At 31.6% G+C, this 72,089-nt stretch overlaps 3 protein-coding genes and 1 pseudogene across 4 annotated transcripts; 3 read left to right on the plus strand and 1 right to left on the minus strand.

Annotated features, from left to right (window-relative positions):
* The first annotated feature begins 1,514 nt into the window (after positions 1 to 1,514).
* Positions 1,515 to 24,827, plus strand: LOC114738255 (aminodeoxychorismate synthase, chloroplastic). 2 transcript variants are annotated; one of them, XM_028926291.1, is made up of 15 exons: positions 1,515 to 1,521; positions 16,617 to 16,674; positions 17,438 to 17,832; positions 18,133 to 18,264; positions 19,127 to 19,194; positions 19,963 to 20,027; positions 20,199 to 20,265; positions 21,050 to 21,328; positions 21,429 to 21,555; positions 21,851 to 22,173; positions 22,248 to 22,327; positions 22,426 to 22,528; positions 22,690 to 22,772; positions 23,024 to 23,641; positions 24,110 to 24,827. In XM_028926291.1, exons 3-15 carry the CDS (start codon positions 17,502 to 17,504, stop codon positions 24,588 to 24,590), a joined length of 2,757 nt encoding a protein of 918 aa, XP_028782124.1. In that variant the 5' UTR covers positions 1,515 to 1,521; positions 16,617 to 16,674; positions 17,438 to 17,501; the 3' UTR covers positions 24,591 to 24,827. The 2 variants fall into 2 exon arrangements, with proteins under 2 accessions (XP_028782124.1, XP_028782125.1); XM_028926292.1 differs by lacking the exon at positions 1,515 to 1,521 and having other exon boundaries at positions 16,596 to 16,674.
* Positions 24,828 to 28,462: 3,635 nt separating this feature from the next.
* LOC114738251 (chorismate synthase, chloroplastic-like) lies at positions 28,463 to 35,804 on the plus strand (annotated as a pseudogene).
* Positions 35,805 to 37,688: 1,884 nt separating this feature from the next.
* Positions 37,689 to 44,980, plus strand: LOC114738256 (chorismate synthase, chloroplastic). Its single transcript, XM_028926293.1, has 13 exons — positions 37,689 to 37,844; positions 38,289 to 38,439; positions 38,570 to 38,646; positions 38,729 to 38,787; positions 39,148 to 39,231; positions 39,356 to 39,448; positions 40,618 to 40,698; positions 41,213 to 41,344; positions 42,018 to 42,120; positions 42,265 to 42,359; positions 42,463 to 42,528; positions 44,045 to 44,129; positions 44,497 to 44,980. Exons 1-13 carry the CDS (start codon positions 37,718 to 37,720, stop codon positions 44,646 to 44,648), a joined length of 1,305 nt encoding a protein of 434 aa, XP_028782126.1. The 5' UTR covers positions 37,689 to 37,717; the 3' UTR covers positions 44,649 to 44,980.
* Positions 44,981 to 57,666: 12,686 nt separating this feature from the next.
* On the minus strand, positions 57,667 to 65,371 carry LOC114738261 (patatin-like protein 6). Its single transcript, XM_028926304.1, has 4 exons — positions 64,788 to 65,371; positions 63,326 to 64,687; positions 61,497 to 61,774; positions 57,667 to 58,249 (listed from the first exon to the last, which is right to left on the minus strand). The coding sequence occupies exons 2-3, from the start codon at positions 64,448 to 64,450 to the stop codon at positions 61,505 to 61,507; spliced, it is 1,395 nt and encodes a 464-aa protein (XP_028782137.1). The 5' UTR covers positions 64,451 to 64,687; positions 64,788 to 65,371; the 3' UTR covers positions 57,667 to 58,249; positions 61,497 to 61,504.
* Positions 65,372 to 72,089: the final 6,718 nt, after the last annotated feature.

Below are 72,089 nucleotides of genomic sequence, written 5' to 3' on the forward strand. Positions count from 1 at the left end.
GATGTGATTAATTGTATAATCATTCATAATAAATACAAAAATTCTTAAAATTTTGCAGGTAAAATCCACTTTCATAAAATAATCCATCATAATTTTTTTTGCCAACTAATCCTTTATGATTTATAGGGAGAATTGCAATGAAGCTCCAAATAAGGAGTATAATTATTAAAAAGTCCTAATAACTGGTGAGCAATTGTCATTTACTGTTTTGGAACTTATCATTACAAACTACTCCTCTGATCCTTAATATAAGACTAATTTAACTAATTTAATTAGATTAAGGAAGTTAGATAAGTTAGTTAATTATAAAAAATGTGACACGTTTTTCCTAAAACATTATAATCATCTTTCTTAATACTCTCTCTTTCTCTTCTACTTGATTATGGTTGAGAGAGTATCTATAAGGGTAATTTAAAGAAAATTTATAAATATGAGAAATGGATCTTATATTTAGGATCAAAACTATTTCAACAATTGTGTTCTATATTAAGGATCGGAGGAGTACTTTGTTATCATTGAAACCTTTTAGAAATTATGCTCCTTATTTAGGACCTCATTGTAATTCTTTTTATTTATACTAGATTATATTGATCAGCATTCTAGAAGTTATATTATATTCCCTCGATTTTTTTCCCCTACAAGAGGGTATACCAAAAACACAATTAGTACTATGTCAAATAAAATTAGAGAGCTAAATTCATGATTCATAAGGAGGAACGTCAACCATTAATGGAGGACATATTTAAAAAAAAAACTATGTTTTGTTACAATTAACATAACTAAGTTTAATTAATTTTATTACACTATACAAGACCACTTCATTTCAAAATATATGTCTTTGAAAATAATTTTCACAAAATTTAAGAAATAAAATTAATGTTACAGATTTTTTTTACATTACCAAATTTACCTTTAATTCATTTTATAATTAATAAAAAATTAAATCACAAGTGTACTCATAAATACTGTATTGACATTATAAATCAGAATATAATAAAAAAGTATCAATAAATGTGGATTGAACTTTAAAAAAAGACCTATAAAATAAGATAAAAATTTCCTTCTAATACTAGTTGGAAATTGGAAAAAAGAAGAAGAAGAGAGTATATATAATTAATGCCTTGTATTTAAAACGGTGACCGCATCACTGACAAGATGTTATCGATATGTTGAGAATATCAACAAAAGCTCGACTCAACATATCTACCTCTTTCTTCCTCTTTTTTTTTTTTTACAAAAACAAAATGCATGATAAATAAAAGTAAAGTTTACAAAGATTAAAATGAACTAAAGAAGTTGGCCTCAAAAAAATGAACCCTTTCTGGTCTTAATTATTTCACAAAGTTGCATTATAAATAAAAGTCCTAAATCTACATGTGTACTCGTTCCGGTCTTAATTATTTCACAAGGTTTAAAAGTCTTCGTCCTCGATAAGACAAAAATGGCAGTTAATTTTTTTTCAATAAACCCTTCTTGACTTAGTCAACAAATTGATATGATTTTAATTTTTATAGGGTTGAGGTGTATCGGCACTCCGAACTATTTTCTTGGACACAGTCAATAACCTAAAGTATTCTATGGTATATCTAACACGTTAAAATATTTTTTAAAGTACATCTAACACTATGAAATATTTTTTTATGCATCTAACCTTAAATTTTTTTTAATGCGTTTAATACTTTAAAATATTTTTTAATGTATTCAGCATAAATACAAAAAAAGAAATTAGGACACTAAACACACTTAAAAAATATTTCAGAATGCTAAATGTACAACAAAATACTTTAAGTGCTGGATGTATCGAAAAAATATTTTGAGTTGCTAGATACACCCTGACCTACTTTTATAAAATATTTTATTGTAATCATAGTTCACATCGTTACATCTTTCACATAGTATATTAATGTACTCTTTATTTTTATTCATAGAAAAAAGTTGCTAAAGTTTAGAATATACTACTTCCGGTTCTTAATATAAAACTTCGTTTGATTTTTATTTTAGTCCTAAATATAAGACCCCAATATGCTCTATCTCTCATATTTATCCTTTTTTTTTTCCTCAAAGAAGTCCTTCTGATAGTGATAGTCCTTCTGATTAGCGAGGATATTTTAGAAAAGACAACACCTATTTATTATAAATAACTAACTTAACTTATTTTCTTAATCTCCTCAAATTAATCAACTAGCTCTTATAATTAGAATTGGAGGTAGTATAACATCTCCTATTCTAAATATAGAAGTTAAATAAGACATTTGCTTTGACTATAGATGGAATACTTCATTTCACTTGTCTTTCAAATCCATTTAAAAAAAATATTTCTATCGATTGCATATATTAAGGAGTTTATATACATGATTAGAAAAAATCTTGCAAGAAAACTAGCAAGTATTTATTATAAATATTCAAATAAGTTATATAACTTTTATATTAAGAATTAAATAGAGTGTTAAATAGGAGTAAAATTGAAAGATTATTAATTTTTAAAATAACGTTAATAAAATTTAAAGTTTTGAAAATTCTAATAAAATATACTGGTATTGAAAATATTTTATACATATAGAAAAAATAGTCAAAAAGTGAAGAGAATAGATCATGTTTTTTTTTTCCATAAAAAAGATTTAAGTGAGTTAAGTTTTGAGAGCTCACCAAAGTTAGGGCATATTGTAAAGCTTGGAGAGCACTTACAAAAGTATTTACAAATATCTACCAATAAGATTCTTATATTGGTAATGAAATTTGAATTTATAATTTTATGAGATTATAAACGGACTCTTTATTAACCCCAGTAAATAAGAATAGATCATGTTTATTAATGGATTTGGGAACAAGTGCTCGATCGCATTCACCAGAGAATTGATGCGCAAAGCGCAAATGCAGAAGAACATTTTAAGTGGGCCAGCAGCTTCTATAGACTTCATATAAATTTTAAACAGAGTAGCTTCATAGGTTGGCAAAAACGAAAAAAGGGAGTAGCTTCATAGACTTCATATTAACACCATGGATCGAAAAAGACATATCTTACGTTAGACTGAATTGAATGTCATTGAAAGCCTCACCGAGAGAGACATGAAGCTTCTTCAAAGAGGCCCGAGCTAAAATTTTACTTGCATTATCATAAATGCTACTCCTTGAACTGGCTTCATCGTTTTAAGCCAAAAAAAGAACTGTATCGTTACTAACAATGCTTGCCTTAATATCAATGAAACAATTCATTCATTGAATGCCATTAACAAACTGAACACGCGGATTACTTTTATTTTGGTAGTAGTATTCACTAACCAACAAAGAATTAATCTAGCAGTGTAAACCCTACTAGATCTTTTTGAATCTCAAGTTCAAATTTCAGAAGAAACACCTTTATAAGCAAGAGAAACTACGAACCCCTTACTTGATTAACTGGATAATAACATATAAAAAAAATAGTAGTATTGACTAAAGTAGATGTTGTTGCTCTAAATTTATATCAAATTTTAGTTTAGTTTAGTTTATAAGTTTTTAATCCTTCAAGTGATTTTGTGCGTACTGGGCAAAATATGTGAAGTAAATTTTGCCTTGTCAAAGGCAAAAGTTATTTTTGAGGTATTCTTAAACATTCTTTTAATTACTTTCTTTAATTGAAAATATAAGTTTTAAATAACTAAATTACGTAATTCAAAAAGTTGATTAAAATTTGTTAAAGATAATAAATATGTCAAAATGTAACTTATTTTTCTTATAGGGAGAATTGCAATTAGGTCCCACCTAAGGGAATTAAATACAAAAAGGTCCCTTAAAATCAAGAAATTATTTTAAAGTCCCAAGAGACCTTTTTGTAATAAATTTATTTATTTAATTATCAAATTATCTTTTTTTTCTTTTAAAGTTTGCATTGACAACTGAAAGAGCAGTGACTGACAACCTAGGGTGTATGGATTGACAACTATCGCAGTTGGTTTGGCAACATATTTTCTCAGCATATCACACCATAAGTTGTCAAACTGGCCGCGACAGTTGTCAATCTCTGTATCCTAAGTTGTCAACCACTACTCTTTTAATTGTCAATGCAAACTTAAAAAAAAACGGTAATTTAATAATTAAACAAATAAAACTTATTACAAAAGGTCTCTTGGGACTTTAAAATAATTTCTTGATTTTAAGGGACCTTTTTGTATTTAATTTCTTTAGGTGGGACTTAATTGTAATTTTTCCTTTCTCATAACGTCCTTGTTTATGGATAGGGTGAGTGAGGGAGAAAATGAATAAAAAAAGAAATGAGAGATCGAATGTGAAAAAGATAGAAAAAATAACAAACAAAGACTCCTGAATTATCAAAATTATACAGAGGTCACCTGAATATGCAAAATTACCATGAGGGACCCGGTCTTGTATTTCAAATATGAAATCTTGGTGAAATGTCTGAAATGCCCCTCAGTCAAGTTGTGATTTGGTCTAATAAAGTTATAATTTGCTAAAGTAAACTTATTATTTCCTATAGTTAACTTGTTATTTGGCATACTTTCAACCAAATTGTGATTTGATCTACTGAACTTGTTATTCGCTAAAGTGAACTTATCATTTTCTATAGTCAACTTGTCATTTGGCTGAGGGACATTTTAGACATTTTACCAAGATTTCATATTTACAATATGGGACTGGGTTTTTCATGATAATTTTGCATATTCAGGTGATTTCTGCGTAATTTTGATAATTCGGAGTCTTTATTTGTGATTTTCACAAAAAAAAAAGATGATGAGAAAATATATATTTAATTAGGGTAAGAATTAAAATATATATAAAAGGGAAAATTGCAAATAAAGACCCCTGAATATATAAAATAGCAATCAGGGACCTGAATTGAAAAATTGCTCATAAGGACCCAGTCCCAATTTGTAATTATGAAATCATGGCCAAATTACCAAAATACCCCTCTTTAATTTTTTTTTTTCAAAAAAGAACACTACTACTACTGCCTCGCCGGAATCCGGCTGCCGGAGCTCCGCCACCTTGGCCGCCGGAGCTCCGATGCCGGCGGCCGGATTCCGGTGGCATTCCTTTTTTTTTTTTTTGAAACTGTTTTTTTTTTAAATTGGGGGGAAGTGAGGTTGGGGAGATTTGATCCCCCAACCTCATGCTTCCCAAAATTAGGAATGACCATTGAGCCAACAAATTTTTGCTAACATTATAATACAAAAAAAAAAATAAGTTAACTCATTTACTTTTGTTCCAGGTGATAACAAGAATACATTTGAAAATAACAAGTTCTGATTATAAAATAACAAGTCTGGGATTAAAATTTAACAACATGTTTTTTTTTATAACAACATACTCTGTTGCAGGTGATAACAACAATACATTTGAAAATAACAAGTTCTGATTATAAAATTAACAAGTCTGGAATTAAAATTTAACAACACGTTTTTTTTATAACAACACACTCTGTTGCAGGTGATAACAACAATACATTTGAAAATAACAAGTCTGATTATAAAATAATAAGTCTGGGATTAAAATTTAACAACACGTTTTTTTTATAACAACACACTCGTTGCAGGTGATAACAACAATACATTTGAAAATAACAAGTTCTGATTATAAAATAACAAGTCTGGGATTAAAATTTAACAACACGTTTTTTTTATAACAATACACTCTTTTTCAGGTGATAACAACAATACATTTGAAAATAACAAGTTCTGATTATAAATAACAAGTCTGGGATTAAATTTAACAACACATTTTTTTATAACATTAATTATTTTATACTTTTGAAAAATAAATTATTTATAACTTATAAAAGTATTTAAATCTATTTAATTTGCTAAAAAATAATTTTTATCTCCAATTTATAATCAAAACTTGAAGTGTAATTTATTATAGATTAAAAATACTTTTTTTATTGTTCAAATTTATAAATAAAATTTAGGGAAAATGACAACACACTTTTTTAATTTTTTTTTAAAAATTTTTTAATCTATATATCTATACAACTCATTATAAATCAAACTACTTCTTATAAATTATAAATAGTATAATTTATTGTAGATTAAAATACTTTTTGATTGCTTAAATTTATAAATGAAATTTATCTCTAATTTATAATTAAAAATACTATTTTTTTTCTTTAAATATAAAAACTATTTTTAATATTTAAAGAATGAAATAATAAATTATACTATAATATTTAAATACTTAATAATAAATTTTAATATTTAAAGAATGAAATAATATAAAAATTATAATGAGTTGTTAAAAATATTATAAAAAAATGTGTTGTTAAATTTTAATCCCAGACTTGTTATTTTATAATCAGAACTTGTTATTTCAAATGTATTGTTGTTATCACCTGAAAAAGAGTGTATTGTTAAAAAAAAACGTGTTGTTAAATTTTAATCCCAGACTTGTTATTTTATAATCAGAACTTGTTATTTTCAAATGTATTGTTGTTATCACCTGCAACAGAGTGTGTTGTTATAAAAAAAAAAAACGTATTGTTAAATTTTAATCTCAGACTTGTTATTTTATAATCAGAACTTGTTATTTTCAAATGTATTCTTGTTATCACCTGGAATAAGAGTAAATGAGTTAACTTATATTTTTTTTTGTATTATAATGTTAGCAAAATTTGTTGGCTCAATGGTCATTCCTAATTTTGGGAAGCATGAGGTTGGGGGATCAAATCCCCCCAACCTCACTTCCCCCCAATTTAAAAAAAAAAACAGTTTCAAAAAAAAATAAAGGAAGGCCATCGGAATCCGGCGGCCGGCATCGGAGCTCTGGCGGCCGAGGTGGCGAAGCTCCGGCAGCCGGTGGCTGAGGTGGCGGAGCTCCGGCGGCCGGATTCCGGTGAGGCAGTGGTGTTCTTTTTTGAAAAAAAAAATTAAAGAGGGGTATTTTGGTAATTTGGCCATGATTTCATAATTGCAAATTGGGACCGGGTCCTTGTGAGCAATTTCTCAAATTCAGGGTCCCTGATTGCTATTTTATATATTCAGGGGTCTTTATTTGCAATTTTCCCTATATAAAATGATAAGATAAATTCAAATTGAAACATATAAAAAACCTGGACCATTCAAAGATTTAAAGCTTATATTTTAAACAAGAGAAAGTGCTTCTTAAAAAATGGAGAATGTTATATGTTGATATTGATAATCACTTAAAGCCGTAAAAGTTTAGAGTTTACATCTTCACAAGATATGAGAAAAATTGGTTTCATTTTAATTTTGACTTGATTGCAATTCAATTTTTAAATTACAGTTTAATTTTTATAATTTTGACTTAATTTTATTTTAATTTCAAACTTTGACTCTTTATCTTTCTAACCATTTAAAATATGAGACCCTATATTTAAAGATAAAATTATATTTCATTTTTTATGCTGTTAAATTGTATATTTCACGAAGCTTAAGGATTAAAGTTTTGAATGTTGATTTTATAGGGATTGAATTTTAGTGAGTCAAAGTTTAAGAACCAAGCTTCAGTCGAGTCAAACTATAAGAACTAAATATACCAAATCAAAGTTTAAAACTAAATTGTAAATGAGCCAAAACTATAGTCATTAAAAAAACTAATTTTGCTAAGATACACTATAATTAAAAAAAAAACAAATTTTACTGGTATTGTTATCATACCATAGTCCCTCCGTTCCTTTTTAATAAAAAATATTTGACTAAATCACATGGGTAAAAAATTTAGTTAAAATAAATTAAAGATAATAAATATGTAAAAATATTATAAATTTTTTTCAAAAATACTGTTACTTACTAAGAAAAGAGACAGAATGAAAATGAACAGATGATGCTTTGAAAAATAAGATCATAAATATATTAAGTAGTAAATAAAATTTCCTCACATGCTTACCTCATATTTCATTATAGTTATTTCTTATTTAAAAAAACATAAATAAGAACAATGACAAAGTAGAAATAGTAGTTGTTTCTTACAGAAAAGTATTCTCCTAAGTAGAAGTATTTGGCCCCATTTGAGGTAACATCTAAAATCACTTATAATATACTTTACGTGAGTCAAACAAAATTTCTTCACATACTTACCTTATACGTAGTATTTTATAAATTATAATTAAAAAATTATTTATAAATCATTTCAAATACGGGTCACATAGAACTAACTTCATCCATATTGATTATTGCATTAATATCAACGGATAAGATTCACACATTAAATGGCATTCAAGGTAAAAAAAAAAAATAAATTAAACGGCATTAAATAAGCTGGATCCTTCACAGGCTCAGAGGGATCGTGATGGTTTGAGAACAAAATATAAAATTAATTTTAATTAGGGATAAAACTTCTAAAATTTTAGTGACGAACTTAAGGTCTTTTAATAATTTGACATTGACTTTCCAAAATTTGACACTAAAATTTCAAAAATTGATAATAATATTTTGAAATTGTGTTACTGTCAGATTTTAGGATGCCGGTGCTAAATTTTAGAATATCAATATCAAATTTTAAAATATTCCTCCGGTCCTTAATATAAGACTCATTTAACTAATTTGATTAGATTAAGGAAGTTAGGTAAGTTAGTTAATTATAAGAAAAGTGATACATTTTTCCTAAAATACCATAATCATCTTTCTTAATACCCTCTCTCCCTCTTCTACTTGATTATGGTTGAGGGAGTATCCATAGGGGTAATTTAGAGAAAAATGATAAATATGAGAAAGGGATCTTATATTTAGGACTAAAACCAACTCAAGAATTGAGTCCTATATTAAGGACCGGAGGAGTATAAATATAAAATTACTTAATGACCAATTCGGTCCTTTACAAAAATTTTAGGATCTTTTTGGCTCTTGATCGTGATTATCATTCCCCTTATAAGTTTTTTTTATTGCAAGATTTTTTTAAAAAAAGCTTTTTAATCAGAGGTAGACAATTTTATTTTGTAAACAAGACTACCAAAAATCCACAAAATAACAATATGAGCCACAACCCAGACAAAACAAGTTCACAAGAAGTTACAACATAAAACCTTGACACCGAAGTTCAAAACTGACTGCGCGGAATCGAAAAAGCTCAATCGAAATAAATCGAATAAAACCAATGTCCAGTAAAAGTTTGGTTTGGTTTTTAATTCAACCAAACCAAATTGGTTCGGTTGTGATTTTAAGCTTATATTTGGTATGAGGAAAATGAAAAAGAACAGAAGTAAAATTTTAATATGCTTGATTTAAAAATTAAAAAATTGAAATTTTAAAATTTTTAAAAAGAGAAGATGTACGATAAAATGATAATAAAAATTAATAAAAAACTTTTAACCCCATTTTTTCCCCCTATTTTGGATCAGAGTTATTAAAAATTTTCATTCTCTCTCTTTCTTTTCGTTTCCCTCGCACCGCACAGACTCTAAGGGACTTGAAACGTGAACCTTAATTTGCATTTTCTTTTTATAATAATCTTAAAATAAGATCAACCTAATACGTTAAAAAAATAAAGGGTACAAGTGTAATTTTAATCTTGATTTTATTTGTTTAGGTGTAATTTTATTTCTGATCTTTTTTAAAAGTGTAGTTTTGCCCTTGATTTTTTTATTGTATATAAAGCTCGTAGGTAAAATTGCACAATTAAAAAAAGATCAGAAGTAAAATTGAATCAAAAAATCCAGGGTAAAATTGCACATGAGAAAAAGATCATGATTAAAATTGCATTTTTACCCAAAAATAAATTGAAAGAAGATGATATATTAAAGGGTTAAGATATAAATTTACTTTCAAAGTTTTTACTCAAGAAGGTTGGGTATCCAAAATTTTTTTTTCAGATATAAATTTGTCTCAAAAGTTTAAAATCGTAGCAATACCCCTATCATTAAAAATACTAATGGTCAATGTTACTGTTTTCACAGTTAATGGTAGTTTTTTAATGATAAAGAACAAAATTACTTACAATTTTAAACTTTTCAAAACAAATTTACATTCAAAAACTTCGGGACAACATTGCTAGTGAAAACTTTTAGAGCACTATATTAAATGGATTAAGATACAAATTCGTTTTAGAAGTTTTCATTTAGGAGTATTGGGTATCTGAAATTTTTTGATGCAAATTTGTCCCTAAAAGTTTAAAATTGTGATAATTTTGTCCCATAATATTAAAAAATTAATATTGACTGTTAAAATAGTAACGTTGACTGTTAGAATTTTTAACAGTAAAGGACAAAATTACTACCATTTTAAAATTTTTATGACAATTTTGCACAAAAAAAACGTATAAGCACCCAATGCTCCTAAATAAAACTTTTAGGAGAGCTCAACTCATTCTACCTCCGGTTCTAATTATCAAATTTTATTGGGAAAAAGACAGCAAAATGCACCTCCAACTCTAAAAGCCCAGAAACGTCCGCCCAATTCCACAAATCCCATTTTGGTACCATGAGACCAAATTGGGATTATTATGTAAAAGGAAAAGACCACATTGCCCTTCATTTTAAATATTATTTTTAAAATATCACAACCCCTACTGGCCGGCTGGTCACCGGAGCTCCGGCAGCGGCGGTCACCGGAGCTCCGGCGACCAGCCGACAATTGGTCACCGGAGCTCCGGCGGTCGGAATTTTTTTTTTTGAAAATTTTTACAACTTCAATATAACGGTTAACAACTTTTGTAATGCTATTCACAACTTCAGTATAGCAATTAACAACAGCTTTTCTGGAAAATTCAACAAACTCCGGCGACCGGAAACAATTATTTTGAAAATTTTTACAACTCCAATATAACCGTTAACAACTTTTGTAATGCCATTCACAACTTCACTATAGCAATTAACAACAGCTTTTCTGGGAATTCAACAAACTCCGGCGATCAGAAACAATTTTTTTGAAAATTTTTACAACTTCAATATAACGGTTAACAACTTTTGTAATTCTATTCACAACTTCAGTATAGCAATTAACAACAGCTTTTCTGGAAAATTCAACAAACTCCGGCGACCGGAAACAATTATTTTGAAAATTTTTACAACTCCAATATAACTGTTAACAACTTTTGTAATGCCATTCACAACTTCAATATAGCAATTAACAACAACTTTTCTGGGAAATTCAACAAACTTCGGCGACCGGAAATAATTTTTTTTGAAAATTTTTACAACTTCAGTATAGCGGTTAACAACTTTTGTAACCCTATTAACAACTTCAGTATAGCGGTTAACAACAACAAACTCAAGCAACCGGAAAAATTTTTTTTGAAAATTTTTACAACTTCAATATAACGGTTAACAACTTTTGTAAGCCTATGAACAACTTCATATAGTGGTTAACAACAGGTTTTTGAGTTTGTTAAAGGCATTACTGAAGTTATAAAAAAGCCACTTTTTGAATTTTTCGAAAAACTTGTTAACTGCTATATCAAAATTGTTAACCGTTATATTGGAGTTGTAAAAATTTTCAAAAAAACGTAATTGTTAACGTTATACTGAAGTTGAAAATTTTTACAACTCCAATATAACGGTTAACAACTTTATAATGCTATTAACAACTTCAATATAGCAATTAACAACAAGTTTTCTAGGAAATTCAACAAACTCCGGCGACCGGAAATAATTTTTTTGAAAATTTTTACAACTTCAATATAGCGGTTAACAACTTTTGTAACCCTATTAACAACTTCAGTATAGCGGTTAACAACAGGTTTTTGAGTTTGTTAAAGGTATTACTGAAGTTATAAAAATGTCACTTTTTGAATTTAAAAACTTGTGAACTGCTATATCAAAGTTGTTAACCGTTATATTAGAGTTGTAAAAATTTAAAAAAAAAACGTAATTGTGAACGTTATACTGAAGTTGAAAATTTTTCCAACTCTAATATAACCGTTAACAACTTTTTAATGCCATTCACAACTTCAATATAGCAATTAACAACAGCTTTTCTGGGAAATTCAACAAACTCCGACGACCGGAAACAATTTTTTTTGAAAATTTTTACAACTTCAGTATAGCGGTTAACAACTTTTGTAACCCTATTAATAACTTCAGTATAGCGGTTAACAATAGGTTTTTGAGTTTGTTAAAGGCATTACTGAAGTTATAAAAATGTCACTTTTTGAATTTAAAAACTTGTTGTTAACTGCTATATCAAAGTTGTTAACCGTTATATTGAAGTTGTAAAAATTTTTAAAAAAACGTAATTGTGAACGTTATACTGAAGTTGAAAATTTTTTACAACTCCAATATAACCGTTAACAACTTTTGTAATGCCATTCACAACTTCAATATAGCAATTAACAACAGCTTTTCTGGGAAATTCAACAAACTCGGCGACCGGAAACAATTTTTTTGAAAATTTTTATACTTCAGTATAGCGGTTAACAACTTTTGTAACCCTATTAACAACTTCAGTATAGCGGTTAACAACAGGTTTTTCAACCGCTATACTGAAGTTGTTAATAGGGTTACAAAAGTTGTTAACCGCTATACTGAAGTTGTAAAATTTTCAAAAAAATTATTTCCGGTCGCCGGAGTTTGTTGAATTTCTCAGAAAAGCTGTTGTTAATTGCTATATTGAAGTTGTGAATGGCATTACAAAAGTTGTTAACGGTTATATTGAAGTTGTAAAAATTTTCAAAAAAAAATTGTTTCCGGTCGCCGGAGTTTTGTGAATTTCCCAGAAAAGCTGTTGTTAATTGCTATATTGAAGTTGTGAATGGCATTACAAAAGTTGTTAACGGTTATATTGAAGTTGTAAAATTTTCAAAAAAATTGTTTCCGGTCGCCGGAGTTTGTTGAATTTCCCAGAAAAGCTGTTGTTAATTGCTATATTGAAGTTGTGAATGGCATTATAAAAGTTGTTAACGGTTATATTGGAGTTGTAAAAATTTTCAAAATAATTGTTTCCGGTCGCCGGAGTTTGTTGAATTTTCTAGAAAAGCTGTTGTTAATTGCTATACTGAAGTTGTGAATAGCATTACAAAAGTTGTTAACCGTTATATTGAAGTTGTAAAAATTTTCAAAAAAAAAAATTCCGACCGCCGGAGCTCCGGTGACCAATTGTCGGCTGGTCGCCGGAGCTCCGGTGACCGCCACTGCCGGAGGTCCGGTGACCGGCCGGCCAGTAGGGGCTGTGATATTTTAAAAATAATATTTAAAATGAAGGGCAATGTGGTCTTTTCCTTTCACATAATAATCCCAATTTGGTCTCATGGTACCAAAATGGGATTTGTAGAATTGGGCGGACGTTTCTGGGCTTTTGGAGTTGGAGGTGCATTTTTCTGTCTTTTTCCCAATTTTATTTATAGATTATAAATAAGATTTTGTAATTAAGATTAGAGGTAATATTAAATTTTAAAAGCACTTATTCTTCTAGTTCTATTTATAAGACAGAGAAAAAAAATTTTTTTGGTTCTATTTATAAGTTACCTCATTAAATTTTTATCATAAATTTATCATATTGTTATTTATTTATTATAATATAGATAGTTATTTTTTAAAAATGTATATATTAATATAGATAAAATTAAAAAATTATTATATTTTAATAAAGAGTTAATATATTTTAAAATTTTTTTTATGTGAGTAAAATATATTAAAAGTGTTACTATTTTATAAATAGGATTCAAAGAATATATATTAAAATTGAATTGACTTCATACGTACTACCAACTGTTGCGCTAGTGTCAGTGGAAAAGATTCATCCGTTGAATGCCACTAATAAACTGAACGCTCATTTGTCGCCTCGTGCGCTTGGTCTTTTCCGTAATTCTGTCATCCCAAGTCCCAACTGCTTCCCCCTCCTTGTCTATATTCCTATGTACTCTGCCTCTTTCAGACTTTATATATAAGTATTTTTTTTTTTTTGCTTGTAACAACTAATTAACCAAATCAGAGGGATTAAAATATTAGTTAATATTAGTTAAAAGAGAGGGAATGACTGAGGAAAACATGAAAAGAAATATAATTAATTGAAGGTAAAAATGTATTGGCAAAAAAAGAGATAAGAATGAAAAAAATTAATTAAATTTTTCGATAAACCCAACTTATTGCCTATATGCAAGAACACCTTATCTGAGAAAATTTTGTTTATATATAGGGTTTGAGGAAGTATAAACGACTAACTAAATTGTGTAAATCAAAATATTAATTAAAATTAGTTTAATTATGTCAAATATATAATTTATCTTTTAAATATAGACTTATTTATAAAGAAAGAAAGTGAAAGACAATGCATGATAATTGATGTAAAAACATGTATTTAATGGGGTAAAAATGAGAAAGTTCAGTTTAAAATTAAAAAAGCGTTGATTATATTTAAGGCCAACTTCATGTGAGGGAATGCTGTTTATATATAGGAGTGGATAAAGTATAAATTAATTTAAGGGTTAATTTGCACATCTACCTATAAAATATTCACTATGGATATGTAACACTATAAACTTTTTTTTAGTGCAAAAGTATACATGAAAAAAATGAAAAAAAAATGTTATAACTGTTAAGTCAATTAACATCGACCGTTTACTCGGCATGTAGGTAAAGAAAATAGTGTAAAAATATATATAATTTTCAAAATGGTATAAAAATACCATAATCGTTAAAAACTTCATGCCTATTTTTGCACAATTTTAAAAACTTTATGTGTATTTTTTTCTAATTTATGTGTTTTAATTGTTTGTTAAACAATCAATGTTAATTAACTTAATAATTGTAGTTTTTTTGGTGTCATTTTAAAAACTTAATGTGTATTTTTGTACTTAGAAAAGTTTGTGTTGTTTTGATGCTCTTAATAAAATATATTATAGGTAAATTTGTACATTAACTCTAATTTTATCTACATTATACACGTATAAAGAAATTTTTAAAAAAAAAAATAATTGAATTTTTTTTATACTTATATTAATTTTTTAAAAAAACCCAAAAATGACCAAAAATTTGTGCTCCCTCGTGAAAAAATAAATTTACAGTTTTGTCCTTCTGTCTATGATTCCGAGGTTTTGCTTGCTTCTACGATACGTTTCCTACTTGGCATCTCTCAAATTGTGGTTGGTTTTCGTGGATGGATTCCCAACTGTATTCCTTATCAAACCATGCAGCACAGTAATTATTACTCCCTCCGTTTCTTATTATAAGAGACATTTGATGCTTATGGCATGTTTTTATATATAAGAGACACTTAAAAGTTGTCTCTACTTTTTTGTGTTGATTTCCTATTTTACCCATATTTATTGTCTCCAACTCACACACTCTCTCCTTCCCACTTCACTTTCTTTTAATAATTTACCATTGTTCTCCCTCATGCTCTCTCTCCTTATTAATGAGGGTATTTTTTAAAAAAAATTATACTTTTTACACATTAATTGTTTTAAACTAATTTTAACTATTTTTTTTATCAACGTAATTCGGTTATTCGTCTCTTATAATAAGACGGAGGGAGTATAACCTTAGGTAACTAGTAATCCATAGATAATCAACATTATTTAAAATTAATTAAAAATAATAAATATATTAAAAATATACTTTTATTTTTAAATATACTATTAGAATAAATGGGAAAAAAATGAAAGAGAATATGTTAAAAAAATATGATTAAAAATATCACGATAAAGGAGAAAAAATAAATAATTAAAGGTAAAATTTGAAAAAATGTATTAAATATGAAGATAAAATTAAATTAAAATTTATAAAATGGATCATATTCCTCCCCTTATTAAGAGCTTATAAATAAGAGCGGAAAGATTTTTTTTTTTTTTAATCCTAGTACCAAATACGGTGTGGACTTGACTTCCTTTGCACCTTTTCACCAAACACGCCTTGAGACTCACGTAATATAGTCTCGTGCTGTATTATTGTTATTTAAAGTTATGACTTAGAGTAAATGCATTATGTAATTAATGTAAAATATTAAATTAAGTTGATTAAAGTACCTTCACTTAATCTCTTTGCTTAACAAAATAATGAGAGAGAAACATAAATACTCGTATCAAACAAGGATATATTTTTCTGCCCAAATAATGAGGATGTAATTGAAAAAAGATTAATTGCTGGTTATCTCAGCAACAACTTCATGTATGTATGGATGAAATCCTAATTCAAACTTACTGTTAATATATTTGTATGTGTCCGTAGTTTAAATTGTTAAAAAATAAGTTTAACAGGTTATTTTAATATTTTTGCATTCTATAAAATAAAAACTCTTTATTTCATATAACACACAATTTCATATCCAAGACTATTTTTTAGCGGTGGATTTAAATTAGTAAAATAAGAAAATTTTTAATATAAGAAAGTCTAAAATATATGGGTACGAATATGCATGTAAATCAGGTAAAAAAAAAAATCTGCATGTAAATGTTTCTTCTTTTTACTTTTTTTATTTTTATATAAAAATGCATGTGAATATTTGTCCTTTATAAGTTGATGCAAATCTCAAATCTGAGTTCGTGTCACCGTACCGGAGCAGCCGCCACTCTCGGCGACGGGCTCCGGTGTCCAAATTCATACGCAATTTGACCGTTCGAATCTGTCTCTATCAGTCTCCGGGGGCGCATCACTGTTCCCAACCTGCGTGGGTCCCTATTGCCTTCTTTCTCTCCTCTCGTGTATATATATGCATCCGAAGTCCTGGCTTCCGCAAGGCCGCAATCTTGGAAGCCTCTCCTCCACCCACTCCAATTGCTCCTCCCTGTTAGAAAGAGAGGAGAGACAGAGATAGAGCAGAGATTCTCGGCACTAGAGCTGTGGGATATACTTTGAGGGTAACTGTATTACCAACACCAACTCTGTTGATTCTTTTTTCTGATTTCGATTGCTTTGTCACCTGCTCCTCTCTTTGCATGCTCCAACGGACGAATAAATTTACCCAAGATGGTGGGAGAACAATTCTATTGGAATAAATATAGATTTCATTTGCTTATAATTGAATCTGCTACTTGTCCATTGGCTTCTTACATATCATGTCTGTCCCTTTATCATGCATTTGGCTGTTTATTTATACTTGTCATTGTCTTTTTAAACTGCGTTATACGATGTTTCTTAGAATGTAAGTATTCTTTCTGGGCTAATAATACCATTTCAGCTACCTCCCGTTTTCCTTCACGTTAACATCTGCTGCTCTGTCACTCCGTTCGTGGTTTCCTGCATGCACAAATGAATTTACACAGGACAGAGCAGAATTCAATTGGAATGGATATTCAATTCAATTTTTTTGTGTGTTTAAATTTGCAATTTCTCCATTGGCTTGTTGCACGTCATGTCTGCATTCACTATCTTCTTTTTTTTTTCCCCCTTATTGTTTTCGTATCACCAGTTAGTTAAACTGCATTCTCGGATGTTTCTTAGAGTAATTTGGTTTTTCAATTTGCTTCTCTATATCTTCCCCTTACATGGATGCCATGCAATCATGTTAGATTTCCCTCTCTACAATTACATGCTCAAAATCTGCTACCTTTCCTTGAATTGGTTATCATACTCAAACTAATTTCATGCTTTTTTTTTTTTTTTTTTTTTTTGGTGGAGAAGGTGAGATAATTGTTGCTGGAGACTAGTTGTTCATACCAGTTATTTGAAACTTTTCCCCGTAAAGATGGCCTTCTCTTTGGTTTCGTCTTCTTCTGAGCCGCCGTGTTGTGCAAGTGAATGCGTGCACCACACTTGTGCTAGTTTTCTCTTGTCTAGACCTCCTGTAAGTATTTCTTGTTTCATTAAGAAAAACAACGTGCAAGCAATAAGGAGTGCTGCGGGAAGGAGGGCTATCTCCAGCCAATTTATACCTAGCCAGATAGAAGAGTCATATAAAAGAAAGAAACACCTCCAGGAGCCTATAAAGAAGCTAGATTTTGTAAAGACATTGTTGATTGACAACTATGACAGTTACACATACAATATATACCAGGCGTTATCTGTAGTTAATGGTGGTATGTCCTCTCTCTCTGCCCCCCTATCTATTGTGCTTGTTTTTGTGTATGAGAGTGAAAGACGTAAAAAGCTGTTATCAATCATATTTGCGGATTATATTTAGACTGGGATTTTTCTTTTTCTTTTTTTTTTTTCCTTTCTTTTTTTGCCTCTTTAACATTGTATTGAATGTTGAAGCTTCTTCTCTGAATACATTAAAATCTATTAGAAGATACTGTACACTGAGGTCTAAAATGGCTTATAAAGTGTAGTGAATTGATCTCCATTGTAACAACTGCTTTGGTTTTCTATTATCTCAGTGCCTCCTGTGGTGGTCCGAAATGATGATTTGACATGGGAAGAACTTTGCTATTACTTGTATGAGGAAAATGCATTTGATAACATTGTAATATCACCTGGGCCTGGTTCTCCGGCATGCCCAAAAGATATAGGTGAGATGCATCTCTGCCAATAATCTTTGAGACAAATTACAAATTGATGGCAGTAAAATGAATATTTTTTGGGGGACATTAGTGATGTGGCATATTAATTGTTCATGATTTAGTATCTCTGATTAATGCTCTGCAAGCTATAATCGAAAAGTTAGTTGTTGCACATGTAATTTAATGCTGCTTCATGACTTATGAATGAATTGGATCCTTGTTTTGATTACATATTTTTTCTTAGACCCGTTTGTACACTCCTTTGCGGTTTAATGGAATTTCACTCACACCTGTGAAATATTTAGGTGCAAGTTCAGTCCTCTGGATCAAGAAGCAGGACAAAAACTAACTCTGGCTAATAGAAAATTCACATAATTATTACTTAATGACCTCTTTTTGTACCTTACTGTCATCATAGGTTCTAACATCATTTATAGTTTTACATCATTTACAAGTAAATTTTGATTTTTGGTTTTGCTTGAACTGACATAATTTATATGTATGATTATATTTGGATTTTGGAACTGCATCTGAAGATCATTGAGGTGTCAATTATGAAAGTAATTGAAAGTGTGTAAAAATTTGACAATTTCTTAGAGCACATGGAATCTAACTGAAAGATTGTAAAGATTTCACAAGTGGAGTAACTTCGACACCCTTTAGCTGCATAGAGTGTAATGATAATAATCATGCCCACCTTTATTTTCAAAATTACCCAGTATAGTTTCCAGAACTTCATATCATGAACAAATGACCGCTAAATGCTTTTATAGTTGAATATCAAGTGAATACTATTGGCTGATATTTGTTTCATGAGGTGTAGAGGTTTCTTTACGTTTAATAGCATTGTAAATGAATTTGGAATATGTAGGTATTTGTCTTCAGCTGTTGCTCAAATGCTGGGACATCCCTATTCTGGGTGTTTGCCTGGGACACCAGGTATTTAGTCTTCTTTTTTGCAAGATAGCTTGCCTTTCTGTGCCTGTGATTACAATATTTGTTGCTTTATTTCCTTTTTTCCTCATCCTGTGTGAGATGTTGACGATAGTCACAATTGCATACGTTTGCTCATCTGAACTCTTTTTGTTTATTAGCTTGCCTATCCATTTTGACGCTTATCTCTGTTTCTGTTTGATTTCTTTTTCCTATATTTATGGGTTTGCCACATATAGAGGCTTGGTTATAAAGCTTTAATTATAAAGTTGGAAAGAAAATAAAAAGGAAAAAAGTTCTAGAGTTTGTTTGGCCTGATATTGAAGGCCTTCTGAGTTGATTTTGCAAGAAGGTCGTGATTTCCTTAATAATGCTATGCCACGCACTAGAAGGAGTAGGTTGATGCAGTAATATCATAAAACATGACATAATTATCCAGTTGTACTTCAATCTGCATGCATTAAATAACATGAAAATTTCCATCTGTTGCTATTCGGATCTAGTTGTTTAGACCTTTCTTCATCTTTCGTTTTTGGCAGTGTTAGAAATATAATTCGTTTTTGGAGGAGGAAATCCGTATTCATTGTAAAATTACTCACTAAGGCCTCCTCAAACTTTATTTGATGTCGCAACTCGCATGACATGAGTTAATCCTGGTTTTATTAATGTTGTGATTCATTTTTTATGAATTTTATTGTTAGATTTTGTACTCTAGCCTTTTAGAATTGCTCTGATTTTCTTTTTGATTTAATTGCTTGACATATGATTTAATAGGCTCTAGGTTTTGTGCATGGAGCTCAAGTTGTCCATGCACCAGAACCAATCCATGGACGTCTGAGGTATGATTATATCTTTTGAAAGTTGACCGTCTCATTTTTCTATATTTATGACCTAATTGTTACAATTAGGAAGATTAGGTTGCCTGTAAGTGTCATTTTACTAATTTATTAAAATGTTCTTGCAAGCATAGATGCCTCATTCTCTCTTCTTATAACTTTTCTGCTGCACAGTGAACTTGAGCATAATGGTTGTGAGCTTTTTCATGAAATTCCTTCTGGCAGAAATTCAGGATTTAAGGTCTGTTTACCTCTTTATATTTGGAAGAATATGACTATGCTGCCTGTGAATTTTTAGAGTTCAAATCTTGCAAATGGTATTTGAGATAATGATACATGGGACATACAAGTCTTTTAAAGCATTTTGAAACTTTAGAATTTAATTATTTTATGAGATTTTTTTTTTCATTGGATGTTCTGTTTAGGGGTGAGTTGTTTCCATCCTTTAGGATTTTTGGTGAGCACTGTATTGGCCCACTGACTCTTGGTCACTTTTCTCTGCCCAATTTAGATTTTGGGAGAATAAAGGAGGGGAAGGTCCCCCTCCCCCCCCCCCCCCCCGGGGCATAACTAATGTACATGGTTGGAGCAAAATGCTAGAACCACTACTGGTGCATCTTTTTTAAAATATGACAGTATTTTTTCTATAAAATACACATTTCCTTTGTTTTTTAATCTTCATTTCCTGGATTCTCCTTTTCTCTATAGACATTCTTCTCTTATCCAAAAAAACAAATATTGCACTGGAAGAGGATATATAAACTGGAATCCATTACCGAATGACATCAGCAAAGTGATTTTGCTTGCAATTGTTGATTGTCGCTGAAATACTTGTATCTGAAGTAATCACGCAGTCAATCGTTTGGGTAATAGTTTTATAAATGCAAGTTGGGACGAAGTAATTCATTCTTTTGTCTGTTTGTACTTGTTTTCCTTCAATACGTTTGTTTCTTGTGTCAAGTTAATTAAGATTTATCTGATCCATGACCAGCAGTTTTAAAATTTGTGTTTCTTCATAATTGAAGGTGGTTAGATATCATTCACTTGTCATAGATCCTGAATCACTTCCACAAGAGCTCATCCCCATAGCATGGACCGACTCTGCTGGCACTCTTCTTAGGTCTAAGGAGTCCAACAATACCAATCCTTCTGAAGCCCCAACAAAGGGAAGCATGTTTGCTGATTCTGTTTCTGCTGAAGTAGAAAATAGAAGTTCAAACCTTTCAAGTCATTATGGCCCCACAAAAAGAACAAGAGTTCTTATGGGCATCAAGCATTCTACAAGACCGCATTATGGTTTGCAGGTAATATGTACAGAAATGATATTTTATAGTTTCAGCTCAGTGATTTATATTTATTTTCACTTTTGTCAACTTTGTCCAACTCAACAATTTTTACCTTCAGTTTCATCCAGAGAGTATAGCTACCAGCCATGGAACACAAATATTCAAAAATTTTAGAGAGATTACATATGATTATTGGCTGAGATTTGAGTCATCATACAACAGAGGAAAATATGCTCACTCTGCAGGTAACCTGGAGAACTTTGTAAACAGAAATAACTGTCTATCCTATCATTCCTATGTGCTCTTCAGACTTTCCTGTTTCAAAATTATTTTGGGAAATTGATGTTATTCTTTACAGTTTGGGAGGCATCCTTTCTGCTTACGGTATTTTTTTATACATCAGATATAGGCCTCTTGAATAGAGTTAAGTGGTTTAATGGGCCATTTAGCTTTTGTTTCATTACTTGCTCCATATTACTTCTTAATTTCCCTTGCCCTTTGACTTATTTATGTTGATCCCTTGTAATTTACTCTGAGCAGTAAACTTTCTTTATTCTAGTCAACTGGCTAGAGAAGGTCACGGCAGTGTAAATTCAGAGAATAATGTGTTAAATCAACAAAACAAAGCGTCTTCTAAAGATGGACATTTAATGCATTATACTGCTGAGATTGATCCTTCTGAAATGTCCAACATGGTCAATCGTAATCATGCAAGTATTGCTTATAAATGCCTGAAGTTGAAATGGAGGAAATTTGATCACTTTGCTGGTCAAGTTGGTGGGGCGAAAAACATATTTTGTGGATTGTTCGGACATCATAAAGCTGAGAACAGCTTTTGGTTAGATAGCTCCTCCACAGAAGAGGTATGATCATGATTCTGTGCTTCCTTTGACTTATCATGTTTATTTTCTTAGGGTCTTAACACTGACTTATGTAGGGAAGGGCACGGTTTTCATTTATGGGTGGTCGAGGTGGATCGCTTTGGAAACAGTTGTCATTTAGATTGTCAGATCAAAGGTTTGATATCTATCCTGTTAAATTATATGCGTTGTGTTAATTAATCGTCTTCATTTTCTGGATATACTTGAAGTGATCAATGTCATGTTCTTTCCCAGAAATGGAAATTTACAAGGTGGAGGCTTTATGTCAATAGAAGATGGCCAAGGTTCTACCAAGAGCATGTTTTTGGAAAATGGATTTTTTGATTTTTTGAACAAGGTACTGAAATTTGTTTTGAATTGTTTGACACTTCATTCTTGAATGATACAGTTATCATTGTAGGTTATATAGCTTCCGATGTCAGCATTCCAACTCATAAACAGCCGTTGTCACATGCCAAATTGAGTTTTGACTCTCATACATGCTTGATAATGTCGCAGGAGCTTCAATCATTTCGTTATAATGAAGAGGATTTTGAGGGTCTGCCATTTGACTTCCATGGCGGATATATTGGTTACATAGGGTAGGTGGCAAAATAAACTTTTCCTACTTGTTAGTGCCTACTTCACAGGCAATACTGTTTACTTTTGCATTCCTCATTTGATTATTTAAAATAGCCTTCACAACCTGCTATAGTTAATCCTTCATATTTTATGTTTGTTGTATTTGAACCTTGTTGTTTTCTCTTGGTTCTTGACCCCACCGCAACCTCCTTTCATAGTGGGTTTACCACTACCACTTTACACTAATAATTAATAATTTCTTCCAATGCAGGTATGACCTCAAACTTGAAAGCGTTGACACATCTAACCGTCACAAGTCTAGAACTCCAGATGCGTGTTTTTTCTTTGCTGATAATCTCATTGCTATTGACCACCTGAACGATGATGTTTACATATTGTGTGTACATGATGGAAGCCAAACTATGACACCATGGTTGGATGATACAGAGGAGAAGTTGATGAACTTAAAAAATTCTATGACGAGAGAGTTGAAAAGGCAGGAATCGCTTGCTCCTACTTTCCCCCCACTTAAGGCTGGATTTGTTTCTGAAAAATCTAGAAAGCAGTACATTGATGATGTTAACAAGTGTTTAAACTACATTAAAGATGGAGAAAGCTATGAGTTGTGCCTTACAACTCAGATAAGAAAAACGATTAAGGAATTAAACTCTCTTGGACTTTATCTACACTTGAGAGAAAGAAATCCGGCACCTTATGCTGCTTGGCTTAATTTTTCAAACCAAGACCTCTGTATTTGCTGTTCTTCCCCTGAGAGGTTCTTGAAGTTGGATAGGAATGGTATGCTGGAAGCCAAGCCCATCAAGGGTACCATAGCTCGTGGTGCTACAAAAGAGGATGATGAGCGACTCAAATTGAAGCTACAGTTCAGGTGACTGATATCACCTCTTGGCAGCTGTAAATCTATCCATATCCATTTCAAGCACAATTTGCACGCTTAAGATCAAAGTTTATGGAAATGTGTTGAATAACGTGGAAATATTAGAAACAAATCAAAATGTGTTTTGCCCGCATAAGTTTGCCCATAGAATCTGTTTTAAGGAATATTGGTATTATGACCTATATGGAGTTAAGATAATCTAGAATTTTAGGTTTAAAAAAAAAAAAGTCCCGGAGTTTGAACATCTGATGTCTAATGCCCACCATAATCATATCTGATCTATATATAATGCCCTCATGCCAAACACAGGTCTTATACAATATTTTTAGAATTTTGAAATGCTTGCACATAAAACATGCCGGCATAACAGATGGACATTTACATGGTGAAACTCAGAAACTCTCATGAACTGATTATCTACTTCTCTCTCTTCCTCCCTCCCTCTCTCTCTCTCTGCAGTGAAAAAGATCAGGCTGAAAATCTGATGATTGTTGACCTTCTAAGGAATGACCTTGGTCGTGTCTGTGAACCTGGTTCAGTTCATGTGCCTCGTCTCATGGATGTGGAATCATATGCAACTGTTCATACCATGGTGAGTACAATCCGAGGGAAGAAGCTATCATATGTGAGTGCCGTAGACTGTGTCAAAGCTGCGTTTCCCGGTGGCTCGATGACGGGTGCGCCCAAGTTGAGATCAATGGAACTTCTGGATTCTCTTGAAAGCTGTTCCCGAGGTATCTACTCTGGTTGCATTGGATTTTTTTCCTATGACCAGACATTTGATCTAAATATAGTTATAAGAACAGTCATTATCCATGAGGGTGAGGCTTCAATAGGAGCTGGAGGGGCCATTGTTGCTCTGTCAAATCCTGAAGATGAGTATGAGGAGATGATCTTGAAATCACAGGCTCCAGCAAAGGCTGTGGTGCATTTTGAGTAGTGTGATCACTAACAACGGCTTTGTTAGCTTTTAGGCAGTGTGTGAGAAAGTTTAGATAGTGTTCTTGCAATCAAATAATCTAATAATCGCTTTTGGGATATGATGTAATCCATTTTCTTATAATGAAGGTCTTAGTTAGTGTTGTTTTATGAATTTCGTGACAATATCCTAAAGTTGGTAGTGCTAATACATATGATATAAAGATTATGCTTACGCTGGGCTCTAATTTTGTTGGTATTTCTAACTACAGAGTTATTGTTTTAAATGCTCTTTTCATGACACTTTGTTCTTATATGTAAGTCATTTGTGCCTTATTCTCGTATACCAAAAAAATGCATTAAATTGATAAAAATTTTCATGCTTGCCGCTATTAAAGAAAGGGTATTGAAAAAAATATGATATATATATATATATATTTTGTCTTACCTATTTTCTTTATTCTATTTAATAAGGATAAATTTAGAAAAAGATCATTACTTATTCTACGGATTTACGTTTAAGAAATTTTTGTTTCCTGCAAGTAAATTACATATAGAAACTGAGTGGTATTAACGATGATTGCAGCATGCAAATATATTTATGAACTTACTCACAAAAAGAAATCCAAACAATGCACAGCTTGTTCATACTATTTGAGTACTGAGTTGCAGATTCTGATCTCTGTCTTGCAGGTACTTCATGGTATTACTCCCTCTGTAATTTTTGTAAATCACTTCTGTCATGTTGATTGGAAAAAAAAAAAAACTTCAAAACTCATTAATTTTACATTAAAATTAAACAACTTTTTAATTTTTTTCATATTTAGTATATACAATTTTTTAAAAAATAATAGTTTATACGATAATAAATAAATGGTAAAATAACATCCACATTAAAAATTTTAACGATGTTACTTATAAGTATGACCAAAACAAGTTTTTTTATGCCTTATAAATAAGACCAAGTACATTTTTTTAAGTAGTCATGATTTTATTTATAAGATTCACTCGAAAGATGTTTGAAATTTTATTTTATTTTTTAAATTTTTGGCCTCATAAATTACATGCTATCTCATTCTACTAATTTAATTAACCTCTCTCACCTCTTTTTTAACTTATTCCCTCTTTCTCTCTCACTCTCTCCCTCCTAATAACTAATGACATTTTTGAAAATAAAAATATATCTTTTACACATTTGTTCCTGAACAGAAAATTGAAAAAAAACAGTAATAGTATCGGGCTATTTAATTTAAACTGATGACATTTTAATCAATTATTGCTATAATATTCATGTTTTGTTCCGTCAACATACTCTTTACTCTGCAGGCTTGTTTAAATGATTGATGGCGAAAACAAAAGGGCTCGTTTAAATAATACTTTTTTCACTTGTTAACATAATACATTTTCATTAATCTATTCGCAACTGTTCCTACCATTTTTACATGTCAATTTTCTAAAATTTGAGAGTAACTTCCATATAAAAATTCTTAAAATTTTAAAAAACTGGCTTATAAAATTTGAGGAAAACTAAAAAAAACACAAAGATGAGTTATAAATATCAAAATTTGATTTTAAATTTTGAAGGAGGAGTTACAAAACATTATAAAAATATTAATGAATAAGTTGTAATAAAAAATGAGGGGAAAAATTTTAAATGAATTTAAAATTAGAGCTCACAACTTTTTATTTAAATAGTGAGAGTTCCTATCACTCACATCGTTATGAGCTGATTTGTTTTTGAAACTTTATTTTAACAAAGCAAATTGTAAAATTTTAGCTATGTTTTAAAAAAGTGGAAACATGATTTCTTCCAACTTAAACCTTTTTTTCTTTTTTTTTTCTTTGAAACAAGAAAATAAAGCAGATGTCTTTTTTTTTGTATTGATTACCAGACGTGCTAACGTCTTCATGAGCTGATCCCGATGAGAACAGAACAAGTTTATGTAAATCTATCTTTTTATTATTATTTTTCTCACATTTTTACCAATATATAACTCAGTATTTTTGCATGATAGTTTTTTTTCTTTAATTTAATTTAATTTTTCTCTCCATCCTCCTCATGCGTATGCTTTGTAACTTAGAAACTTGGGGCCAACCAATGGAGACTGTGATTTTCTTACCATCTTCCTTCCGTTTCTTTCTTTTGAAAATTAAATCTTCTAGTCAATAACCTTTGGATCTAGTACTACTCATTCAGTCTTAAATATAAAACTCTTTTTATAGTGTAAATTACATTACAAAAGAAGTCTTATATTTAGGATTGAAGGAATATATAAATTTTCTTACAAGTTAAAGGTCTGGGATTTGATCTCAAGCGGTTACTATTTGTCGAATTAGATGAAAAAAAAACTCTCTTTTTTCATTCTCCAACTTCTCAAGAAGTTTAGTGCATAAATTCAACAATATGATGCTTGAATAATAGTACTCCTTCTAAGTTCAAAATTAATTTACAGAAATTAAAGAAATAAGTTAAATTAATTATTTGTAAAAAAATGTGTTGATTTTTTTTTTTTTCAAAATATGCTCTTCAATCATTATTTGCATTGTAAGTGCTTTTAATGGAAACCCCTCTATTATGTTCATATATTCATTTGGTGGGGCTAATATGGGAAAAAATTTATAAATTTGCGAGAAAAAATGAATTGAGGTTTTACATTTAAAATCAAGATAAATTCTTAATTAAGTACTTGTTTAGAACAGCTTAATATAAGCACATTTACATAAATTGAGACAAAATTCTTCTTATATACTTATTTCATATTTCATAAATTATGATTGAAAAGTTATTTTTGAAAGATTATACTCCTCTGGTTTTTACTATGAGGTCTAATTGTTAAGTTGATCTTGGTCTTAAATATAAGACTTATTTCTTATATTTATTAATTTTTCTAAATTACTCCTAATACTTCCTCAATCATAATCAAGTAGGAGAGGGAGAGAGGATATTACGGAAAATAATTATGATGTTTTAGGAAATACATGTCATATTTCTTATAATTAATTAACTTACCTAGCTTCTTTAATTTAATTAAATTAGTTAAATAGATTTTCTATTAAGGATAGGAGGAATACAATCATTCCATATAAGCATTAACTCTAACTTACAACACACACACACATTTTACAGGGTAATTTAGAAAAAAATTGATAAATATGAGAAATAGATATTATATTTATGACCAAAATCAACTCAACAATAAGGTCCTATATTAAAGACCGGAGGAGTATATAAAGAAAATAGCCCCTTAAGTAACAGTGAAATTGGCGGGGTATTATCGTCGATAATGATGATGAAGATAACAACACACGCTTCGTCCATAAAGTGTCGTCATTCTGATCAATCTCCACCTTTCCTAGAAGGGACGGATCTTGACGAAGGAAGATAGTTATCGTATTGTTTAGTTTTGGTTTGAATAGAAAGTTATCCGGTTCTTATTCCAAAAAAAGTAAAAAAAGAAGATGGAGCAGATCAGAACCTAACCAAAAAATGCATATGAAAGAGAGTCTTTATTCATTCCTACCAAAACTGGTTATTTTTATTTTCATTTTGTGTAAATATAAGAGTCTTTTTCAGGATTTTTTTTTTGTTTTTAAACTTTTATCCTTTATCCATTTTTTATATCCTACGTATTACAGACGTGTGTGTGTGTGTGCGCGCAGGCTATAAACACATTGTGGTAGCTTTGTAGGAGGAGTTGGAGTACGTTGGTGTTTTTGGGACCAGTAGATATGGATGTGATTTGATTTCCTCATGGCAAATGACAGCACACTCCTCCTTCTTCTTCTCTTTCCTTCTTCAATTACTGCAAATCTTCTGCAACTGCAACTCCACTTTTCTTCTTCTTTATATATTTGGTTTCTGGGTAGTTTTTCTTGCTTCATTGCATAATCATAATGGCGTTTTCTATCTCCAACAGCATCACATTTCTTCTATCCCCATCAGTTCCTCGTCCTCATCGCATTCACAGGCCATTCCGTAAGCTTTCTCTTCCTCTCCTTTCTTCTGCTTCTTCCCATCATCACTCTTTTGTTGGCTCTTTTCACGTTTTTATCATTTCTATCAATTTTATGTGTGTAAAGAAAGTTTTTTTTTTTTTCAATGTATGTAGATTCCAACTTGTGTTATACTACCTCTTATCCTAAATATAAGAGCTAGTCGACTAATTTGAGTAGATTAAAAAAATAAATTAAGTTAGTTATTTGTTATAAATAAGTGTTGTATTTTCTAAAATGTTTTTACTAATCAATGTATTGGTTAGAACTATCATTATTAGAAAGACTATCTTAGAGAAAAAAGAATAAATATAAGAGACAAAATGGATTAGGGTTTTATATTTAGGACCAAAATAAAAGTCAAACAAGATCTTATATATATTAAGGATGGGAGGTGGTATATTTAAATGATATAGTAAATCTCTTAAAAATGACCGGTGTCACATGAGCACTTGAAATTTTCTAAGCACTCATGTGTAACTTATCTTTAATGGGTGTAAATATTCTTCAATTATGTATAGAACAAAATGACATTTGTAAGATATGTTTTAATCTGCACGCTACTAAAGAAGAGCTGCACATTTCATCTAAAAAACAAAGTTGTACTTGCTAAAGATAAGTTATACTCGCTCAAACTCAGATGTCTTTAGGTGCTGATAAATTTTACAATAAGAGATTTTTACAGCCATTTTCCTTTCTTCTTACTGGACATGTAATTTCTTTTTAGAATATTTTTAATTATAAAATTAACAATTTACAAAGAGATCATAATTATTTTTTAAAAAATAACTTACACATATATTTTAACAAGTTTATTTTACTTTTAATACTACCAATTTTTTATTGTAAAAGATAACCTGACTCATACCATTTTATACTAATAAAATGTGTAATTCACCTTCACACACACACACACACACACACACACAGAGGCTTAAGCTTCCCATTGGCAAGAACTAATCAGAACGCAACAACTTTGGTATAGAAAATGGAAGGCATAAGTATGTCAACTATCGAGGGAAGTAAATCAACAAAACATCAATATTGTTTCTTTCTTTCTTTATTTTTTTATTTAATTGACATATTTGCTTATTTAAATAAAGTGAGGGGTCTGTTTTTTTTTTTTTCCTTACTACGTATAAGTATCTTTTTATTGAAGGCGATCCTATTTCAGTCATTATCAGACACTAAATGTGAGCACTCTCTCAGTTGACATTTGAACCTTGGTTATTTTTTTAATATCATTGGTTAATGCTTAATTACAGAGATACAGGCAACTGGAAATAGTTTTGGAAGTTATTTTCGTGTTACAACATATGAAGAATCTCATGGAAGAGGCGTTGGTTGTGTAATTGATGCCTGCCCTTCTCGTCTCCCTCTCCCACTCTCGGAAGCTGACATACAAGAACATCTTGATAGAAGGCACATCACCCTCTAATTGCTTTTGATCAATATTCCCTATGGTGTTTAATAAAAGAACTAAGTAATTAATTTATAGATGCTAAGAAATTAGTTACGAATTTCCTTAAATTATTCTATTTAACTATGACTTTCATTGATAAAACCACACCTTATTATATGCAATCTGCTTGGGGAAAAAAAATATAAATTTGAGACATAAAATGGATTTGAGCCTTATTATTTAAAAACAAAATTAATTCTCCAATTAGTTGTTATATTTAGAACAGAATAGTATTCCTTCGGTTCCTAATGTAAGACTAGTTAGGAATTGTCTTAGGTCTTAAATATAAGATTTTAATATATTTTGTCTCCTAACTTTATAATTTTTCTCTAAAATATCCCTCTTAATTATAAGGAGTTCTCACCAAGAGGTAGTTTCAATGCACATGATTAAAGAAAATATTTTTAAAAAAATCAACACACATTTGTTATAAATAACCAACTTAACTAATTTTTTTGATGTTCTCAAATTATTTATCTGAATCTTATATTAAGGATGAGTGGTGGTAATACTTTTTCTTGTTAATAAGATAACTGATGATATAATATTGTGAAACAACACATCCTTGCTAAGGTTTTGATTTATCAGGAGGCCGGGTCAGAACAAACTCAGCAACTGCTAGAAAAGAGACTGATGCCTGTAAAATACTGTCAGGAGTGTCCGAAGGTTAAATTTTGTTCTTTCTATTTTTAATTCATCAGAACTTATATGATACATGTAAATGACCTAGAGGTAATCTCTTCATTTCAATATTGCAGGTGTCACTACTGGAACTCCAATCCATGTCTTTGTTCCTAATGTTGAACAGAAAGAAGATGTGAGTCTTTAATGCTACAGGTTCCTTATTTTTGTATTGACAAGTGGTTGAAGAGAGAAGAATGCTTTGCTCATAATCTAATTGCTAAAAGTCTTATAAGTGAGTAATAAGCACTTCTTGTTATATCTTGTATCGGAACTTTTCATTGCATGCTATCAACTTGTGAAAGTTTAGTGATCAAATTGCTTATACGGGATTAAACAGTGATTTCCCAAAACAAAAAAAAGGAGACAAGCATTTATTTGTCTTACTCCACGGTCTTGTTTTTGATTCAGGATTATCACGAGATGTTCTTAGCTTATAGGCATTCACATGCAGATGCAACATATGATATGAAGTATGGCGTCAGATCAGTGCAGGTACTGACTTTTCCAATGTGATTTCATGATGTGCAGAAGTGGATTTTGCTTTATTACATCAAATTCTGCATTATAAGCTCATAGTTTTGCAACTTTATGTCCAAGGGTGGTGGTAGATCCTCAGCAAGTGAAACCATTGCAAGGGTTGCTTCTGGCGCTGTTGCTAGGAAAATCCTTAACGAGTTTTCAGGAACTGAGGTGTGTGAAGTTGGGCTAGAATTATTGATTTACAATAATATTGCTAGTTCATTGATCAAAGGTTTCTTGTGACTCAGGTTCTTGCCTATACCTCTCAGGTTAATAAAATTGTTCTTCCTAAGGATCTCAATGATCATGAAACTCAAACCTTTGATCAGGTATCAAATTCTCATTAGTAACTTGATGTTGAGCTGTTGCTGCAGTAAATTATGTGTCTCAAAACATGTAGATGATCACTTTTTCCCCATAATTTTATGGGCAGTTAGTAATTAGGGGATCATAAAGCATCATCTTTCTTTTAAGGTAAAATTGATAGAGACTTTACTCATTGAATTCAAATTGAGTGATTTAAATAGACAAATACTATCAAATTATTTGTGATCAAAAGGCACCTAATAAGGTAAAAGAAAAATTTTGTCAAACCATCAATATTATATGGTCATGAATGTTGGGCTTTAAATAGACAACAAGAGTATAAAATTGGGATAACTGAAATAATAATAAGTCCGTTTGGATTAGCGATAAGAAAAGTGACTTATTGTTAATTTGAATTTTGAAAAAAATAGATCGAGTAAAAGTTAAATTGGATGATGTAAATTGTATTTGGATTAAATTTTATAAAAGTTAGTTTGTAAAAGTTAGATTGGGTAAAAAATTATTTGGATTATGATTGAATAAAAGTAAGTTTAGTGTGTAAAATTATTAAAATGGGTATGAGTTTTATTAGATCATGGAAAATAATAAAAATAAATAAATTTACATAATACAATGAATTTAAATTAAATTTAGTTTATAAAATTATCAAGGAAAGTATGATTTTTATTAAATAATAAAAATGATAAAAAAATGAATTTATATAATGTAATGAACTTAAATGATCTAAATAAGAAAAAGGGAAATTTAATGAATGAAATATATTTTAAAAAATTAGAAATATTATAAAAAGGTTTTTGTAAATAGAAAAGGATAAGAGTGAACAAGTGTGAGCGAGGTGGAGAAAATGAAACAGACTTTGGAATTAGAGAATAAAGGCACAAGAGGGAGAGAAGAATATCTGATACTCTGTAATTATTATTTTAGGGTTATTTTTCCAATCATAAGCACAGTGCATAAGTTCAAAACGTAGCCCAGCTTAGCTTACTCAAATCATGTGTTGAATCCCACTTCTGGCCCATAAATAAGATGAAGTAAAAGGCCAACCAAACAGATTTAGAGGGTGTTTGGATAAGCGATAAATTTTTTTTTTTTTTTAATATGATTTTTACAAAAGTCAGATTAGGTAAAAGTCAGATAGGGTAATGTGATTTATGTTTGTGTTAACTTTTGTTAAAAAAAATTAGTTTGAGAAGGTAAAACTTATTTGGATGAATAATGAAAAAGTAAGTTTAGATACAAAATAACTAAAAAGGACATAAATTTTATTAAATAATATTATAACAGTAAGTTCTAAGCAATAAAATAAAAACAAAAAGATATCTTCTTTTTTACCAAAAAAAAAACATAAACATTAAGTAAATAAATGAAAAAATGGCATGGTGCTTTATTTTATTTTATTTTTCCATTTTACGTTCAGTATTTACTTTTTTCGATAATTTATGCACAGTATGTACTAAAAAAATATTATCCTCAATTTATTGTTCAACTTTTACAATGTGTGAATGTAAAAAAAAAAAACTGTTCATACCCGTATTATGTCTTCTCTTCTTTCCTTTTCTCCTAGACACTCCATTGTCCCTTGCCCGCCAAACTGTTCCTCACCCTAAAAATGCAAAAAAGTAGCTTATGCTCAAAAGCTCATTAGACCCCAAAAGTCCATCATAAAAAGAAGTCAATCCAAACAATTTCAAAATCCAAAAAGTAGCTTTTACTTGTGGAAACGTATTTTTAGGCTACAAAACACGATCCCAAACACAGTCTTAAAATTTTAAACGTACTTCTAAGCTGAAATAATGAGCTTCTGGACCTGTGACCGCTGAGCCAAACAGATGCAATGTTAATATAGATGTATAGTCATATTAGAAAAGATAAGATATTCATATTAAACACATATAAGAAGAGTTTGTGTGGCATCTATTGAAAAGAAAATGATAGAGGGGGTTTGATGTGATTTGGACATACACAAAAAAAAACCATTGGAGATGTCAAGGAGGAGCATAAATTAGGTAGTTCTAAAAAAGGGTTAAAGGAAGACCAAATAAAATACTTAATGAAGTTATTGAATGGAATCTTTTAATTGATAAATTATTTAATAATTTGATTGTTAATAAACCATTTATCTCTTTCTTGTGAGACCATCTTAGGAATCAGTATGCTGAAACCTCCTTTCCCGTTAAGTAATTAGGGTAATAAACTATGCAATTTTATGGCTCCAATTGTTTGAATGAGGAGTTGCTTATAATTGTTTTGAGTTATCACTGTCTACTCGATGGTTCAAGCTTTTATCTAGCACTCATCAAGTATTAGTAATGCTTCTTCCAAGATACTAAGAATTCATTTGTTATTTGCAACATGTTTCCAGATCGAAAGCAATGTCCGATGTCCAGACCCACAATATGCAGAGAAGATGATAGCTGTTGTTGATGACGTTAGATTGAAAGGTGATACGGCTGGCGGTGTTGTTACTTGTATCGTAAGAAACTGTCCACGTGTAAGTTTCTCCTCATCTTTCACCATCAAGTTCTCAAGGGAGATTCCACAGCAAGTTAGCAAGTAGAATTGTGAGCACAATTGAAAATCTGAAATGAAAAGAAGTGCTACAAAAAATATGGTATATTTAATGAACGAGTCATATCATCCACGACTTCGAAACAGTGAAACCAGTAACATATATGAAGGGGACAAATAGGGGTGCTTTACAAGAATAGAAGTTATGCCCTTGTAATATTTGATATTTCTGATAAACTAGAATGTTTTGGAATCCCTCAGCTACGTGTTTCGCTTGAAAGATAGGCAAATAAAAAGAAATGAAGCATGTTATTTGATCTTTGTTTTTAATACATTTGTTTTCTACTTAAAATAATGAACACTAATATTGATCAGGGCCTAGGTTCGCCGGTGTTTGATAAACTTGGAGCTGAACTTAGCAAAGCTGTTCTATCAATGCCTGCAGCCAATGGGTTCCAATTTGGTAGTGGCTTTGCAGGTTGTGCATCCTGCTAACATTTTAATCTCATTTTCTTGGCCCTTTCGAGTTTACTTATTGATTTGAATGAACAGGCACTAGTTCATTGAAAAAAGAAAAAGCAAGTTTCTGATAGAATCTCCACCAAAATATCATAACATAGCAAGAAAAATCCTGCCTCATTCAATGAGAATGAGTAAAATTCTAATGCATAGTAACCAACACTGTCAAAAAGAAATCAAACAGTAACAGGCAGTAAACAGAAAGCACACTACAAAACTCCTCATTGGCATCATGGATGTGTTCTAATGACTCAGTTAATGAGACTATTGTAGGCACTTTTTTGACTGGAAGCGAGCACAATGATGAATTCTATATAGACAGGTATGGAAAGATGAGGACAAAGACAAATCGCTCTGGTGGGATTCAGGTCTTTTGTTGTCTTATAATTTCTTCAGATGTTTCTGGTTGAGCAGTTTGATGGTTTTCTGATAATGTATGCTCTATGTATATTGACAATCAGGGTGGAATTTCCAATGGAGAGATCATAAACATGAGAATCGCCTTCAACCCAACACCTACCATTACAGTAAGTCCTATACCTCTCTTCTTTTGAAAGTTTGTGGCTAAGCATGTTAAGCGTTCAAGCAAATAATTTCACACCTTATGAGGAAGCTCATAGTATCACATAAAATGAGGATCATGAATAGTCATTAAAACCTTGCCATGGTACTGTTAAGAGTCTTATACCAGAGAGCTTCACAAGTGAAGTATGATTTATACGTTTAATGGGCTCTCCTGCCTAATGGGTTAGTCTTCAAGTGAGAGCATCTAATGACCTTGGAAAGGGTTACCCATGGAGGGTCCCTTTTGTATTTGTGTTTGTGACACGTACTAATTTAATTTGCTCCAGAAGCACGTCTGTTCTTGCTTGCATTGTCATGAACAGTTTTGATATGCAGGAAAAGCAGCATACAGTGACTAGAGACAAGAAAGAGACAGATCTCATTGTTCGTGGTGACCATGAACATTGTGTTGTCCCAAGAGGTATATGATGGAACAATAATCTTCTTTTATGTCAGCAACACATCAATTTGTGCTCATTCATTCTCTTTTATTCATGTTATTTTGTAGCCGCGCCTATTGTAGAAGCCATGGTAGCCTTGGTACTTGTGGACCAATTGATGGCACAATATGCACAATGTGGTCTTTTTCCCATCAATCCAGAGCTGCAAGAACCTCTGAATCCTGTGTTAGAGCCTCCCAAAGAAAGGCCGTCCAAATAAATTCTCTATTCCAGCCACTATTAGCATTTAATTGAGACATACTTCTTTCAGTATGTTTTTTAAACCTGTTTCAGTATGGTATTTAGTCAGTTAAAACTAGTACAGTTACAACTTGAGTCCTGCACTTTTTTTTTTTCCCCCAGCCCAGAAATTTTCCATGATATTGTGATTTTGGAAGTGTGCCAAATAAATGAAACCATTGTCATAATGCTATGGGGCACCCACTGTGTCTTAATAAAGACATGATACAGTTAACACCATTTGACAGCAAAAGGAAAATAGCCACAGAGAAAGTAGAAGAAACACAGACAAGCAAAAGATAGCCTATACAAGAAAACAACAAAAATTCTCTGTGAGATTGTATGGGACAATTCAAACTATCAGGTCTTTCTAGTTTGACAAAAGGAGTTCAATGGCATTATTCTGCACATAATGGATTAAAAGAAATCAAACTCCACACAGATTCCTTGGAGGCTGTTCATTTATTGTTGGTTGACAACGGTTCTAATCATACTCTGAAAACTATCATAGATGAAGTGAGGTCGCTCCTCATCTGGGATCTAGAGATCATCCATTCGTACAGAAAAGGTATGAGCTGATTCTCTCGCAAGGAATGCTTCATGATATGAGCAGGGATCTGACTACCCATCAGGAAGGTTTTGCTGCTAGGGCGAACTGTTTTGTTTTCTCTTAGATTGTTTGTTTTAGCAGTTTAACTCTTCAAGCTCTGTACTTGCCTTTCAAAAGAGAGAGAGAGAGAGAGAGAGGGAATAAAGGCCTTGAGTTTGAAGTCAGATTGAGATGGAAAACAAAGGCCTTTGCCAAGTCAGAGCAGCCTGCAAATGATCGATCATGAAGGTTTTGATCAAAGAAAGCTTTGGTGTGAACTATTTCAGGGGAGTGATTCCCAGAAATAATGACAACTACATTAACATATCTCAGTAACGGGCACAAAAACAGAGTAAACTAACCCTCATTGTGTAAACATTACACGACTGAAAAGTGAAGGTTTTCGTTGAGCCCTTATAATATCAACAAAATATTTCTTGCTTAGAATTTAAAATACTTTAGCCATCCACCATATTCATGCGTACCAAATGCCCAAAAACCAATTAGGGGCACCAAACCAAATGGCATGCTAGGTTATAGAAGCTCCTCACCTACCCACCCACACTTTAACCAAGCAGAACCACACAGCTTTGACCAGCAATTATGTGTTATATAAATACTCCTCCGGTCCTAATTATAAGACCCAATTGACTTATTTGAGGAGATTAAGGAAGTAAGTTAAGTTGGTTATTTATAATAAATAAGTGTTGTTATTCCTAAAATATCCTTGCTAATTAAGTATATTGGCTAAAACTATCATTATTATAAGGATTATCTTGAAAAAAAATGCATAAATATAAAAGAGAAAATGGATTGGGTCTTATAATTAGGATCAAATAAAAAGTCAAATTGGGTCTTATAATAAGGACCGGAGGAGTAATATGTATATGAATTATTATGCCATCAACATTCTTGTTTTTTTTATAAAAAAAATGAGTTAATGGTTTGTTGAATGGAGTAAAATGACAAATAAAAATAATTTTTCAAAAAAGAACTAATTTTTAAGTTAGGGAATACAAAAAAGAAGAAAGTAGCTTAATTTAATTTTTAGCAATTTAAGAAAAATTAACAGAAAAGTTTTATAAATTAAACTTGTAATTGTAATTTTAATTTTAATTTTTGGAAATGAAAAATTCGGTAAGAATAAAGTTTCGGGATGAGAGAGGTGGAGACACCAGAGCAAAACAGAGATGGTAGGTGAGGACTGATTTTTCTATAATTACACATTTTGCCCTTCAACCTCTCAACAACCTTCTTTTCCCTCTACTCCTCCTCCTTCCTGTTCCTCGGTCCACTGCGATCTAATGGCTTCCTCCATCTTTTCCAAGTCATTCTTATCCGGTACTTTTTCTTCCTTCAATTCGGATGGCCGTCAGCTTTCCTCCGCCGTCGTTCAAATCTCTGTTCGTCCCGGCGCTCCGAAGAGACTGCGTGAGCTCTCTCTGTCTTCCTGTCTTCGGCATCTTGAATTTCGATTTTATTTTATAAATCTGTTTATTCAGGGCGCCGTACTTTACTTTTTGAAAGTGGAAGTAGTTGAAGTGAGGATAGTTTGGTTTATTTGTCTCATTACTCATTAGTGATATTCTTTTAGTATGCGATTGCTTTATAGACTTTACATAAAATCTTTTTAAAAAATTGCGTATGTATGTTTATGTGAATTGGAGTTTCACGTATGATCATATTAGCATGCAAATTCATTGAAGGATTTACATATTTTACTAGGAATACCGCCTGCCGTAATTTCTTCCATATTCAAGGAAAATGAGAGTTTCAGAACTTGTGGAATTCTTGAATAGGAAAGTCAATGAATCATATAAAATATTTTGCACTCATGCCAGCAATATTTTGTACTGATTCCCTGATTAATTACAGAGATACAGGCAGCAGGTAGTACCTATGGAAATTATTTTCGTGTGACAACATACGGAGAATCTCATGGAGGAGGTGTTGGTTGCGTAATTGATGGATGCCCTCCTCGTTTACCGCTATCAGAAGCGGACATGCAAGAGGATCTTGACAGGAGGTACTTGCCAATGGAAGTTTTTGACTAACATTTCTCCTGTAGAGGGAATTTAGCAGTAATGAGTAGTCATTGGTTATGATTCTTCTGAGTCAAAATTTCTTTAATAAATTCTCAAAGTTTATGTTTATAGGAGGCCAGGTCAGAGCCGAATTACTACTCCCAGAAAAGAGACTGATACGTGTAAAATATTTTCAGGAGTTTCTGAAGGTCAATCTTCCTTCCAATCATTATCAACTTAGAAGTTTTATGATACATGTAAATTATCTGAAACATAATGTGTGCATTGCAGGAGTTACTACTGGAACGCCAATTCATGTATTTGTTCCCAACACTGACCAAAGAGGACATGTGAGTATCTAATGCTGAAGCTAATTTTATATTTGTGTGAGAAGTATTTATTAAAGAAAGGAAAAGGCTATGGGCTTGTTTTTTCTCCTCTTTTTCTATTTGTACTTTAAGGTAATGTTCAAAATATGCACTGTGAATGGCCTTTTATAATGGCGTTTCAATTTAGAGAAGAAACTTTGGATGGCTGGGAACTTATGTGGACTAACATGTAGAACAGTTTTTGTAATCCTCATAAATTACTTTTACTTGTAACAGCAGCAATCGTGTTCTCTGATTATCACTCACACGTTCACACGGAGTAATATTCAATGTATTTTTCCTTGCTTAAAGTTTTTCCCCATTGTATCGTCTCATTGTCAGGATTATAGTGAGATGTCATTGGCTTATAGACCGTCACATGCAGATGCAACCTATGATATGAAGTACGGTGTCAGATCAGTGCAGGTACTAAGTTTTGCAATGTGATGTCACAGCAGCAGTGGCATTCTATGTGAATTACTGATGAATGAGATGCTTTATTCCATGAAATTTTCATTAAGCTCATGTTTATGAACTGTTTGCATTTAAGGGAGGTGGTAGATCTTCTGCAAGGGAAACTATAGGAAGAGTTGCTTCTGGTGCTGTTGCTAAGAAAATCCTTAAGGAGTTTTCTGGAACTGAGGTGCGTTGCTTGCACATGTAATTGAGTGAGGTTCTAATGTTAAGCTGTTTCTCATTATCATTATCGTTGTTGTTATGACTGCATTGGATAGATATAAGCATGTGCGTGCTTTTCAATTTTCCTTTTTTTTTTTTTCTTTAATCTGCTAAGTTAGCTGCACATGCAAATTGTTTTATTTTTCTTTTGTAATTCAGAAGACAGTAAATGGAGTCGGACATTCTACTTAATGAATTTAGGACAAAAATAATGACTCTTGTAATTCCTTTAGGAACATTCATTGCAAACCCCACGAATGATCTAGGACTATCTTATTCTATGACTGATACGTAAGATACAAGCCTTAAGAGGTTCAACCATGGAGCTTGGAAAGATCCCTTAGGCCTCCATTGAGGCAATTTTTTTTTTTTGGGCCTTTTGGCATGCCATGCACGACTCTTAGACCTGTGTTGTTATGTAATAACAAGTAAGAAAGGAATTAGTTGCTGCTACTGTTAGTTAAGATTTAAGTTGATAGGATTCATTTATATCTGCTGGTATCTCTTAGAAGGGGGCATCTATAAATGAGAAGCGTATTGTACCTTCTGATTTCCGTCATGAAGTCGCACTATTTGGATTGATTGACTGTGCCTCTCTCTCTTCTCTCATCTCCATCTGTTCTCTGATCTTCTTCTCTTTCTCTCCCCCAACCAAATACATTAACAGATCTTTTATTCATTATGTGCATGCCTTTGATTGCGTGTAATAACACTGAAGTATGGTTTCCTCTCATAATGGCGCATGCATCTGTTGTGAGTGATTAGGAATTGATGTTTATGACTATGCTACTAATTTTCCTTGTTCTGAAACTTCTTTTATTGCTGGTTACAAGGAAGTGTTATTTTTCGTTATATTAATATTTTCATCCTCTTTTGTTGTTTCGTACTTCCTTTATGCACTTCCACTCGTTGAAAATATAAGTTTCTAAAGATTACATCAAAATTTGTTTGAGCCTTAATTTTGCTATGTCTCTTGTAATATTTGGGCTTTGTTAATTTAATTTTAACATGTGCCTATAGCTGATGCTATTCAATCAGAGCAAGCCTATCACTCCTAGATTTATGTGCTTTTCTTCTTTCTAATTGGCAACTTCTCAAGCAATATCCTTGGCTAAAGGGTATTTTATGACTCAGGTACTTGCCTATGTCTCTCAAGTTCACAATGTTGTTCTCCCTGAAGACCTAATTGATCATGACACTCTGACACTTGAACAGGTATCAAACTTAATATACATGTAATGTCCTCAATAGTGATTTCTCATTGTACTATATGGAGTAGTTTTTGTTTTAAAACATGTACACCCCCCCAACCTCTTCTGCCCAAAAAATTGTGGATTTCTATGTTAGTGATTTACCATTTACCAAACCTGTGAAGAAGTCCACTCTCACCTACTTTATTAATTTAAAAAGGAGCTTTCCAACATGCACTCTTTGCTGGAATGTATTTTGCAATCTGTGCCTATCTAGCATCAATATATTTCAAAGCATGTTGGCTGCCGCCCCTACATAGTTGGCTTAGTAGAAATTTCAAATTGTCATTGTGATTTAATTTTGGCTTTCAAGCACCTAATTCCGGTATTTGCATTTGCACGCTGAAATCAACAAATTTCTTTTTTCTGGGAGAAAATTGACTGATCATCACCGTAATGAAATTATATAGATATCTTATTAGCTATTTGTATTTTTTTTAACTGTGAAATTGTTTGCCATTTATTGGAGATTGTTCCAGATAGAAAGTAACATTGTCCGATGCCCAGACCCAGAATATGCTGAGAAGATGATAGCTGCCGTTGATGCTGTCCGGGTGAAAGGTGATTCTGTTGGTGGAGTTGTAACATGCATCGTGAGGAATTGTCCACGTGTAAGTCTCTCTTCATCTTTTCTATCAAAACCTCAAGGGAACTGTCAGTGCAAGCTAATGGGTAGGATTTCAAGCATATTTAAACTTTTAAATGATAAAAAGTACAAATATCTTAAATACAAATATAATTATAGCGTAAATGGAAAATAATTGACTCATTGATTTAGAAACTCATAAGTTACAGGCATGTGACAAAAAAACTTCCAAAAGACGTGGAATAAAGTGAACTTTGGGCCTAAATTGGACCTGGACTTTCTATGCCCTTAGCCATCCAGCGGAACTTAAGAACTTTCCTTACATATGCGGCATGTTTTATTACCCCTAATAGAAAAGAAGTTATGATTCCCAAGTCATTTGACGTCTTCTGGCCCTAATATTTGGTATTCTGGTAACTTGCATGATTCAGGAATGTCCTTGACACGTTTGCTATTTGAAACGTAATAAAAGAAATGGACAGTGTGGTTTTTTTTTTTTTTTGGGCCAGCAAATGGACAGTGTGTTTAGACTTTAGAGCCTTAAAATAAAAATTGCCTTAATGTATGTTTTCTTGCGTGCCGGACACCTTATAAGAACTATCCTTTCAACCTGAAGTCTTTCTTCCACATGTTGTGTCATATCATTAAATTTATCTTGTATTTCCACATGGAGAAGAGCTGACATTACTATTTATCAGGGTCTCGGTTCACCTGTATTTGACAAACTTGAAGCTGAGCTGGCTAAAGCTGTTATGTCATTGCCGGCTACAAAGGGCTTCCAGTTTGGCAGTGGGTTTGCAGGTTGCACAGCTTTCGTATATATCTCTCTCATCGGCTTTGTCCTTTTAAGTTTACAGACTTATCTGAATGAATAGACTCTAGTTTAGTAATTTCTTTCTGTCCTTGTATCATAGGTCTTCTGATGGCTTAATGAAACTATTTCAGGTACTTTTTTGACTGGCAGCGAACACAATGATGAGTTTTATGTAGATCAGCATGGAAAGATGAGAACAAGAACCAACCGCTCTGGCGGGATTCAGGTATTTCTTATGTTTTATAATTTCTCGTGTGTTGTTTCTTTGTGTGCAGTATGATGGTCTAATAATATATGGTGTGCTAACCTATTATCTGTTTGACAATTAGGGTGGAATTTCCAATGGCGAGATCATAAACATGAGAATAGCTTTCAAGCCAACTTCTACCATTGGAGTAAGCCAAATATTTATTTTTTCCTGTACTTGTGAATCTCACCTCACTCACATTGGGGGACGAATTCATGCCTGTGAACATAAATGTGCACAAGGCTATTAGAAGGGAGAGTCGGTTGAAAAGGGTCAGTGTCTAGCAAGAATGTAGCTTGATAGCTCCTCTTTCATACCATACATCTATGGTTGATAATTTAAGCATTACAGTGGATAATTTTGAACCTCATAGCTATATACTACGCAGTAACTTCAGATTACTACACTAACAAATAACAATGAACAAGACATACAAGTCACACACACAGACACTGCGAACTGTCTAAAAACAAAACAGGTTTGCCAAACTTTTGAGAGGTTGGCACTTTCCACCTGGAGGCCCAAGCCACACTTTCAAAGTTCTTCCCCGCTCTTCTTTTTTATGCATCCTGCTGACATTCAGCCATTCATCATGAAGCCCTCATCTTTTTGCCGCCCGATTTCTGCTTTTTCTGACGCCTAACCCCTATGTTTTCCTTTGGACCTATAGATCCCCATTTTCTGCCTTTTTGCCTCTCCCTCTGTCCCTCACTGTATGTCCTAGTGGCGGTGGTAGGTTGGGTCTTATCAATAGTCCCCATGTCCCTCTCCGTTTGTCCTAGTGACAATAGGAGGTTGGGTCTTATCAAAATATTGTAAAGTGCCGCTGAGAATAAGCAGATGATGCCGTTGCTTTTTTCTCAATGTTTTATTGAACAATTTGGATTTGATTAACATTACTTGTACAGTAAAAGGTCCAAGAAACTGACAGAAAATTCACAAAACAAAAATGTCGGCAAAGTATAATAGTGGACATCAAAAGCACAATGCCTTGAAGCGCTTTAAGTTGTTTTTACCATACAGAGAAACTCAATGTGGTACAATGAGTGTTTTTCTTTTTCATGCTTTAAATGGAAAAAGTATTAAGGCGTGCTTTTGACTAGCATAGCCGTGCATCCAAGCACTGTCTGTAGTTCACTACACAGGCACACGATCGTCTGATTGATATCTTTCAAATTACTGTATATGTGGTAAATATGCCTTTGTGAAAGTGTGAAACCGTGCTTTTGACTTGCTTGGAAGTGGCACATTAGGAGTTTTTAATGTTCTTTATCAATTCATTTGTCATAATTGATTTATTCAACAAGGTAAAAAAATGATTTATTCAATACTGCTGTCCCCTCTTTTCCCCTGGGATTGAAGATCTGTTCTGAGCGATGCATTGGTATTATTTTATCTCACTTGTTATGGTACCATAAATGATCATACCAATTATTATCTCTCTATGTTAAATTTTTATTTAAACATTCACCTTAGATATTCCAATTCCATTTATAACCTCTATTGTATTTGTAAATAAATGAAGTGGAAACAGCCTGTAGGCAATAAAATGGAAGCAAAACAAGTCATTTCTACCCTTTTTTCCTTCCCCATTTTTTAGCTGGTATCATAGTAATGTTCTGAACTAGTGATAGGAAATGTGACACCTATTGACCCTTGTGCAGAAAAAACAGCATACAGTGACCAGAGATAAGAAAGAAACGGAGCTAATAGCTCGTGGTCGCCATGATCCTTGTGTTGTCCCAAGAGGTAAATAACTCTCTTACTTTTTTCATCCTTCCAGTGGTATTAATCTATCCACGCTTTAATCTATCACCCCAAAAAAAAAAAAAAAAAAATCTGTCCACACTTAAAAAAAAAAAAATTCTAATTCTTTTTCATAATTTCTTGATAAAAGAAAAGTAATTTATTAAAGCTGCTAAGATCGGTTCGCTGAAAGGTGAGTTATCACTTGATCAGTTGATCTGAAAGGGCAAATAAGTTTCTTACGGCGACAAAATAATAGAAAGGATAATTAGGATTTATAACAAGGCATATTTTCACCTTTTGTTTACCACCACTCTCGCTTGGAGAAAAGGCACTTTCTGATGTATTGTTCAATGGTCTGTCAATGCAGCTGTACCAATGGTAGAAGCCATGGTGGCTTTGGTTCTTGCGGATCAGTTGATGGCACAATATGCTCAATGTAATCTGTTTCCCGTCAACCCCGAGTTGCAAGAACCTTTATTGCGCGCGTTAGAGCCAGAGCCTGCCGAAGTACCTTTTTGAAAGATGACGGGGAAGTGTATCATATATTAAATTTCAGTTCTGGTCAGTAGTATTTAGTTTTGAAAGAAGTAGTTCTTTCAGTGGGAGACTTGAAGTTCTCGGAATTTTTCTTTCTCTGGAAAGTTCTACTTTTTTGGCACTACAGCAACAGATTTGTTTTTGGCTGTGTTATATGTCTTCATATGTTCAGTATATTGCTCATTCAGGCCATAATAAACGAGTAGAAACATGATTGCTAAATTTGTTAAGGAGCTTGTAATTCGCTTGTGTTTGTAATGGCTCTCAACATGATGTGAAAAATTCGATTTCAATATGCTCCTTTCCTAATCTTCTACTCCCAGTGCATCGGATTATGGCATTGCAAAAGTTTTTACATTTGGGGGATGAAGTGAAATTTTCTCAAATTTGTATAATTTTTTTTTATTTATTCATTATAAGGTTAGTTTAAACAACTTATATTTTTGGCTCACAAAAAAAAAAATCAACCTATATCAATTCTTTGGTATGGTATACAAGAAATCCCGATTCAAAATGAAAACGTGGAGCCCAGTGATATCTAAGATCTGCAACTCGTGTTTCGCCAAGCTCGGAGGCAACGTCAAGGTAAGTTCTGCATTATTTTATGTTGGGACATAAAAAGGGTGTTTGGATGAAACCAAACCATGGTTTGGAGAATAGTTTCTGAAAAAAATAGATTTTGTGAAGAATAGATTTTGTGAAAAAGTGATTCTGACAAGTGAGAGTGTTTGGATAGTTGTTATCAGAAGAATTTTTTATATGTACAAATTTTACTAAAAAAAGTATAAGTTAGTATGATAATTACATAAAAGATAGATTTTATAATATATTTTAATTTGAAAAAATAAAATTGTTAATAATATATTTTTTACCAACATAATTAATAATATGTAAAATAATATAATTAATATGTATATATATATTTATAAAATATAAGATTAGATATGTTTATAAAAAAATAATTGAGAAATGTTAAAATCATATTATCGTTAAGATCTACTCTACAGGCACAATCATACTCTCCCATTTGAACTAGAAGCAGAATGGATTCACTTCTTCTGAAACCATGGTTTTGAGCTCCAAACCATGATTTTGACCCAAAACCATGGTTTCTGTTTTTTTCTGGGTGTTTGGCAAGTTTGGGACCAAAACCATGGTTTGGGTCTCAAAACCATGGTTTTCTATATGTTATCCAAACAGACCCAAAATATATTTAAGCAAAATTGCTAATTGGCAATTAGCTCACTTTGAGCCCAATACAATCAAGTAGAGCCGGGAAAACGGGCCGAGCCCGTCGGGCCGGCCCTTTTAGGCCCTGAAATTATGAGGGCTGGGCTTGATATTTTTCTTTTAAAATGAGAAATAAGCCCTGGAGGGCTGGCCCTGGAGGGCCAAGGGCTTAAAAGGGCCGGCCCTGGAGGGCCACGGGCCGGCCCTTTTAAGCCCTTTTATAATTTTTTTTATTTTTTAAATTTTTTTATATAATATTAATGTTATTAATTTTTTGCATTGTTAATAATATTTCAAATATTTAGTTATTATTATCATTTTAAAATTAAATTTAGTTTTAGACAATAATTTATCCAATTAAATTTTTAAAAAATGGGTTAATTTGGACTTTAATAATGATTTGATTTATATTATATGCGTTGATATTTTTAAACTATATATATATTTGATAATAGAATATTTTTATACTTATATAACTTGTGATTCTATAATTTGAATTAGAAATTCATGAGTTTCAACAACAATGTTTCTCACATTAAAGTAAAATAATAGTTAGATTGCAAAATTTAAAAATAAAATTCTTATAAAGAAGAAAAACTTGATATTTTTGTTACGAAAGAAAAGCATACTTATGAAGAAAAATAATTAATTATAGTGATGATGAAGTTTCAAAAGATTAATGATAGTGTTTATTTATTGCATAATTGCATTATAGATAAAACTTTTAGATGTTGTTATCTTGTTAATGAATGTTTTAGATGTTCTTAGATGTTGATGAATATTTATATATGATAATATTTTATATTTGTGACTTAATTTTATTCATATTTATGTTTTTTATTAATAATTTCATTGGTTTATTTTATATTTTTATAAAAAAATATGATAAATATAAAAAATAGTATTTTTTCTTAAACGGGCCAAAAGCCCGCGGGCCGGCCCTGACCCTGTAGCTTAAGGGCCGGGCTTAGCAAATTGGGGTATTTTTAAAATTTCAGCCCTGGAGGGTCGGCCCTTTTAAGCCCGCCAGCCCTGAAGGGCCAGCCCTGGAGGGCCGGGCCGGCCCTGATTCCCGGCTCTACAATCAAGACCAGACCCCATTTCCTAAACAACATTAAAAAAAAAAAAAAGGCACTTTTTCAACATTAACATCAAATATAAAATAACTTGACTGATTATTAATCATCATTTGTATAGCGTGTCGATTTTCCCCCTTTCAAAGGGAATGTGAATATGTGATGCAATATGTCTCGACTGTTGGAAAATATCTCTCTGCCTCTCCCTCTCTCTCGACCAAACCATGCGTCAGATCTAATAACTAGAGCCAGCCAAGGTTGAAGAAGTATCCATGGATTAAGGAATTGAGATTAACCAGAGCCTTCTCATTAATCATGACTCGCATTGAATATATATATATATATATTCCTCCGGTTTTTAATATAGGACCCAATTGTTGAGTTGGTTTTGGTTTTAAATATAAGACCCATTTATCATATTTATCAATTTTCTCTAAATTACCCCTATGGATACTTTCTCAACCATAATCAAATAGAAGAGAAAGAGGAAGTATTAAGAAAGATGATTATGGTATTTTAGGAAAAAAATGTGTCACATTTCTTTTAATTAACTAACTTACCTAATTTTTTTAATCTAATTAAATTAGTTAAATGAATCTTATATTAAGGACCGGAGGAGTATAACATTATCCTTCTCTTCTTTTATTTTGATCGAAAATAACACTGCTTTTCGGTGCACAAGATTAGTGAGGTAATGAGGATGAATTCCACTATTTTAGTTTTGGAGGCTTATGCATTCATATCATCCAAACCGACTCAATTCAGAGCCTCAGACGACAACTTTTGTACACTTGAGGTGTCATATTGGAAGAAATAATTTCATGCGGCTGATACGTACCTATCTTCTCTTCATCACAATCATTATTCTTATCATCATCAACTTTTCATTTTCCTTTTAATTCTCACAAATCTTTTCACGTTGTTCAATGTTCACAATCCCCATATAAGACTATTAAGAGGACTTCCTTTTACTGCCCTTCGATCTATCAAAGATAATTTGAATTTAGTTCCATTAATTTGATTGAGTCATGATTTTAATCAAACTTTGCGTAATTATTTGTATTGACTGACAGTTTATTCTCTTGATTTACTCCCCTAATCTTATTTATAAGGTCTAGAGAAAGTGTGTGTTAATTTATTCAATTTATAAATTACATTATTAAATTTTTTTATATAAATATATATTTGTACCCTTCATTCATTATTAATGGGAACAAGCCATTAAAGTATATATCCAATAAAGGAAAAGTTAAAAAGCTATTAGATTTTAAGATAAAATTTACCAGGCTTAAGTTTTTCCTTAATTATGACAAAACATGTCGAAGTGCTTTATAATATAATAAAAAGGTGTATTAGATAAGTACTTGAGTTCAACATATGATTCAGATTTTGAAGGATTATGATGATATTTCTTTTATCTGAAATTATGATGCTATTTATAACATTTATTTTGGTAAGATCAATAATTATAATAACTTGGAAAAAAGGCATGTTGTCATTTGTACACGTAGAAATCTTACCTGCCAAATAATGAAGAATTCGTACACATCTTTGGGTTATTATTATTATTCATGCATCATGAATATGATTAAACGTTTCCAATACATTATCCTAGTGTTCAATCTTTTTAATTAAATTTCAACTACCCAATCTAATTAGGTAGCATGATCTCTAGTTAACTTGTAATTAGGTCCTTATCTCAACATATAAAGGCAATTAGTTACTTGTTAAACATATAAGATTTTATTTTAATAATTTAAGTATATATAAAAATTTGATTGATGAGGAATGTCATCCTATCTTTTTAATTGATTTAAATTTGATTTTTTTTCATGGTCGGATTAATAAAAAAATATAATTCATAGTTTACATGAGAATGAATTCAAATCTCGTTGCTGATATATAATTTTATTGGTAAGTAATTTGTAAATAACTTTCTAGGTACTATTGTTTAAGTCTAAATACGTATCCTAGTTATAATAAGTATTTAAAATCCAACTCACGTAAAATTTTTATTAAAAGAAATCGCTTAGAAAATGTTGAGCAATATAAATAAATATTCCTATATAAATCGCTTTAAAGTCACCGAGGCATCATGAGGATGATAATATCCCCAACCTTAATAAAAAGCCTATGAAATTTGGTGAAACATTATTAATTGTTATAAACAACCTAGAGAGAGTGCATGCCTATGTGTATGGTATGACAACGAAAGATGACTACCTTGGACAATTCAGACGTATAAAAGATTAGGAATTATTAACTCCAATTAAGTGATGACAATTCTTTTTTTTATATATATATGGAAAAGATCAATTATATAAAAGTGATGACAATTCAAATTTGAAGTATGTGATAACCAACCCCACAACAAGATATTACAAACACGGCATGTAATCGTTCATCAATCCCACTTGCCCATTCATTGTCATTCTTTCTGTCATCATAATTAGTTGCGTTGATGTCTTATTTTGTTCCAAAAATTTTAGTATAAAAAATGTGAGTATTCAAAAGCTTTTATCAGATTAAATATTATCTCAAAAGTGTTAAATGAAAAATAAATAATATTACACCAGACCATTAAAAATATTAACAGTTAATATTAGTTTTTAAATGGTTAGGGCAATTTTACTCATTTTTTTAATACTTTTAAGATGATATTGATCTAATAAAAAATTTTGAATCCTCAAAGTCAAAGCTTATAGGCAGAGCAAAATTAGGCATTAACCCTAATTAACTAACCATTACTGAGTACTACCTCTGGTCCTTAATATAGAACCTCATTTGACTTTTATTTTAGTCCTAAATATAAGACCCCGGTCTACTTTGTCTTTAATATTTATACATTTTCTTCCAAGATAATCCTTCTAATAATGGTAGTTCTAACCAATACACTTAATTAGTAAGGATATTTTAGGAAAGACAATATCTATTTATGACAAATAACTAACTTAACTTCTTTTCTTAATCTCCTCAAATATAATTAGGACCGGAGGTAGTATATTACAATTATAATATTCGTGCATACATTTCATTCTTGTCGTTAATTTTATGAGAAATGTTTTTAAATCTTCTTCTTGCTGAGTTTTATTTCTAACTAATCCTAAAGCCCGCAATATTCTTAACGCAGCACATCCCAACTTTTTATGAGTTTAGATTTTAGAATCTTCATAGACAAAAAATAATAATAATTCAAGACATAATGCGGATAGTTACATTATTAAAATAAGTAACATCAAGGTACTAATAATGACAGCTATTGATCCCTAAATATTAAAGGATTATGACACCAATCATCAATGAGAAGTCATTATCTTATTTAAAATAAAACTAAATATAAATCCTACATATTTTGCATAAAGTCTGAATAATGAGGATTTATTGCCGCTTATGAATATCCCCACACATATAACACTAATTTATGGATCAAACTGTAAATATTTACTACTAAAATAATACAAATTTACAAGTCGAATGATATTCACCATTATTTACCGCTCAAGACAAAATTAATTATAAGTAGAATTACAAGTACTTATCATTAGGAGACTTAGTTAATAAATAACTTCAAGGTTTATTTGTTGAGAACAATTTTATCTAAATTTACATGGTTTAAGTTTTTCTTAAGCTACGACAAAACATGTTGGAAGTGCTTTATGATAAATATATCAAATAAGTATTTAAGTTCAACATATGATTCAGATTTAGGAGGATTATGATGATATTTTTTATCTGCAATTGTAATGCTATTTATAACATTTATTTTGGTAAGATCAATAGTTATAATAACTTGGAAAAAAGGCATGTTGTCATTTATACACATAGAAACCTCACCTGCCAAACAATGAAGAATTCGTACACATCTTTCAGGTATTATTATTATTCATGCATCATGAATATGATTGAACGTTTCCACTATAAACAATAAAATATTTGTGATCAGACAAACATTATCCTATTTTTTTAATTAAATTACAGCTACCCAATCTAATTAGGTAGCATGATCTCTACTTAACTTGCAGTTAGGTTTTACGATAACAAACGAGTATGTATGTACATACTTGTTTGTTACGCTCTAACAGATGAGTATGTACATGCATACTGACAATACAAATAATTTTTCTATTTTTAAAAAACATCAATATATTTGTCTGTTCTGGTTAGAACATGCAAATATAGCTATTTATATTCGTCTGTTCAAGCCAGAATAAACAAATATAGACTCTTATATTTATATGTTTTAATCAAAATAGACGAATATAAAAGTATTATTTTCTCTCTTTTGACAAAATAGATGAATAAATACACACTATTTATGTCTCTTTAGTTAATGTCTCTCTTAAAATAGACAAAAAAATATATCTAAAATAGATGAAAATAGCATATTTTGTAGTAGTGTTATTATCTCAACCTATAAATCCAACTATTACTTGTTAAACATATAAGACTTTATTTTAATAATTTAATTATATATAAAAATTTGATTGATGAAGCATGTCATCCTATCTTTTTAACTGATTTGAATTTGATTTTTTGTCATGATCGGATTAATAAAAAAAATTTATAATTTACATGAGCATGAATTCAAATCTTATTACTTATATGACAATCTTATTAGTAAGTAATTTGTAAATAACTTTCTAGGTGCTAAGTCTAAATGCAAATCCTAGTTATAGTAAGTATTTAAAATCCAACTCACCTAAAATTTTTATTAAAAGAAGTCGCTTAAAAATGTTGAGCAATAGAAATAAATATTCCTATATAAATAGCTTTAAAGTCGCCAGGCATCATGAGGATGATAATATCCCCGACCTTAATAAAAAGCCTATGAAATTTGGTGAAATATTATTAATTGTCATAAACAACCTAGAGAGAGTGCATGCCTCTGTTTATGGTGTGAAAACGAAAGTGATGACAATTCAAAGTTGAAGTATGTGACAACAAACCCAACAAAACGGCATGGAATCGCTCATTAATCCCACTTACCCATTCATTGTCATTCTTTTTGTCATCATCATTAGTTGCGTTGATGTCTAATTTTGTTCCAAAAGTTTTAGCACAACAAATGTTGGTATTCAAAATTTTTTATTAGATTAAATATTATCTCAAAAGTGTTAAATAAAAAATGAGCCCGTGGTCTAGTCCTATCTAGTAGGAACTCGAGGTTGAAATGGACCAAATTTGTTGCATGAGACGACTTGGTCTAGAACCCAATTCAACCTAATCAACTAGTCTGATCCAATTTATTTCAATTTTATCACATGATTTTATTTAGACTGGACTGGACTAGACTAGACCCAACAACTAATTTTTGCACAACCCTAATTTAATTCGTCATAATATATTTATAAATATAAGATAACACATGCTTTATGTGGCTGACATTCAAAAATAAAATTTAATTTTTTTTTTGTAGACCAATATCATTGGGATTAGCTAAAGCTAATCCACGGGCGATGAGAACGCGCACACACACACATCATATGATTGAAGGGCTTGGCATATCATTCTCAGCATCAAAATCAAATCATTAAATAGTTAGTTTGAGGATTGTAAAAATGCCCTGGAGAGCAATTAGTCATTATCATTGAAAAATTAATATTATTAATAATAGCAAATAATGTACTTTGGGGCCCTATAAATGTCCTAATCCTACAAAGAACGGTGATAATAGAGAAAGGTAAAGCCCAAATGACAAGAACATAAGGCAACGAAATGCAAATTATTTTTAAAAAAAAGTGATGATAAAGGAGATTCCAATAATTATAAAAGTTTGGAGAGTATAATATAACATAATAATTAAAAGACTAGGGAAGTTGGAGATGACAGCCATATAAAGCCAAATTAAGACAATTAGGCATTATGAAAGGTTGTGACCCCTACCAAACTAAGCAGTGCCATATTAATATCACAACATGTAGAGCCTTTTTTTCTTTTTTTAAATCTAAAAAATTTCAAAGGAATAATGTTGTTTGGTTTTAATTTTCTATCATGAACCAGAATGATGATGTTTTCTGTTTTTCATGTGATTTTTTTCCCTTGAATAATTCAGCATCAAGTATTGTTAATTAATCTAAATTATAGTAAAGATACTCATTATTGGATCAGTCATATGTCTCTCCCATTTGCTTGACGAAAACCCACTACTATATAAGAGGTACATTGTGTGTGCTCAATTCGAAAATGTGCATATTATTTCAAATTTAAGAGCAAAAAAAAGAATATCATATAAGTAAATTCAATATTGTAAGAGATTATCCAAAGTAAAAAAAAATAGCCATATATATAGAACCATATGTCAAAAATATATTTCAAACTTCGAATAATGTATATGGCTTACCATATAGCTAAGTCAAAAAATAATTAAAAAAAAAACAAATAATCACAAGTTGAGTCAAGTTAAGTATTACTTTAGCTTGTTGCATGTCTGGCTCAATATGTTTGACTCAATTCGACAAGATCTAAGGTGATCATTGGTTTTCAAATTAGTTTATTTTGAGTAAAAAATAAAATGCGATGAGAATTTTATTTCGTAAAGCTTAAAAGTATTGTTCTTACTCCAAACTAATACAGCAAAAGGAGTTTATTGGATTAATTAAACTAGTTCACTCTACTTAATTTATAAAGTCATGAATTTAATTGTTGATGACCTTTTTCTTGGGAAAAAAATCAAGTCTTGAATATATCAATGTTTTGGTTGGCAAGTCAGTGGGTATGGAAAGGATGATTATGGGGAATAGATGACAAAAATGAAGCATGCTCTCCATTATTTTGTGAATGAACAAAGACTTAGCACCAGAATCAAAGACTACGAGCAAACCCTAATTAAGGAACACACAATTACATCTTAACTAATTTATAAGAAAAAGAATCTCTCCCTCATGCTTTCTCACGAAGAAAATATTTTCTTTGTAAAAATGTTGATGAATTAGTTTAAGTGTGAATGATAATTGCGAGCTGCCAAACAGAATGAAAATAAGAAAAGGAGATGTGAAGATCAATCCAAGGAAAAAAGAGAGGAAAGGAATATGAATATGTCTTTAATTATAAGCGTTTGATTTGCAGAGATAGAGAGCAAATTAAGGAATGATTAATTAAAAGGACGGGAGAAAAATAAAAAGTAGCTTCTTTTTTTTGTTCCTTTTTGTGAGATCACAGGGTATGGATTTTTAGTTTATTTAATGTTTAGCCCAAAAAGTTGATAAAGCAAAGGGACACTTCACATCAAATTCAAACCTTTTGGCTACATTTTCACTGTGGAATATGCTTCATATGTATTCAATTCTTTCTTTCGTTTGTTTGTGTTACAAATCTTGCATGTGAATACTTGGTAAGGTCATATCGGGCCTGTTTCGAATAGTTTACAAATAGCTTTTTAATCGTGATTTATGAAATATGAGGTAAATATATGAGAAAAATTTTATTTCAATTTACATAAAACATACTTATAAAGAATTTTTACTACTATCCCAAACAGGCCTGAATTATTAATTGTCTATTCATTAATTCCAGTTCCAGTTGAGCAAGCCCAAAAGCTTACCACTTTTTAACTTCCAAAATTATTCATATACTAGCAGCATGAGATGATTCATCACTGTGTGTGTTTATCTCCAATCATATCACACTACCTCTGGTGCAAAATATAAAAATTAGTTTGTAATATAAATTATACTATAAATAGTTTTTATATTTATATTTAGGATCAGAAGTAATAATACTTTTATATTTTATATCATTACCAGGTATTGCTGGGTTGAATTTTTTTTTTTGGCCAAAGGTATTGCTGGGTTGAATTGAAAATCACTCTTTTAACGTTTCTTTAAAAAAAAAATTAGTCAACTTAATTATTTATAAAAAAATGTGTATTGATTTTTTTTTAAAAAAAAATCTTTTTAAGTAATTTGTATTGAAAAGTACTCAATTCATGCAAATTTTCCTTGATATATTCAATTAATAGGGAGAAATACCTACATTTAATATTTGACAGTTCCTTGAATAAACCTCTAATAGAAAGATACATGTGTTTGATAAAAAAAAAATAGGAAGCGTTTTGGGAAAAAAAAACACTATTATATTTCTTATAATTTTTAAGTTTAGAGCTACTTAAATAATTTGAGTAAATTAAATAAGTAAGATAAATTAGTTAATTACAACAAACGTGACTTAATCTTCCTAAAGTACTAAAATAAACCATGTAACCTCCAACTGACTCATATATTCAAAGGTAGTATGACTTCAAAAGAGTAAATGGATTGATTTCTTATTTTCAAGGTTAAATATACTCATCTAGCTATTACTACCTCTAGTCCTAATTATAAGATCCTCTTAACGAGATCTTATAATTAGGATAAGAAGTAATAGCTCTTAGGCTGAGCACAAAATGGGGTACCATTTTCAAACTGGGGGACGTGAATGAAAGGGTAATACTTAATAATGACAATTTTATTCCATGGCCTTAAAATTGCGAAGGAATGGGAAACATTGCATGGAATATGGAACGTAACCAACCAAACATAATTTGGGATTTCATTTCCGTTGGCACTCGAAAGAGTATATTAAATTAGGTATGCACAAAGACAACAACCAAACCAAATGTGAAAGTGGTGCCATTTTATTGCAACTTTTGGAGAGAATTGAGATTTCATATTTTTGGGGCCAATCCCATTAAAAAGTCCCCCCACACAGACGCACGTTTCCTCTGATTATGGGGGTGACGCTGCTACCCACTCCGCTCTTCTTACGTTACTCACTTCTTCTTTTTTCTGTTTTCTTTCCCCCCTTTTTTTGATTCCGAGTTAAGCTATAAATCTACCCATAAAATATTTCACCATGGCATCAAACACCATAAATTTTTAATTTCTTGAGTACTATAAAAGTATATATAAAGTTTTTAAAATGACACAAAATACCATGGCTATTAAGTCAATTAACGTTCACGGTGTGCCAAATATATAGGTTAAAAAAAATGTAAAAATGCACATAAATTTTTTTAAATGGTGCGAAAATACACATAATTGTTAATATAATATTTAGTACTTATAGTTTTCTCTTATTTTAGTTTTAATCCTCTAAAAAACAAAATGATTTAGATTTTTGTAAAAATATGAGAACTAACAAAAACTAAAAAGATCAAAAAATATGATTTAAAATTACAGAATTAAAATTAAAATGAGGGCAAATTTTCATATGAAGGATGTTATCGTGGGACCCAGTTAAATGACGTGGACGTGCACATTGGCCCTAGGGCATCCTTTTTGGGGTATGCCGTTTGAGTGGTCTAAAGTATAGGTATTAATTTATGACAAATGTAATAAGATTAACGGCACTAATCATTTTTCTTAAACTGAATGAAACAATTAAAAATGCCTTATATATATGTTGGGGCGGATTTGAGGCTTCGCTTTAGGTAATTAAGAAAAAGGAATGGATGACATGTATCTATCTACGTGGATTGCCACATTATTTCATACACAAAAGTGGTAAATAATGTTGGGACTCATTTCTTCATTACGTTTCAAAGCAACTTACCATTTTTATGTAAATTTTCTGCAATTACTTTGGTAGAATGGCAATTTTTCTTTTCTCAATATAAAAAAAGAAAAAGAGAAAGAAAAGGAGAGTGATGGAGAAAGTCAATATTAAAAAGGTCATGGTGGATTGCTTCAAGAAGAAGCAAATTAACCGTACGGCACGGAGATGAACGTTGTAGAACCAAGTTACCAAGGGCCCACATCCCACAATGGTCAAAAGTATCTGTTTTCAAGACATACTTGCCTAAAGTTTTTGGTTTTTTGGTTTTTTTTTTTTTTTTTTTGAGTTGCCAACGTAGTATTTTAGGTATAATTTTCCGCCGGGACGGTATATTGAATTCAAATATTCCTCAGAGTCTTAAATATAAGACTCATTTTGTAGTATAATTTGACACTATAAAGAAATCTTATATTTAGAACCAGAAGAGTTCTACATAAGAGTATTTTTTTAAATTTATATTGATATAAAAATTTGGTTTTGGATAGAACTCAATAACATCGTACGATCCATATAGCTAATCCTACCTAGTAAAATAACACTTTGTTGTTATAGTATATAGAAAGACTTATACTTCAATTCCTAAATCTTTGTTGTTATTTTTAGCAATTCACAAAATTTCAGTATCTATTTACAATAAAGTTGTTGCTATCGTTGATGGCCGCAAGGGATGACGGCCAATTACGGGCAGAGATGACTTTGGGCTCCGATGATTCACAGGAGTAGCCCCTTTTTCAAAAGAAAATGAAAAGCAACGTTGCAAATACATAACATTCTCAAATCCCCGATTGATCTTTTGGACTAATTAAGGATTTGTTGAATCTGATGGGACAATTTGAAATTTGGCCATTTTGATTGGATATGAATGGGATTTCCCTTGAGAAAAAATCCAACAGGAAGATGAACACAACATACAGAAGACACTTGAACAAATTAGTTCAAAAGTCCCTTTTACTATCATACAGAGACAATTCAAAACAATAATTTTATATGCGCACATATATATATATATATATATATATATATATACTGCGTAGTTTAAGTAGTAGCATGCAACCAAGGACAAGTGCCTTTGATGGCCCACCACACTAAGAAAAGGTCGCTCATAAATCTTTTCACCATTCTGTAACTATGTACATTGAAGAAACACAGTATTATGAAGTGCATTAAAAGTCAGAATGAACTTTGACTACCATTTCTAAAGTTTCACTCACATCAACGTAAGCCCACCGCCCAGTACAGGTAATTAAACTTCCTTGAAAGCAAAGATGAGACAGATAATATATATGTGTATATATATTTAGAATCACAGATTTACAAGAATATCCAATAACAAAATTAAATTAAAAAAAATGAAAGAGAGAACGGGCAGGGAAGAATGAAGTGCAGACCATGTTTGAGGCTTAAAAGTCTGATATTGAAATTGAAATTTCCAAGCTGAAGCGTGTTTGACCCTAAAAAGGCTACAAATGAAAATGCTTTTTAGGTATTGTGGCTCATTTAGTGTTTAGCACTGTAGAAAAGGTAGGAGTGGACACCAGTGTTTGTTCTCTGGGGAGCAAAGTATCCCACAAAGGTTATCCACCCCTTTTGATACTCCTTGTCCTTTTCAATTTCCATCATCTCCCTAACCTTCTTCCTCTATTTTCACTTGAAAAGTAAAAGCTGCTATACTACCTCCTCTCTTCTTTCCTGTTTTTTTTCCCCCCACTGCTGCTCCTTTTTCTCCTTCCTAATGTCTGTTTATACCTGAAAAAAAGTGGACTTTAATGTCAAAAGTGGTTACATTCAATTGAACGCAACGCCAACCATCACAAAACAAAGCAAGGAGATACAAGACCCAACGTTAGGCATGGTTCCCCCCCCCCCGGGGGCAAAGTTAGGCATGGTTAACCATTGATGAATAGTCACAATCAATTCAATACAATCCCATCCATACATGCATTCATAAAAACAATGTGTAAACATGTTAAGTGATGCAGACATTTATGTTCTTTTATATTATTTTCGGGTATTTTTATCCTTAAACTATTCTCTCAGGATACAAGGTATTCTAAACTAATCAAATCGGCACCAGTAAGTAATTAAAAAAATATTATATTTGTTTTAACAATATTTTATTAATACTTCAGATACGGCATTACACCATTTAATAGTTTAAGATACGTACTTCTCATGAAAGAATAGTTTAAGGGCATACCTTTTAACCCCTTTTCTTTTGAATTCATATGAGTAAAAACAATTCAATTTGACATGATGCATTATACATCAAGAGCAAGGACAATAGAAGACGACATAAAAGGCTATTCAAAAGCAAGCACGCAAAATCGTATTGTGGTTGGAGCACTATACAAGAAGTCGAAGGAAGTCAAGGAGCAGGTGTGGGAATGTTTGGAATGTGAGCTCGTGACCAGCTTTCTCTTCCTTTTTGACACCTCCCTGCTACTTTTCCCTCACCTCTTCATTACAATAACAAAAGAAGATCTTCTTCAATCTAATCTTTTTCGCTTTTTTTCTAAATTTATATATTCAAAAGAATCATGTCCTAGGCTGGTGATGCTCAGTTCTACTTTCATTGTTCACTCACTAAATTCCAGCTAGCGTTCCATACCCGACACCTTTTTCAGAAATCTACGCATGTATTCTCTACTTACCCAAAAAAATTGTGCAATTAAGAAGTTTCTCATACGAAGCACACCAAAAGAGACCAAGGAAACAATATAGTTTAAGAGATGCTTGAGTTATTAAATTATGAAAGATTCACTTCTGTGTGTGAATTACAGAAATAAAAACATGCGGCCTATAACAGTCCAAGAATACTTGAATGGACCAGCTTTAGTGTTCTTTCAAAGAGCCTAAGGATTTGACATTTGTATTGTGTGTAAGGGAGAGATGAATGCAACCACGTCCACAATAAGCCTAGGTGGAAATGGGACCAAGACTAGAGATGAATGATTTCAGTCAAGGTTACAACTGGCATCCCTTGAAAGAAAGGGTAAAGTTGTATACAAAATATGTGATTATGTAATCTATGCAATAATTCATAGAGTTAGTTTTATTTTATTGTTTTTTATTAATAAAAATTTCGACATTGATTTGCATTCATATTTTTATTCTCTTTTTACTTTTATATTAACAAAAACAATTCTCAGTATGGATAAGAATTCTCTTATATGAAAATTATTTTTTAGGACAGCGCCTTGAAAGGTGCGCCAATGGATTATGTGTAAAAAATGTTAATTGGACTGACAAATATAAATTTTCAGGCTTCCGGGGACCAGATATTTACATTACTGTCTGTTTGTCTTTGACATAAATTCTAGATAATTTTACATATGTGCTATTTTTCGTAATAGATAGTATTTTAATTTAAAATTTGACTAATTTAGCTAGTAACAGACTTCGTTTTTGTCTTTTCTTCTATGATCTTTCTTCATGTGCTCTTATTTCTTTATTAAACTTAATAATATACAATTCATATAATTTATTAATCTACATGAAAATTGCATTATAGATCTAGTTATTACAAAGCACCTTTCAGGATACAAATAATTTGTGTTTAGGGGAAGCCCTCAATAATTCCAACAGAATAGTATTTTACACAATAGTAACTTTTTTTGGTGAATTTTATATAATAACTTTTACCAACAGCCTAAGCCCTAAATCTTTTCTTCTAAATTAAATTACCAGGATGTCCCTCCCCGAGTCCCCACAATAAGAGTGGGTGTGTCGGTGGGTCGACAAACCAATTCATCTCTTATGCTATATTTTCGACGTATAGCAAAAAGAACAGGAACCCTCCTGCTGTCCTCTAAGGTGTGTTCTGCTGAACAAAGAAGAAAAGGACAAGACGGTGCCCCCAAGGACACACAAAATAACAAAATTAACACATGTTTCTGATAAAGTTCTTTACTAGTCAATAAATTAAATCGTATTCAAGTGGAAAAATCATGAATTTTTAAGGGGCAATCACACAGTGCTAAGGAGACCAATTTTGATGTAGTTTGACCAGCTCAGCGCCCTCCCATCAAGCCTCTATGGCTCCTTTGGCGAGTAAGGAAAGAGAATAATTTTATCTTCTTTTTTTTTAACTTCTAGTATTATCTATTTTATTTTGGTAACTATTATTTCAAATTTTTTTAGTTCTTTATTTTTTTTTTAAAGATTGAGCTGTTTTTTTTATTGTCAAAATTCTGATTTTTTTTCTTTTAATTTCATTACATTGTGTACCAATCGGCTCAGGTATGATATTCTTTTTTTATTGGGTAAAATAGGTTGGTGACCTTTACCTAAAGAACAGGTAAATGAATAGACAAACTCGAAGGGCATGGGTTCAGTTGGTCCACACAGTTTACAAGTAAATGATGATATATATGGCTGAACTACCTCGTAAAATTTGACAACATGATGCATAAGTGCATAACTTAATTATAATAAGATAATGGGAAACCCCAAGGATTTCACTACTTAGACCTTGGTGATAAAAGGATTTGTCAAAAAAATAAACTATAAAATTGAAAGTCAATGAATAAGTCCATTATTTGCTCAAAAAAAATGAATAAGTCCATTACAATCTCAATAATTCTATTATAATCTCTTACTAAACCAATGAAAAAGAGCACTGAGATTACAAAGAGTAACACCAAAAACTACTTGAGGGTATGTTTTGTCATGTATTAATGAAAAAGTCCAAGGAAATGTTTGGATGCGTTTTAAAAATTCACATGCCAATTTTGAATATTGCGATCAACCCTCGATTTAAAAAAGAATATAATACAATTGCCCATGAACTACATTGTGCTTTTTGCATTTCACGAATTGTTGTAAGCAATTCCCTTGTTTTTTTTTTTTTTTTATATATATACTTGTATAATCGTGAATAAGATGCCTTTCCTGCCTGATCATATCTAATCAACGGGTCCACTAAACGCTTTATTTGAAAGGATGCATAAAAATGATTGAGGTAACCCAAAACAAAACAACAGAGACCACTTACCTGCTCCCTTAGGTCGCTTTTTCGGTAGCTTGCTTGAAAGCAACAGTGGGAGCTATCCTGCAACTCCTCTTCTGATGCTCCTGCACAAGTTCTCCGGCAAACCAGTCAAGCTTCTCAAAGTTACTCTGATCCCCAATCCTCTTCCCCTCAAACAGCACCGATTCTACATTCTTCTGCTTCAACATTTCATCTGCTATCCCTATCAGCATCTTTACATTATTAGGACTTGAATCCGTATCCACATTGGGTCCACATCGCCCCATGCTTGACCCATTTGCCTGTCATTACCCATTTCAGAAGCATTCAGAATTAACCCTTAATTCATTTGGCATTTACTGCCGAACAATTTTCAAGCTAGATTTATTGAGTTCATAAATAGTATCGTTTCAAGTCGTCTGCAGCATAATAACACTCCAGAAATGCAAATGAGATGAAAATAATGCGATGCTGTTGCCAAGGATCCAGTCTCCACAGGAAAGCAACTGAGGTCAAACGCGCATTTTAGTTGGGTCCCATTTGACGGGATTATATGTGTATTTATGAGTATGATTAACCTGATGTACCAACCAATTTCTCCTATGGTTGTTTTTCTTATAGTAGACTCAAAAGTCAAAACCGATTGAAAATAGACTTTACCAGTTTATCCGGAAAAGTGTATTACCATAAACGGCTCAAACAAGGAGAGGACCTGAACTTGGATAAATGAAGTTCAAAGCCCTGCAATAAGCAATGCGACAATTTTGTCCTAGAGTGAGAAAATAACCATCCATGTGGCTGTTCAACTCCACCGCCAGAGACGGCACACTAAGTGTTCCATCACATAACAAGCTTGCAAAGTGAATTATGGAGAGCAAGGCCTTTAAGCAATTGATCCAGACACATTAATTCCTAAATCCCAACAAGTCCAAATCCAGCAATCTACCTCCATGCCTATCAAGTTGCTACATGGAGACAAGGCGAAATATCCCTCCCCTACACAAACCCCACTCCTTGCTGGTTTGAAATTGACTCAAAATTGAATACCCTTTACGTTTCAGGGTCTAATTTTAGGTAGCTTCTCCATCATCTGGACAACTTCAAACTCCCCCAGTTATTCGATACCCTAACTTCAGGTTAAGACTAGTTTCTTGGCTTTGTGCTCGCGCGCGCCTTTTGATGGACATTCCGAACGAGAACAAATTTGACCCATACTCATCACCTGCACTACAGTTCCGTATCAAAACAACCCACCGTTTGATGGGAAACTCAAAAAACTCCTCAACCCTTGAGCAAACCAAAAGAGCCTTGATTGGTTCCCAATAGAAACAATCCCCAGCACCACCCACACAATCACGTGTAGTCCTTGAACAAAAACAATTAAAATAAAATCCGACAAGAAAACAATTAAAATAAAATCCGACAACTTCCCGGTTTCCCTGCCACAATCCTAAAACCACCCTGTCTTCTCGATCCCACCGCTATATTTGTAAGAATGAATTTAAGATATGAATCTACACAATTTGTATAATCATCACCGATAAATGAACCTTACTTCTGTCCATTTTTTAATCGTTTTTTCTCACTCGCAGCCTTACATCATGAATGAGTTCAAAATATGTAACAATGATTAGAAGAGGGTGAAATATATCCATTATGCAAATATCTAACGCCGTCTGATTTACACATATTGGGTGTTTTATGGTCATAGACTAGCCGTTTGCATGGATTGAACCGTGTCAAAGAAGCCAGAGCAACGGACAGCGGACAGCTTTGAGCCAAATGGAGAGACAAAAGAATAAAACAAAGTAATTTCTTTTAATCGAAGCAGAGGAAATTTCGGGAACGCATACCTGAATGCGAACGTAACCGGAGGTGCGGCTATGGCCAAAGGCCTTGGCCACAGACTGGTCCACCAAATCGGCAGAGCCGTCCCCAGAAATCCGAGCCATAGGCCGAGCCCACTCCTTAGCCTTCCAACGCTTGACCTGGTCATACTCATACCTCGCCTCCAATAACTGACCCGTTCCCAGCGAAAGCACCAGCAAATCCTCCACCCCTCGGACAAACGGGAATTCCTGCTTGTTGTGAAGCACGTGCGTTATGGCTGCACCGGTTGGGTTGCTCATCGCCAATCCGCCGTCGACAGCCAGGCATCCCGTCTGACCATCCACGGACCGCATCTGAACCGGCTCGAATCGGCCCGGTTCGGCCGACGTGGCACGACAGACCTCCCAGAGCCGGAAGTCGAAGCTCTCGGTCTCGAGCGCGTCTGCTCGGGAGAACAAAAACGGCGCCGTGCTGGAAAGGTCGTAGCAGGGGATGAGGACGGGCTTTAGAGTATCTCTGAGAGTTAAGCTTTTGCCGTTCGCGGCGAATGCTTCCTTCATGGCTTTCTCCAGACCGGCGGTGACGGAGCTGACAGAACCAGAAGCGGAGTTGCTGGTAAATAATCGACGAAAGAAGCTGCGGCTGCTCCCGCCGCTGGACCCAGGATGGTAGAACTTTTGGCCGTGATCAGCTAAAAATTGCCATGTTTTTTGGGCTTCGAAAATAGGGCGTCGGTGATCCTTTGTGGCGAAAAGCATCGCCGTGAAAATGCCTCCGACACCGGCGCCGGCTGCTACGTCAAAGTAATCGGCGATTCTAGCGTCCGGGTTTCCTGATTTCTTCTTCAACGCATTTTCCAAATAGGCCAGAGCTTTCCCGGGAAGAATCCCTCGCATGCCTCCACCATCTATGCTGAGTATGCATATTTTGCCTCTCTGATTCTTGATGGAGGAGACGCCGTCGACGTTGGCAGCGTAAGACTGAACTTCTGGTTTTGGTTCAATTGTCGCAGATATTTGCTTCGGAAGCCAGACCTTCTGGTCCTCGTAGCCGAAGAGAAACTTGCTTTCAAGGATGGAGAAGATTTCATAGCTAAGCTTATCGGTGTCAATGCTCGGTTCTTGCATTTCCACCGCATTAGAAGCCATTTTCTCCCCCCCAAAAAAATACAAAACAATCCTGTGAAGATTTCTATAATAAGAGCTTCTCTGATCAGACCCTTGAAATCAAATAAAATCAACAATTTCTTGGCACAGGATTGCGCATGTGGAAGGCGTTTGTGTTTATTAGGCCAAGTCTTGGTGTGAAATATTGCATGGAAGGAATCCCAATCCAAGTCAGGTGGCAAAGATCACCCACCTCGGGAGTCACGCGTATGAAGAATTCTTCAGAGGGAAAAATAATTTCCCGTTAGGATATTGAACTAGTGAAACTCAAAACACTTAAAACTGATATTCAGATTCAGAACATTCCAAAACACATTACCTCATTTGACAACAATGCTCAACCAACCAAGATATACCTTCAAAGTAGTCTCATTTTGCCAGCTTTCATAATCAATTCCTGTTTCCCAAACAGCAAAAGGCCTCCTGTTTGCAGAAATATATATAATATTATTCTCACAGCACCCAAACATTCGCTTTCAGCCCAGTTTAGCCACCGTGCCCATCATTCCATTCTCTCCACAAGAACAAAAAGAGGCAGAGCAACAAAGGTCAGTCAAAAAACAGTATAGCCCTTTTTCTTGCTCCCCCCCTTCTCTCACTTTCTCTCTGTCTCTATATTTCTCTTTCCGTGTGTGATATCGTTGGTGCCTGTGCTGATGGATAGTGTGATTCTTTAGCAGAGCACGCTAAAGCTAAATAGCAGAGAACCCTCTTCTAAATGCACAGAGACACATAAATGTAAAATTGAAAACTACTGTAGGAGAAGAAGATGAAAGGCAGAAATAGGCGACCAACCAACCAACCAATTAGCACCAAAAACAAAACCAGAAAATGCCAAATCACCAGAGGTGCGCAGAGGCTGAGTCAATCGCCCAGCACCTTCTCTCTGTCTCTCTCCTTCTCTCCCTCTACATCTATATATAAATCGGTGCCCCCACCCAAAACTATACATTTTCTTTGAATATGAATCAATTTTCCTTGAATATTAATCTTTTTTTTTTTTGTTGCCACGATCTGTGAATATGATGTCAGAGAAAAATAAATTGAAAAATAAAGATGTGGTGCATTTTTTTTTTGTAACAGATGTGATGTATTGTTAATCCTTTCCTCTATTAATTGTTCATTTCTCATTTTAAATATTATAATTATAATATGAGAAAATTGCTCTCAAATTTCTCGTGACAAAATTTATTATTTAAAGTGCACCTCTTATTTAACCTTTGTAATATGTCCTTAATATAAAATCTTGTTTGATTTTTATTTCAATCCTAAATATAAGACCCAAATCCCTTTTGTCTCTAATATTTATGTATTTTTTTCAATATAATCCTTCTAATTGCGCAAAGCGATACCCAAAAAAAAGTTACATACATTCAAAAACTCTGGCCTTTAGGTACTTTTTAGATAAATTTTAAAAAAAATGAGATTTTTCAGCAACTTTTATCATAATATTACGTTATAGATTTACTTTTTTTTTGTTCTTTTACAAAAAAATATATTTTTGAGATGAGTATATTTACAAGTATGTGTTGGCAAGGATGGGTTAAGGACTTGAATAAGAAGTGCGTAGGATTAGAGTTGGACGGTCTGCTTTTTCTTTCACTGTAGTTAGATTCATTTATTATTAGTTTTTTTCATATTAATATTTTAATTCAATGCACATCATAGGTCATAGACATTATAATTAGTAGTCAAGTTGATTGATCTATATAATTATCAAACACGTTATTTTTTTTATTGCACAAATAAAATGCCATATCCTTATTATTTTATCACTCTCACGCATGTATTATTATTAATGACACCGATAGCCTATTTACTTATCATATGATATCATATGATAACATCAAAGCAAATTCGAAACAAGTCAAGGTAATTTTTAATATAATCTGATAAGATCAATTATTTAATTAAAAATCTAATGTATTATCATTAAGATAATATTTATTGTACCTGTATTAATTTTAGTTGAAAAAAATTGAAATAACTAGACCATCCCTCTCTGACAAATGTTGAAATGTTTTCTCCCCTCAAATAATCTTCAACATTTGACATCGTGAAGACAACAATTTAGATTTACTTGCGACAAATTTGGGAGAATTTAAAAGGTTTTTTCATACTTTGTGAGACAAAACTCTATACCATTGTGGTCAAACTCGCGAGTTGACTCTCTAAGTTTAACGTTTTTACGTTTTTAGCTAACAAAATCATGTCGATTTATTCAGTTAAACTTATGAGTTCATTTACTGAGTTTATTTTTTTTTTACGTTTTTAGCATACAAAATCGTGTTAACTCGCTTTTAAACTCATGCTAAATTTTTGGACTTGATTATATTTAGTGACTTTATATATGAATTTTGTAAAAATTTTTTTGTTAAATGTGATAAATTATTAACATTGATGAATATAATTTTAATTATTTAAATTTAAAATATATTTAAATGAAATTATTCTCATTTTTTATATATTAATTATTTGATTATATACTTTTAATACCAATTTATTAATAAAAGTAAATTCTTACGAGTTTACGAGCCGAGTTTGTGATTCGAGCTTATATCATTATCAAGAGTTGGTTTAAATTCGTGAATTTGACAACCTTGCTCTAGACACTATAGAGCATTAAAAAGTGACAAAACTTTGTTCATCACACCGGTATGTTTACTTTGCATTATGTAAAATTAATTTTACACAACTAACAAATAGGTACTCCTTCTAGTCCTTATTATAAGACAGTAACAAGCTAATGTACACAAATTAAGAAATAACAGTTATATCATTAATCCAAACCTACACTTATAACAAAGTTCGAAGAGCTAGTGAAGAGTTATTTATATAAACAATAATAATTTATAATTAGGGGTAAACTAAGAAAAAAATCATTAATGACTCTATTGACGTTTTATAATAAAAACCAAATTTTTTTCCTGAATAACCCTTTTTATAGGGAGCACTTACTGTTGGGGTCACTTCTTCTAAATACTGCAAAAAATCTTGCAGTAGAATGAATTGAATTCCTCTGGCCCCGGGAAAAAAAGAAGAACTGAAATGAATTCCTAATTCATTCTGTTATAAATTTCTGAATCCAACTTCCGGTGCATCCACTATCACAAAGAAGTGAATGGAGAATTGAACTATTAAAGTACTAAGGAATAAATTACCAAAATGAAGAAGATGGAAATTAAATATAGAGAAGGAAGGAAGGAAAATTTTCTGTGTGGGGATGTAACCGTTATGTATTGCGTGTATGTTTGCGGGCGTGGCCTGCTCGTCGGCGGGGCGCATCCCACCAAAGCACCGTTTTGCAATTTCGTTTTCACCAATCGGTCGCCGCCGATTTTGTCGGGGGAATTTGATCCCACGGCTCATATTGGGCTGAAAGCCTGAACCTATCACTCCGTGATCAGCGTTCAAATTCTCCCCCTGAAAGCATTTATGAAGTTTTTTTTTTTTTGTGCTGCCATTAACCAAATTGACTAATTTAAAAATATTAAAAGAATTAATAAATTATTTAATTATAGCCTATATTATATTTTTCCGGTTCTTAATATAATATCTATTTAACTAATTTGATTATATTAAAGAAGTTAAGTAAGTTAGTTAATTATAAGAAATATGACATGTTTTTCTTAAAACATCATAATAATCTTTCTCAATATTCTCCCTCTTTACTTATTTGATTATGGTTAAGAGAGTATTCATAGGGGTAATTTAGAAAAAAATTGATAAATATGATAAATAGATCTTATATTTAGGATCAAAATTAACTTAATAATTAGGTCTTATATTAAAGACAGAAGGAGTATAATTTTTTTAAAATACTTATGTGGATCACCAGATTATATATCAATTTAGGATTAATACAAACTTTAATCCATCAAGTTTATCCTTATTTTAATCTTGGTTCTTCAAGTTTCAAATTATAGGTTTTAGTCCCTCAACTTTTTTTTTATTTAAAACATTAGCATTTATAATTTAATAAAAACTTGATCATTTTACTTCTTGAGGGACCAAAACCTATAGTTTGAAACTTGAGGGACTAAATCCAAAATGAGAGCAAACTTGAGCGACTAAAAATTTTATTAACCCATCAATTTATAAGTGAGATAAATTAGTTTTTCGTATAAAAAAAGAGAAAAATTAGTTTTAAAAAATGATAAATATAAATATTCTAAACTAATTTAGTAACTTTCTCAATTTTCTCAAATTAATCAATTGAGTATTATATTAAGAATTAGATGTAGTATAAGATTTTAAAATTTTAATTTTATTTAGAGATTTTTTTTAGACGAGTGAATGTTTTTATTCTGATGAACCCAAGACCCAACTTTTTTTCTTATGAAAAATGAATGTTTTTAACTTTTAGTCTCTTATTTCCTATTTAATTGGCTAATGTTAGATCTCATCATCCCAGAAAAATAAATTAAAAAAAAGATATTTTCAACTCCCAAATTCTTTTGCTGATAAACATAAATTTAAGGGAGAATTATAATAAAATTATAAGAAAAAAATAATTATAAAATTAGTCTTAAAAGTTGTTATTTCTTAGAATTTATTATTACAGACTATCTAGATTGTTATTGAAAATTTTTAATAACTATTTTTTTTTAAACTTCATTATAATTCTCTCTAGATTTAATATTGAGCAAAGTTAGAACCTGATTGAGGGAAGTTAGAGTCTTGAGTAATTTTCATAGTATCCCCTTCATAATTTTTTTAATTTATTTTGATGGTGGAATCAGAATGTCGGAGACATAAAATAGAATAAATAAGTAAATTTAATTTTATGCAGTTGTTTTTGTCAAAATTTATAGTTATATATATAAGAATTTAAGCGGGTAATTTATGTCACGCCGCGTTGTCGTTACGTGTGGGGCCGCACGTTGAGTCGGCGAGGGAGAGTGGAGAAGCACTACTATTGGTGAAGTAATAAAATAGTCGTGGTTCCGTTGCGATCATGCGAATGACGAATTTCGCCCTTCTGGGAGGATGGGGGCCCACTCAGATTTGCGGTTTTGTTTTTTTGTTTTTATTTTTTTTGGTCGAAGAATTGGCGGATTGAAGGACACGAGAAAATGGAAATAATTTTTAATTACACTATTTAATTTTTCCGCTTTTGAGACGGTGGTGGGAGATTTTTTTTTTTTTTAACCTCAGTGATGGAAGATATACTTCTTATTATTGTAAATGATTTTTTTTATGTGCGTCATAAAATAAAAATATTATCAAACCTTGAAACAACATTTAGTCATTTTAGATTTGTATAACAACTAATTCAACTAAAAAAACTATCATCATAAACATATGATGTTTTATACTACTTCCGGTGTTAAATATAAGATTTAATTTATATTATAAACTAAATCTTATATTTAGAATTGAATGTAGTATATAATATTCTGTGAGGATATTAAATGTAAATTTTGTTAGCCAAAAACCTAGTAATATAAAAAGTTTTCCTATAAATGGAGGGTTACAGATTTCATCCCGCTTTTAACTTGAATTTCTTCGTCTTCCCTTTGATTTTTTTTTTTTAAAAACAAGAAGTATATTTTATTGGCCATAAATACTTAGTTTGCTTGAATTATATAAAATGAATCGTTCCGATTAAATTTACTACATTAGCAAGTAACAAATGTTTGTTTTTTTAATAGTACTATGACATTTGGTATTTGATGTTTAAGAATTTAAACCACGAAATGAAATATTTATTTTTGACCAATATTATTAAATGAGTATTTATAAATAATTTTATTTTGATGTTGAACAATTTGCAATTTTGTATCGTGAAATTGAAATATTTTACAAAAATATTAAACGTGAAAGGCATTAAAAGATTCTTTTTCCCAAAGGCATTTTAAAAGATTATTTAATGAAGAATTCAGTTTGTTCAATTTTATATTTTTTGGTCCCCAGGATTATTTTTTATTGAGATTATTTGCATAATCAACAAATTACTAAGACTAAAATTTCAACAACTTTTAAAACATATCAAAAAGTCAAATTTTGTAAAATTACATTTCATGAAAGGGAAAAAAATTTAGATACCTAAATTTATAGTTAGCGTCCTTATTTCAAATAAATTAAATGCGTTCCCTATATACATACATTGCATGGAATTGGAAAATAGTAGGTTCATAGATTTTATAGTATATATAAATTTCCTTGTGCAATGAGTATTCACTATTTATATTTAGTTGTTATTAAATAATAAAAAAAATCCTCGTGTGAATTCAATGGTTAGAATTTTTGTTTTATACTACTTCCAGTCTTTAATATAAAGGCTAATTTACTAATTTGAGTAGATTAAAATTATTTTTAAATTAGCTATTTGTAACAAATAAGTTAAATTTCTTAAAATACATTTGCTAATAATATATACTATCTTCAGTCTTTAATATAAGACCTTGTTTGACTTTTATTTTGATCTTAAATATAAGACCCCAATTCATTTTGTCTCTCATATTTATCTATTTTTTCCCAAGATAATCCTTTTAATAATGGTAGTTCTAGCCACTACACTTGATTAGTAAGAATGTTTTAGAAAAAACAACACCTATGTATTACATATAACTAACTTAACTTGTTTTTTTAATTTTTTTAAATTAGTCAATTAGCTCTTACAATTAGGACAACTAGAATTACCAATTGATAGAATTTTTAACATATACAACTAAATTATTTTAAAAAATGAATAAATATGATAGACAAAATAGATTAGGGCCTTATATTTATAACTAAATTAAAAGTGAAACTAACTCTTATATTAAATATCGGAGATAGTATATATATATATTTTATTTAGCAAGGAAAAGATCTTGAGAGCATAGCCATAAATTTATTTGCTAAATAAGAAAATTTGAGATCCCAAAATTTAGGAAGAAGAAGAGGAAAGGTTTGAATCATAATGGAAGCTGGACCATCAGTTTGGCATGCGTGGGAGTTACATCAAATTTTCTGTTCCCTTGGAGCCTCCACCTACCCATCCTCGCTGTAATTAAGCAACCCTTTCCCAGCCGATAATATTTTGTCTTCCCAAAATTTCCATATTTATATTTTGTCCTTTTATATATATATAAATCAAGTTTATTGATTTAGTAATTCAAGATTTAATTATCTGGTCATCGTTTTGACTCAGATAATAAATTAAATTTGACTAATTTTTACCTATGGCCTATTATACTTTTGTACTTGTCATTCTATAAGAATTTTGTTCGTTGAGAATATTGAACATATTTTTTTAAGATATTATTCAAATCAAAAGTAAGAAAGTCTACTTACCAACCAATGACAAGGCAAAATAAGTTGACTTTCTATTCCACAAAAAAAAAAAACATTTTTCGCGGACACATATTATAAACTTTTGTGATGCGAAAAACGAGAGAAGATTTCTATTAGGTGGCATGCATTTAATAGTAAATAGGGCATGTTGATAGAGATAAGAGGGGAAAGTTTTTGGTGAATTTAGATATGTGAGTTTCATATATAATAATACCACTGTTCTTAAATATAAAATCTAGTTTATAATACAAATTACACTATAAATTAATTTTATATTTAGAACTGGAGGTGATAATTATATTCTCTTATATGACTCTCTTTCTAATTATATGACTCTCTT

The sequence above is a fragment of the Neltuma alba genome, unplaced genomic scaffold, assembly GCF_004799145.2.
Source record: "Neltuma alba isolate B1F8T4 unplaced genomic scaffold, ASM479914v2 tig00013565_pilon, whole genome shotgun sequence".
Classification (NCBI taxonomy): Eukaryota; Viridiplantae; Streptophyta; class Magnoliopsida; order Fabales; family Fabaceae; genus Neltuma; species Neltuma alba.

Excerpts from the sequence above, each read along its gene's own strand:
- LOC114738255 (XM_028926291.1), top strand. The coding sequence starts at position 17,502 with ATGGCCTTCTCTTTGGTTTCGTCTTCTTCTGAGCCGCCGTGTTGTGCA. Across the intron at positions 17,833-18,132 it reads GTTATCTGTAGTTAATGGTG|TGCCTCCTGTGGTGGTCCGA; the intron begins GTATGTCCTCTC and ends CTATTATCTCAG. Across the intron at positions 21,329-21,428 it reads GACCGCATTATGGTTTGCAG|TTTCATCCAGAGAGTATAGC; the intron begins GTAATATGTACA and ends TTTTACCTTCAG.
- LOC114738256 (XM_028926293.1), top strand. The coding sequence starts at position 37,718 with ATGGCTTCCTCCATCTTTTCCAAGTCATTCTTATCCGGTACTTTTTCT. Across the intron at positions 38,647-38,728 it reads ATTTTCAGGAGTTTCTGAAG|GAGTTACTACTGGAACGCCA; the intron begins GTCAATCTTCCT and ends TGTGCATTGCAG. Across the intron at positions 39,449-40,617 it reads AGGAGTTTTCTGGAACTGAG|GTACTTGCCTATGTCTCTCA; the intron begins GTGCGTTGCTTG and ends TTTATGACTCAG.
- LOC114738261 (XM_028926304.1), bottom strand. The coding sequence starts at position 64,450 with ATGGCTTCTAATGCGGTGGAAATGCAAGAACCGAGCATTGACACCGAT. Across the intron at positions 61,775-63,325 it reads CCGGTTACGTTCGCATTCAG|GCAAATGGGTCAAGCATGGG; the intron begins GTATGCGTTCCC and ends GGGTAATGACAG.